The sequence below is a fragment of the Seriola dumerili genome, unplaced genomic scaffold (genome assembly GCF_002260705.1).
Source record: "Seriola dumerili isolate Sdu_G_001 unplaced genomic scaffold, Sdu_1.0 BDQW01000003.1, whole genome shotgun sequence".
Taxonomy (NCBI): Eukaryota; Metazoa; Chordata; class Actinopteri; order Carangiformes; family Carangidae; genus Seriola; species Seriola dumerili.
The window spans coordinates 7900994-7957112 of NW_019174258.1; the positions used below are offsets into that span (position 1 = coordinate 7900994).

A 56119-nucleotide genomic window follows, 5' to 3' on the forward strand; every position below is an offset into this window, starting at 1 on the left:
ATCTGCATCTTGTCTTATCTTTCCCCTTTTCTGGCTGCTTTCTTTTGTCTGTTTGTGTATCTCCCTGCATTTGTTTTGCGACTGACATCCAACTCTCCCTTGTAACCAAAGAAGCAGAAAGAAAAGATTTATAGATAGACACAGTTTGCGTGGCTCTGCTTCAATCGAGCACTCATCTTGGAGCTCTTAGACACACCTTTCTAAGCACATTAAGATCTCATCTAGGACAGAAAGAATTGATTCCAGTCAGCTGTGACTTCGGGAATGCATGTCAGTAAATAGTGTCTATGTAAGGGACCTCACAGTGACAAATGGAATCAATTTTACAGTTCTCTTAACACAGGAGAACCGCCGAGGTGTTTTACGTTTTCACACGCGCAGTCTCACAAAAATACACCTGCACATACACGTACTCGTGCATGTGTGTACAATCCTATACACATACACTGACTTCATTGAGATCTATGATCCTGTCGCTGTTTCCTATCCCTATTTACTCTGTCTCCAAGATACCGTTTAAAAAACCGTAATTTCTTTCAGTATAATGAGCAGCAAAGTATGACAGCTTTTCATTCCAAGTTCCTGGGCTGTCAGCTTCTGACTTTCTAAACTGTGACACACAATTTGGTAAGCCAGCCTTTCAACTTTCAATCCACTTTAGGGGAAGGCTTTGATGGCTAAAACGACCAGACAAGCTCCTTGACTGTGGACATTAGGAGAAGGCCACCTCTAAATCAGACTTCTGGGGGGGAAGAGGAGATCAGAGATGGCCCACAACAATCGATCCCTTCAGGATTTGTGGGGCTGCACCTTGAGACAGGTGTGGTTTAATACCCCTGTAAAAAATGGCACTGCAGAGTACATTCAGGAGGTCATATTAAGTCCTGCTCCATCTGCAGGTGTCACATAAGACTATTTATCTTCTTCAGTCTTGCTGTATGACATATTGGACGCTCGAGAGCGATCTCACCTTCCTGTCTATCACTGACGGGCAGAATACATTAATGAACAAGCTAATCTGTCTTCTCCAGAGACTTTTCATTACCAACCGCTCAGTCTGACACAACAGATATGGACCACTGAGATAAGCCCTCCCATTGGCCGCCTATTGAATTCCACTCACCCTTCCAATCTGTTACTGTTTTAAAGAAAATAATCTAACTATAAGGTATATGCATGATGTTCAACAAATATTCCTCTATGACACTATCCACCCCACAGAATCTGTCCCAATGTAGTGTGGGTGTAGCGTATACATGTGTAGCCCACTGCCGTGTCAGTCAAGTCAAAGTCCCACCACACAAAACATTAAAACACAAAACATTTATAAATGGATTGCTTGCAGGAATATGAATCAATGAACAATAAGTAATTATTTCTATGGTTAGTGTATAATGCATTTTTGTGGTTACACAGAATTTGTGGATGGTGTTATAGTGGTTCAGGCCAAGTATAGATCTTAAACATTTGATGCTTGCTAGTGACTGCTGATGTACCTTTCCAGTAACAGGCTTCAAACAATAAGAGAACTTCCAGTGATATTCATATTAGATCTGTATAGTATATTTATATAAGAATACTATTAATTTAGGCAACTTTGTGTGTTAAAACTCAAAGCAGGTTGAAGAAGTATTCAGATCATTTACTTACAAGTTACAGAAACAAAACCATTTTATGATTTAAAAACTCCCAATTACAAGAAAAAGATTTTGCTGTTAAGAAGTATTAGCAGCAAAATGCACTTGGGGCCAGCAGAAACAAGCTGTCAATGTATTTACTCACTCTCTACCACTGTTCATGACTGTGTTCACTTGGTAATTATTTGATTTTTACTTTACTACCTACAATTTCTGATGTGTTCAGGGACTGTATCTTTCAACAGATAAATTGCTATGAATATAATAGGACTATATCGGCACACACACTCACACATGCATGCACAAAAAAAATCTCAGTTATATCCATAGATTATCATCACAACATAAAAACATCTTGCGTGAACCAACGAGATGGGTTGGTCCCCCTGCAGGCAGTGGATGGTGTGTAATCGATATCGTCACATGAGGCTGAGACTCACTGATACAGGAGCCAAGCACTCCAGGTAATGAACTGCCTGCTTGATATATATCCCTCACAGGGCGAGATTGCGGTGGTGCAACATGGTACTGCAACAGCAGCAATTCTTTGATTAGCTATTTCCCTTCCATCAAGCTTCCCTGGCACACAGAAAAGTATCTCACACTCATACACTTACTGTCTGTCGATGTGTCAACATGTCCACTTTCAAGCTGTCATGTGGCTCCTGCAGGAGGCTCACACAGCTCATACCACCTCTCACACTGCAGAGACAGGCAAGAGCCAAAGAGCCAGTCCAGAATACAGTATCATTTCATATGTACAGTTATGCATCTTGTTTCATGATGATCCTCTGTGAAGATTTATTCTGGGATGTTGTCGTTTTGTGGTTCTATTCAGAATTTTGTATGGGTGAATACACAAACATAAATTTAAAACTGGATGGGGGGGGGGGGGGGGGGGGGGGGGGGTCTCTCTGCTCATAACACCAATGCAGATTTGCAGACCCAAGAATGGTGAGAAACCACACTGACAATGACTCTTAAACTGTCTTAATGATCAATGAATAACCAATAAATGCAGTTTACAAATATATTTACTTAACTCTGTTCAACTTCACTGAAAAATACTAGTACACTTCAGGCTGCCTGATATATTTGGATGCTTTTTTTGAGCTCTTTCCTAATTTTACTGAGTCCCCTGAAAATACAGGCAGGCTTCCCACTGGAGTGAACTGATGATCAATATGATTTAGATTGACTTAAACTGCCATTCATTGAACCACAAGCATTGTTAGAAAAAGATGTGACCACAAAATGGCTTATATATTTTTGTATTAAAGGCATTAAACTGCTAAGGCAGTGAATTGTAGGGTGATGAGGCTGTTATACTTTTGTGTCTGGGCTTTTACTTAATGGCACTTTAAAGCTTTAAAATGTTGCACCTTCTTGATAAAATGGAAAGTCTGTGCTTCATGACTCAGAAAGGCCAGAGAGATTTTTTTTTTACCCAGGGTGTTGTCACTGGAATTAATAAAAGTGAGGTACTAACATCTCACTTGATTCTCTCAAATAGTTTGTGTCTACTTACCATAAAATGTAATGTGTGTGAATATATACAACCATTTCAGAGGGAGGGGAGCAGAGTGGGATTGGGCAATTCAAACATAGAAATCAGCTCGCAGCATCACACTTGTCATCAAACAGCGTACACTTTTCACCTTTATTTATCCTGGGATGTGAAATATTTTTCCATCTATCCAGTGGGTTATTAGGGATGGGATCATTAGTGATGAGATTCTTGGCTTTCATCCAAAGTCCAAACAACCTTCCAACCTTCCTCCAATCAGATATTATACTGTCGATATTGAGCATTTCACAGAATGTGTCCCTGTAAATTGTCATCACTGTGTAATATGATGAAGTAGGCGGCCATTTACGAAATGAACTGGCACATTTCTGAGCAGTCATGTCTCACCACTTATGATTCTAATTCATATTCAAAATATACAAGATATTCAAAATATATCAAGGCGGCTGCTAGAATCAAACTTGAAATCTCAAGTTGATTGAATATATCAAAAAACATTTGAGCTGACAGTGTATTTCAAGTTTTTTTACATTTGTCACTGTTTTGTAGTAATGAAAAGAGATTGTGACTTGAAAAATATTATTGACATAAAACACATAGATGTAAGGTATCACTTAAGAAATGTTGACATTTTATTCCAGTATCTCCAAGTAAATACAAATTATCCCCAGTTGCTCATGTGAAAACGGACAGGGCGCAGTTACACTGTGCAGTGCACTGTCACCCTGCTCTGATTTGATAATGAAAAGCGAAAATATTCAATATCAAATGGTCATTCTGCATCAGCAATTTACATTCAGTGGCAACATCCAGTGCCAATACAGGAAGCAATATGGTTTGATATAGTGGAGTGAGACGTGTGTCAGGGTTGTGGCACATTATAGCCTTTTGCCTCGGTGTTGACATATTTATTATTTAACCACAATCAGAATGTTTTTGACAGGGCTAAGAAAACAAAAAAGTAAAACACTGTGATGACATCAGATTTCCACCTAAACATATTTGCTAATGCAAAATAATAATAATAATAATAATAATAATAATAATAATAATAATAATAATAATAAGAAGAAGAAGAAGAAGAAGAAGAAGAAGAAGAACTTTATTTTGTATTAGAGCATGTTTTTCTAGTTTTTAATCAGCTCACGGTTTTATCCATTTCTCTGCAGCATGAAAATCAACAACTTGAAATTTGCTTACACAATGGTGGGTATTTCATCATAGTGACTATTAAGTCTGCTTTTATTTTTCTCAGTCATATTTGTCACTGTGATGCAATTCAGTTCTTAGTTTAGACATACTGGTAAAGTCTGCTCTGGATAATCATTCAACAATAATATAACATAAAAGCAAAATAAAAGCATATGTGATTTTCACTGTGATGGAGCCTCTGGGGTTTGTGAGATGAATCTAATGGGTCACATGATGAGTACCAGTGTAGTAAATAAGAAAACCTGAAATCTACTTCACAAAATTGTGTTTATTCATCAGTATCAATACATCAATGACCAGCTCATAGATGTGCGATCTCTGACAGGGTGTCACAAGCACAATCGTGTGCTCTAGAAAATGATCTGCAGTAACGTAAATTATATTATGTGTCATTTGTAAAATAGAGACCAAAGCACAAACACTGCAAAAAAGAATGGTGTGCATTTGATTTTAAAACGTCTAAGTTGGTTTTCTTTATGACAACATCTGTTTCCCCATATAAACAGTATATCTGACACGCATAGGCTAGATTTTGGAAACAAATGAACTGTGAGTCCATTGTCCTGTCCCCTGGTACCTGATAAAGTATGCGAAGGTTAAACCTAATCAGCCCCTATTGATCTACTTTCAATGATCTAGAATAGAAGTCTTTGGAGTTCAAATTGATAACCCCAGGAGAGTCCTTGGGAATGTTCCTCATGCCTGATACAGTTCCTTTACCGGTTATTATAATGAGGCTTTAAGCAGTGTGGTGACTGTAAATCTGCTACGCTAAGATTGCACTGCTCCTAGTCTGAATGAACCTCACCTCACTAAATCTCACATCCAGGACCAGAGAAGAATTTATTATCCTCCCCTGAGCACACTTGCCAAAGCAGTGTGAAGTCAGCATATGACCGCATGTCACCAAGATGTGTCAAGTAATGTTTGTTGGTGGTGCAGGGAATTATGCACATCTGTACTCAGATGTCCGGGCTGTCTTACTGAGGATGCTGAAGCCTTCTGCTGACATATGACTCTTTTGTACTTCAGCACAATGGCATGAAATCAGAAGATCTTACATTATATACATTTGTGAGAAACTTCTTTCTAGTTTATGTCATTTTAAAATAATTATTTCTGAGTCAGTTCCAGTTTCAGCTGCTGTCTAAACCATTTTGAGGATGCTGAATCCGTACATATCCATGTTTACACATTCATTTATCAGGGTGTGGGGGCAACACAGGTCAGAAAAAAATAGGGGTCATAAAACAGCACTGGCATCACCACCTAATAACCACTAATAGTAGGCTATTACTTACCTGAGGCTGAGACTGAGACACTGAGACTTGTTCTCAATTAAGCCTTTACTCTTTACTAAAAACCTACTCAAATAAAAATTTCCCTTTCCACCTGAAAACCGCGGTGAAGAGCATCTTCAGTGCCACAGCATCTGAAAACCAGCCTGTACAACAGCTGCTGAGCTGGTGTAAACTTGCAGTAGCTGATCACAGACTGGGTACAGGACCTGCGGGGCTTGCAGGGGACGGAGAGAGCAGCGCGCCAGGGCTGGCCACTGAGCGTTGGCGGAGCGTGAAGACCCGTTTGCCTAAAGGTGGCTCGTTGAATCTAACGGGGCGGATTGCTGTGGAGTAACCCTGTGATGGGGCAACAGATCTCGCTGTTCGGTTAATGTTGCCTCTCTCAGTCACCAGCGCAGTGCCGGAAAAGTGTCCAGACTTTGAGCGCGCAGAGTCCGGTATGTCCGAGGGGAAGAGCGCTGAACGCTGCAGTTTTGAGGCTTTATCTCTGACAACTCCTGCGGACCAGATGGTGCCGAAAAAATGACTCGGGCTCTCTCCATCCTCGCTTACCTTTTCTCTCTGGTTCACTGTGAGTGTGTCTTTCTTTTCATGTGGGACTTTACTTTCTAATGTAGGCTGTAGCATGTGCCCCTGTCTTTGTGTCTGCTCCAAATTTATTAGGGTGAAAGTGTTTTTGTGCTGAAAAGTGGTTTGTGTTTTTTTTCTTTTCTTTAGGGTCCCCCAAGTCGATTTTCAGTGCAGCTTTTGCCAGTGCAGTGACTCGACTGCTTAGATTTAACGACAAAAAAAAAAATAAAAAAAGCAGATAGCACACCCCAAATTTATTACTAATTTTTTTGTAGTAGTAGTGTAGAAGTACGTTTTAATCTAAATAAAAAATATAAGTATAATACAAATTTAATATAAATAAAAAAAACATATGCATGGATGGAAATCCTCATAGGAATAAGAAAAAAAAGTACTTCTTGCAAGTTCAGCTGAGATGTGATACTTCTGTATGTCAACACAAGGCAATTTGATGAGTCGGCCTGGATATCAAATGTGGCCTAGAGTACCCAAATCAGCAATCAGCTCTCTGGGGGTGGGGTGGGATGGGGGTGGGAGGTTGAGATATTTAGTGTGAGGTTACAACCAAAAAGGTTTAAGCAACAAATGCAATTGATGAAAATTCTTCCTTAACTTATATAATTACTTAAACAGTTTCAGGAAACTTTTATGCTTAAAATCATTTTATTAATGTGTTCAACACCACTATGTCACATGTCCTAAGTGGGTTTACTTTGGTGAGATCATAACCTAGATTGTGTAGCTCTTCCAACAAGATAAGCCTAATTTATGAAATGAAAAAAAACACCCTGTGTAAATAGTTTGCCAGTACTTTGTGACCTTATTAATCTTCACAAAGTATGTGCACAAACATATGTAGTTACATATAGTTCTTCTTCTTTTAACTTCTTCAGATAAAGAAGACGAACAAGAACACAAAAATATAAATATTCTCATCTTATTAATAGTGATTATCATATTACTGAGAAGTGGAATGCAAAGGGGAAGAAGAGAAGAAAATATAGCGCTTACACCATGTAACACCTCACTCAACCTTTGCCCGATGTTTTGGTTCATTCACATTCTTCGGTCACATATTACATTTTTGTAGAATGATGTTTTTCAGTGCGCTGTGCAGAGTGACCTTATCAACTCCACTAGAGTTCATTCTAGCATTGGATTAACACGCCTGACCTCACTCTCAATCAACGTAATGTCAACGCTACACTTATGAGTTCATTTTTCACATTAAACCCACAAACACACACACACACATATACACACACACACACACACACACACACACATACACAGCAGGTGATTGCAAGTTTGGTTGTTTTGCAAGTGGCCTTCACCTCAGGGGAAAGCAGGGCTTGTTTGACTCTGGTCCCCGAGGGCTTTGACAACACACCATCTGCTGCCGAGTGTTTGTGGAGGTCTGACTGTGTTGGTTGGGACCTCAGCCAATTGACTGACAAAGGCACAGTCATGGCAGCTTGTACTGACCAGCGGGGCTAGATTGTCGGTCCGCCACGCCCTGCAAAGCTCCAGGGGTCTGTGGGCCGATAATGACACAGGCAGTTTGACACTGGGCAAAGGAAAAGTGTTGGAGCTGGAGGTCTAATATGAATCTTAGATTTAATACACCACATCACCACATAGCTTAAAAAAAAACAAAACACGAGTGATCGATCCCTTTTACAGCCATGCATATCTTTCTTCTGCATATTGACAACAGTATAGCGATTCCTCTTCAATGGGCCCATCAGTAAGTGTCTCACCTCATTGCAGTGTTTCCCGTGAGTAAGTCGACTCAGCTCCTCCGGACCATGTGCGGGCATTAATAACCCAGCTGCATGTACAGAAAATGGAAGAGGTAGTGCTACATTTTCTCATTCTGCTCCAGATGAGAAGAGCCAATCATCAGTTTCAATCAGGCTTGTCTTCACCCCTTTGACATGGGCATCCTTTATCAGGGACGAGGGAAGGAGGTGGAGTGTACGTATTGGTATTCATGGCTTAGTCTCATTTAAAGACACATCCAGTGATTTGGCTTTAGGCAAAAGCAGAATTATTAACATGCTGTGAAAATGCCTGCCCTCATCCCAAATGTAATTACTTATTTGGAAATTACTTTAGGGCCTTCCTAACATTTTAATATCATTTCCACAACACAGCCATCCCTGGCTTTCTTAATTGACGGCTGCTGTTTCCCTTAAGACTTCGGGAAGTCATACATGCAGTTTGTGTGATGCAGCTGGATGAACAGACAGAGGAAGAAGTTGCCGTTCAGGACAATAAACAAAACCAATGAACAGATAATGGATAGACAAGAAGCTTCCAGCTTTCATGTAATAGACTGTGAGTTCATATGTTGTCCTGGACTAACAGTTAATGTTGGCTTTATAAAAAATGTAACCATAATTCTTAAACCTTAAAAGAGACAAATTCTAATCTTGAAAAAGAAACAAACAACCAATTACTTGAATTGCTGCTACGCACATCTTCCTAGAGCCATCATCAAAGTCCATCAGCTATCACAAACTCATAGCATCCCTGTCTGAGCTTTCCTGTGTCCCTCCATTTGAGCACCAAGTTTTTGGCTTGATACTGTAATTTTGTGTGTGTGCGTGTGTGTGTGTGTGTGTGTGTATGTGTGTGTGTGTGTGTGTGAGTGAGTGTGTGTGTGTGTGTGTGTGTGTGTGTGTGTGTGTGTGTGTGTGTGTGTGTGTGTGTGTGTGTGTGATTGTGTGTGATTGTGTGTGTGTGTGTTTGTGTACCTGTGGATAAAATTGTGTCACCAGGTAGCAGCAGTGCTGACTCAGAGGAGCGGCTCATGAACTGGTTGCTGGGAAAGGATCGCTACAATCCGCTCATCCGGCCGGCTGTCAACAGGACCGAGAGAGTCACAGTGAAGCTGCAAGTGTCTCTGGCACAGCTCATCAGCGTGGTAAGGCCCGACCATTCCCATCCTCCCCACCAGGAGGAAGTGCGTTGCATTTATTTATGTGTGTCAGGGTGGGACTATGTGCTGGAGCGACAAAGAGGGAGACAGAAAAAGAAGGAAAGTGGATGATAGAAAAGACAGGAAGAGCCACAACACTTTGAGAAAGCAGTTAATTACAAACCAGCCTGTGTTGAGAGGCTGTAGCTCTAAAGGGATGGATGAAGTCGAGGATAGATCTGGTCAGCTGTGATCTCTGCCTCTGTCGTGTCCAGATTGAAACTTCAGCACATTGCATTAAAAGGGGCCATAAAGCTGTTTTACCCTCAGTGATAGAGGCTCTCCTCAGATTTACAGCAGAGGCTCCCAGCTGCAGTCCAAGGCAGCATGGCACATTCACACTTTCAGCTTATGAGTTTCCACTGTACCCCTTGGGGTAATTGGCATTTTGGTAACACACTTGGATATGTATGTCATGGCAGTGTGATTACAATGCTATCAATAAACATATAAACAAGGAATATGAGAGGAGAGGAGGGTCTCACTAGTTATTTATTTACTTTTGCTAGTACAGTGAGAGGTAGATAGCAAGGTCAGGGAGAGAGAGAGGGGATGACATGCAGCAAAGGGCCGTGGATCGGTCTCAGATCCATGGCCGCTGCGGTAAGGACTAAGTTCGTGTGGTGCGCGCTCTACCAGGTGAGCCGCCGAGGCGCCTCGGGTCTTACTAGTTGTTTGACCAGATGCTAGACAGTAAACATGACAGTAAGGAGGAAGATTCTTTCATCTGAGGTTTACTCTTGCAACAACTGTCCTTAAAACCTTGATAAGTTATGTTTAGCAATGAAAGTAGCAGGACACTAAAAGTAGGTATTTAGATGCTGACACTTTCTGCAGGAGATGCTAATTCATTCTGTGTGCCAAAACCTCTTTTTTTAGAGCCCACTTGTAAAACCACCCACTTGTTCCTGTGCAGCTTCATTGACTTTGCTCATAGTGGAAGCAGCTGCATTATCTGCAGAGTATCTGGCATTATATTAAGGTTGTTTTGACATATTTAATGAAAATGTTCCTCTGTTCACGGTGACTAGTCATGTCTTATCAGCAGTGGTTCCTCTTTTTTGTCTGACATCAGGTAGCCAACACCGTTTGTCTGTCATGTTCCAGATTTCTTCTGACGATGGACTTTAAACTGAATGTACTGTAGATTAATAAAATTGATTAGGCTGTATGAAAGTGAATATTTGTATAATAATATTTCATACAATAAGTTTAGCCTACAACATTTCAACTTGACTTTTATCTAACTTTTTCAGCCCTTTAGCCAATTAGATGATTCGCTCCTTTGTCAACGAGTTTAGCTGTTTCAACCACTTCCCATAATTTTAGCTAAATATTTCAACTCAATTAATTTTAGCTAATAATATCAACTGTTGATCAGTTACATAGCTATTTCAACCACTTATCAATTACTTTTAGCTTTGATTTCTCTGCTTGCTCGCTAAATGGTTTTCATGCACTCTCAATTATAAAGGTGTTAAGGTAAAGATCTGCATAATACCAATTTGAAATATTATTTGGCTATTTATTTTACACCTTCACATAAATTTGTGGCTATATTTTTTAAACCAGTCATAATTCAAATTATTTCAAACAAGCTACTCCATAATTTTTCCACGGCCCTCTGGTTGGGAATCACTGCCAGAGGATGTCTTGACCAATGGTGTTCAGGAGGTATAATATTGAAAACAAAATGTCAAAACCATGTTGTTATTCTTTCTGATAGTATTGGATTGTATTTTTGGCTGAAATATTTAAAAATAATTTCCATCCCGCTTGTACATTTCCAGAATGAAAGAGAACAGATCATGACCACAAATGTCTGGCTCACTCAGGTAAGTGTGATGAAACTCAAGAGTCATACACTCCCAATAACCTGTTATCATGTTAAATGTCCTTCCCCTTGAACTTGAATTAAGCCATATCAATTCTTCCTCCCTCAATGTGGAACAAACTGCTTCTGTAATTGTGCGCCAAACATATTTCATTGATAATGAAGCATGTAATTAGAAATTGGCTGCTCTTGAGAAAGTGTGTGGAAGACTTCAGACTTCACGGCCTGTTCTCACTGTCTCTCCAGCACTGGGTGGATTACAGGTTATCATGGGACCCTGCAAAGTATGAAGGCATCGACAAGCTGCGTATCCCATCCAGACACATCTGGCTCCCAGATATTGTTCTGTACAACAAGTAAGCATCACAGGGATGTCAGAGTGTTATGTTTAAGAGACACTTTCTTTTTTTATGTACAATTTTTGTATTAAAAATGATAGGAGAAGAGCTCTCATACAGAGATTTTGTCTGTGCTTTCTCTCATTTCAGCCTATATTTCTTGACAGAATCATGAACTCTCTTATAGCATAGATACCTACAAATTAAGACCTAAACTTAGCAAATGAAAGTAATGCAGTATAAAAGTGATATGATTACCAGTCCCTCCATCCTCACCCTCCTGGCTTCTCCTGTTCGCTATTAATGACCGACTCTCTGAAGCCTTTCCAGAGTTTATATACAACAAAGGCAGATTGGGGATTTTAATTGGCTTTTTAAATTGATTGCACTCGCCTTTAGGAAATAACCAAAAGGATTTTCCGATTTCGATTTTCGTTAACTGCACTATGATTGCAGTGTTGATAACACAAACCTCAAAGGTTGACTCACAGGCTCTCTAAAGTTTACTCTCTCTTTCTTCCTTTCCTAATAGCGCTGATGGCACCTATGAGGTAACAGTCTTCACCAATGCCATTGTCCTTTCCAATGGCAGCATCAACTGGCTTCCTCCAGCCATCTACAAAAGCGCCTGCAAGATCGAGGTCAAGCATTTCCCCTTCGACCAGCAGAACTGCACACTCAAGTTCCGCTCCTGGACGTATGACCACACCGAGATCGACCTGATCTTGAAGTCTGAGGTGGCTAGTATGGATGATTTCACACCCAGTGGGGAGTGGGATATCTTGGCGCTGCCAGGCAGACGGACTGTCAGCCCTCTGGATCCCACCTATGTGGACCTCACGTATGACTTTATTATCAAGAGGAAGCCCCTTTTCTATACCATAAACCTAATTATTCCCTGTGTTTTGATCACCTCTCTGGCCATCCTGGTCTTCTACTTGCCTTCAGACTGCGGAGAGAAGATGACCCTCTGCATCTCCGTCCTCTTGGCTCTGACTGTGTTCCTACTTTTAATCTCCAAGATTGTTCCTCCAACCTCACTGGATGTGCCTCTGATCGGCAAGTACCTGATGTTCACCATGGTACTGGTGACCTTCTCCATCATCACCAGTGTGTGCGTGCTCAACGTGCACCACCGCTCTCCCAGCACCCACACCATGCCGTCCTGGGTCAAGCTAATATTTCTTGTGAAACTGCCTGCCTTGCTCTTCATGAGACGCCCTAACAATAACTCCTCCCGTCAGCGGCTCCGCCAACAGCGGTGCCTACGGGCGAGGAGAGCCATTCTGGGTTTGGGTTACCCAGGGGCACCCAAGGCAGGAATCACAATGTCGTCTTCTGCCCTGCTATCCTCCGACTCCGCCTTCTCCACCCCAGGACACAAAAATGTAGCTCCGTCAATGGGCTACAGCCACTCCAACAGGAAGGAGGACCTGCGCGCCACGGATTACCTTCCCACTGGTTTCACCTCCACCCAGGACCTCCAGCAGAGAAGCAATTCAGATTGGGTTGCTGATGTCCAGGAGGCAGTGAATGGGGTGCGCTTTGTGGCTGAGCACATGATGGGAGATGATGATGATCAGAGTGTACGTATATGCATTTAAACCAAAGGTTTTATTGAATATATGCAAAAGAATAGAAGGAGCATATAATAAATAGGCCTCGGTATATAATTTATAAAGGTTATAAAATTTTAATAGATGAAAAAAATGAACAAAAGTTACTATGCTCCTTGTACATATATATATATATATATATATATATATATATAGATAGATATATAAGTCTGTCTGTCTGTGTGCTATCTTAAGCTCAGGATTTAGGGCACTAAATCATTGGGTAAGTTTAGAGTTGGCTCCTCTGTTGGCCCCATCCTCTTCCATCCATCCTAATCCCAATAAACTGGACCAAAGGTGTTTGTATTGATGTGATAACATTACGTGATAACGGTCAGTCTGTGACCCCTGAGGTGCAGGATAGAATACCACTAACCTTAAGTAGTGGCTGTGACCCAGCAAATTGAAGTCAGACTTTGGGTAATCAATTGCTTTCTCTAACAAATCAATAAAATGGGGAGGGAACCAGAAATGAGAAATAGCTCGTTTCAAAAACTACCAAGGACAGCGCTGAAAATGGGGTGAAAGGGTCAATAGTTATTTCAGTGTAGGTCTCAGCAATATAGAGATGGGTCCTTACAGGGATTTAACTTAACTATGTTCCCATTCAAATATTAAGCTACTCAGTCAGCATCCTAAGAATAAACCTTCCTATTCTAAGCAGTGTTATTGGCAAGAATATGAATGAACACACAAAAAAGTGTATTATAGAATGCAGTACGTCGTAATTCAATTCAACTGCTGGCCAACACAATAGACTACAAGACATGTTTATATAATGTAAGATGTTACACACATACAGTATTCACCCATTCATTTACTCAGTTACACTCTCTGCCCCCGAGTGGCTGCACAGAGGCATGGCAGCGTCCACAGAAAACACACTGAACAGAAATTCTTCAGTCATCCTAAACTGCTGTGTTGTGACACATCTGTGAAACATGTTTATTGACTCATGTTCATTGACTCAATTCTGTATATTTGCAGGTGATAGAGGACTGGAAGTATGTGGCCATGGTGGTGGATCGTATGTTCCTGTGGATCTTCGTGATAGTGTGTGTTGTGGGCACCCTGGGCCTGTTTCTCCAGCCTCTCTTCCAGAGTCAGATTATTCCCAACCAGCAGCCAAGCTCAGAGACTCCTCGCATCTGATGAACAGCGAGAGAGACTGAACAACTTTAGGGTCTTCATAAGTAATTGAACTGTTAGGATGAACATAGTTACAAGGGGGATGTAGGCCAATAGTTTTTTTTTTTTAGTTTTGAAGTCTTCTTAGCATTTGCTTGTAGTGTATCATCAGGGACCAGGAGCCCTCTGTGTCAAATCCTACCACCGGGCAAAAAAGGAATACTCTTATAAAAATATACACTTATTTTGTACATCAGTGGAACAGACAGGATGTTTGTGTGACATAAAAATTGATAAAAATGTCTCCTAATAATCAAAACCACATGATCTAAAGCAATACAACCTTCCACAGCTCCATGTTTTGAGGAAATGGTGCATCTGCCAGGGACCTATTACAGAATCAATGCACTGAGGTTGTCCCCTTCCCTTCATATCTACAAAGGACAGCTCCAGAAGTGGACTGAATGCAGCCTCTGCTGCACTCAAGAATGCGAACATAATATGTGTTGAGCCATTACAGGAATATAACCAGTATGACAGAGACATGACAGCTGTCAGATGTTTTATCCTTATTTGTGTTGAGTTATCTTACCATATCATTGAAATGTGATGTGTGATTAAGGAATGAAAAGTAAAGATAAATCAGTGTCCTCTTTCAGTTTGATTAAATGTATGAAATCCCCAATAAAGTCTTAAAATTGTCAGGGTCTTGCCAAAGTGCTTGGTTAATCTGTGTTACCGGTGATAAAGTTTGTCCTCAGAGCCAACACGTTCGCTGAAGATGTGCCAATTTGAACATTTCATCACACAGAAAAGACAGCTGTTCACTTTAGATGTGAGAACGTGTGACCAGGCAAAAAAAAATATGTTGATACAACAAAACCGTTGGATTGAGATGGAGCTGATCTTGATTATGATGTCTTGAGCCCCAGTGCTTTTTGTCATAGTGATAGCCCTGACATGTCTTTAAATGAGACACTAAAGAAAGAGAGAACAAAATGTGTTTGTTTCAGACACTGCAATCTTATGGGGACTCATTTGTGCCTTTACACCACAGTTGATTTCTGTTAAGTGCTCATTTGTTCAGACGGGCGAGTGCAAGCACACACAACATTTACTGCTCAATAAACAGTGCTGAGTGGGCTCCTTAGAGATTCTGCAGACTGCTGGCTCTTTTGTGAGACGTTCATTTAAATCAAGAATTGCAATCAGTATCTATGTTAATGCCTTACTTTAATCTCTATTTATGGTTTTCAAGATCATTCATTGCTTTTTCACTCACCTGTCAACCTCCTGTCACTAGCGAAGAGAGACAGCGCAGTGCCACAGCTTATCCATCAATAATCCATCATCTTCTTCAATCCTAGCAACGCTGGGGGAGTCTTCATTCAACACTCTGTGGAAGGTCCTATAAATCACAAGCCTTATGTCATGAGACTAATAAGAGTTGCAAGGAAACATTGTTCTGACACTTGCCCTGCCTCATAAGCAAGCATTAATATTAAGGATTTACCATAATGCAGTCCTTGGAAATGAGAAAAATGACATATTTCACTCCATGTCTTTGTAAATCTTCAGAATAACCTCTGCAGCATGATAGGTTTGGAAGCTGTTTGTCACCAAAGACAGTTTTGTTCAATGACCCGAGCCTCAGCTGGAGTCCTCTATGCGTAGGTGTACAAACAACCTAAGTTCTCATTCTGCCCTGTCTATGAGTAAGAAAACTTTCTGAAGGTCAAATCAACATTTATTTCTATCTTTACGTGATATAATCCTTTACTGATCCCCCATGGGATAATTCTTTTTTTGCTTGCCCCATTTAAAGGAGTTAAAAGTGCCTGCTCAGACGCCAGACGGCATCCCTGGTGCTTGTGGGGATTTATTTGTCATCTGAGGGCACTTCAGTAGAGGGGAGAGGTCAGCTGAAAAGCACTTGGGCATCCCTTTCATCCAACAGAAGGACAAAGTGTCAAACCACAACACAACCCTGCTGGCCAAAAGAAAGAATAATACTACTTTACAATAACGATAAGGACAGAACAAGGGAATGCCAGAGCCAAAGACAGAACTATATCCCTATTAGAAGTGGGCTGAAGTGACGCATTTTTGAAAAAAAAAAGAGGATATTCTGTCACACAATAAAGAAAGATGAAAATCTGTTATGTTGGCCTCCAAAGCTCCAACTCAGTGGTACACAGAGGCTATTGATCTTGTTTGAAGGCTATTTGATGATTTAATATGGAAGCCAACACTGTGAGAGGAAAATATGTTTGAGCACCACCTGGGTCCACGTGGACTGTCCTTGGAAAATGTTGAAAACCTGACTTTAAAGTATTTTTTTTTAAATTTCATTACAACCTACACAAAATAAACAACAATAAAAATTAAAATCATCTTTAAATATTATTTGTTAAGAGTTTCACAATCTCGGCTAATCTGCTTCATCAGGGTTATGTGGGTGTAGTTTGATCACATTTGACAGTGACCAAACAAACCAGTTCTGATCACATTCTCCTTCTGATATGTTGCTAAATCCTGATTGGTGCACAGAAATTACTTTACCTTTTTCTCAAAGGAGCTCAGAGCTACAGAGAGAAAAAAAAGCCTACAAATGTGAGGTAAGGAAAGAGGTAGTTAGAAGTTGATTGAGAAAATACATTTTTAGATTCTAAGACATTTTCTTTGTTATCAAATTTAATTTGCTATAAAACTGCAAAACAATGAGAGACCTCGAAACGCCCTACTTGATGTTGAAAAAAGTCATGTTGTGATCTTTAAGTGAAACTGACCAGTTCAGTTTCTTTTTCTTGTTGTATTAAACTGGGTAGCTGTGGTGCAATGGTGTACCCCCCTGTAAGTGGCTGGCTGTGTGGCTCTCTCTTTCTCTCTCTCTCTCTCTCTCTCTCTCTCTCTGGTTCTCTCGGTGCCTGCGGACGCGCTTCCCACTTTCTCCTGCTGTCTGCTGCGAGGAGCGCGGATTCATTGGGCATTTGTCAATTGACAAAAGGATGAAAGCCAGTTTTTGCCTCGGTTTGGCCACATGTTCCTTCCTCCTGTTTCTTCTGTCAGGTGGGTAACAAGATGCTATTTTAACATGACATCTCACTTACTTGTTGCTTTACATAAACGTGTTTAATGATATTGAAGTAGGCTAATTAAAATAAGATTGTTTTATTTATTTAGGCTACCTGTACACAATAAGCTAATGAAATGGCATTTTAAATTAATTCCATGAATAACATTCAAATCCCAAATTTTAATTAACTTTAACATTCTTGGACATCAGGATAATAAGTAATGTCTTTATGTACCTGTGGTTGTTCATTTGAAGGGAGGAATGTATTTTCCTTCAACATAAATCAAGCTATCACAGCATGTTGAATTAAAGGTAGCACTATCACATTATTAAAAATAGATAAATTGATAAAAAACAGTTGTTCTCAGTCTCTTACTGAGGTAGGTAAAATCTGACACTGCCTCTCTGGATTTCTGAGAACTAACAAACATGATCATCTGGCAGTTTTCCTGAAGACAAGCACTCTGCAGTAACGCACATATGTGTGACCTTCTGCTCTGATCCAGGAGGCACATGTTCAGATGCAGAGCACAGGCTCTTCTCTGTGATATTCTCCAACTACAACCAGTACATACGACCGGTGGAAAATGTGTCCGACCCAGTCATTGTTCAGTTCGAGGTGTCCATGTCACAGTTGGTCAAAGTGGTAAGTAGCCTACAAAGGGATTTTTCACAGTTTCTGATGGCCAGAGTGGGCTACCTTTGATTTATGGGTGGCTGCTTCCTTACAGTCAAGCATACATCATTCTGTCTAATGAGAAGTCATGACCGGAAAGAAAAAACAAGGTTTTGTTCAGTGTGGAGGGTCTGAGTATAATGTACTGATTCATTGCTATCAAACCTCACAAGAAATAGGTTGTGCATGGATTTGTAGACTTTGGACAACAAAGTTTTAGTGAATGGGATTATAGGGATGCCATGTGAGACACCTGAGATACTTCCAGTTGGTGGACAGTAGCCCCTGGTAATACTGAGGGAAAGAGGGACAGTGTGGCTGTTTGTCTGGCCAAGACAAGATGGGAAATGTCAGCTGTCTGAGCACCTCTCAGTGTAGGCAGCCTCTATCACTCAATCACTGCCACTTCAGATGAGCACCCCTGGATTTAATGGCGGGTTTTGCTGGAGCTTGTGGACTGCAGCCCGACATGGCAAGCAGGCAGCTCTCTCACTTGACTCAGACAGGTCTAGAGCGGATGTTGATAATTAAGCAGAAAGGCTCGCATTTGACAAGGACGACAGCTTCATTCAGAAAATGAAAAGCTTTGAATGTACTGGCAGTCCCTCTGCTTGTGTTGAAGGACAAGCACATCATTGGCTTCATTACAGACATTTTACCAAAGTCATCAGGTTATGTTATCAACAAGATCTAACTGTATTAAACCTGTCAAATTGATTTACATTACGTTTGTTCGAAATGGTGAGATGGATACTGTTTGTATGGTAAATATGAAGCTACTACAAGGAGACTTGTTAGCTTAGCTTAGAAGAACATAGCTAGCATAGCTCTGTACAAAGGTATAGAACAAAATGTGGCTATCCCCTGTACATAACCATGCATAAAACTGCAAACTGATGTTTTTACACTTCAATTTTGTATGAATAAGATAAATGATATATAATGTGTAATGAGCTTTAGAGTTGCTGGTAGGTGAATTTTGTTACCTTTGTACAGAGGCACATTAATTGTCTCCCCCTGCCTTTAATCTTTATGCTAAGCTAACCAACAGTCTCCCTGCTATACCTTCATATTGAGATTGGTATAGATCATCTCATCTAACTCTTGGCCAGAAAGCAAAATGTCAAACAATACTTTTTTTTTTTTTCGCATTACCGCACTATTCTATAAAAACAAAAACAATATCAGCCATTACTAGCCATGATTTGTTTTTGACAGTTTCAATGGATAATGTGGGATCTGACACCTTGAAGCTCATCTCAATTTGCTTTCCTTTGCCTGTGTATAAGTAATCAGTATACATCAAAAGACCTTTATAAGTATTGAAAACCTGTCTGGATCTAGAGAAAACAAAGAGATAAAGGATATTTTGTTACATTCTCCTTAACTTGGTTATTGTAGCAGGCTGCAAAGCCCCTGGTGCTGATGAATGACTATTATTCCCTCTGCACACCTGGTGCTCCCAACCCAGATGCAGTAGGTATTGTTCAGCCTACACCAATTACAGCTGGGCTATATGAGCTCATTTAGACCATCAATAGCTCATCGGCCAGGCTGACTCAATCATCATCTCGCAATCAGGGATTGTACCACAGGCTCTCTAGGCTACATGAAGATGCCAGAACATGTGACAGTGGGTCAAAGTGACAACAGTGTTCTTGAAAGAGATAGTGTGACATTTTGGAAAATGTGCTTCTTTCACTTTGTTTCTGAGAGTTAGATGGGAAGATACCACTCCCATGACTGTCAGTTAAATATAGTCAGTTAGCTTAGCTCAGAATAAAGACTGAAAACAGGGTAAACAGCTAACCTGGCTTTCTCCAAATCACTAACACATCATACCTTGTTTATTACATACAAAAACCTTAATTTTTTAAAGAATGATTGTCTGTTAACAAGATACAGTAAATAATGAAACTGTGCTATTTATGCATTTTGAGCATTCACAAAATCATGCAAGCCAAAGAAAAATATCCAAGATTTAATTGTACATCATGATGAAAACAGATCTGACCCAGAACATATTTCTTTTGTGTCAATGCACTCGCTGACTGATTTGGTGATAAGGCACAGGATGTATGCCTTAGCTTTCAAAGTGCTTTAAAATCACCAATCTCCCAATCTAATAAAGATTGTACTGCGGTCCTCTTCAGTCTACCTGTGCTTACCAGCCATGTACAACCTCTCCAGGATACTAAATGGTCACATGAATGGTTGTTGTTATGCACTGGGTCATGAGATTGGTTCATTCATGGTCTAAGTAACACACAAACCTGACCCAGACAGTTTTTCTCCCTCCTGCTCTTTAGTCCCTCTGCTCCACCTTTACAACTGAGCTGTTAGAATAAAAGTTAAGGCTGTGCTGCGACCTCCTGGCTCCAGTTGACATGTGTGTTATGCTTCAGGCGGAGAGGACTCAGGTGTGCCTCTCTGAATCCACTTGTCCGGGACACACAGAGGTCTGACCCTGCAGAAAACATTGGAATTGGATGATTGCATGTGACAGTTCCTATTTTAACTTCAAAAATGTTAAGATGCATTTGTTCTTATTTGTGTTAATGTCTTTATTGTCCATTATGTCCTGTGTTTCAGGATGAAGTCAATCAGATCATGGAGACCAATCTGTGGCTGAGACATGTAAGTTTATGGTGCATGACTGCAAATCGACCTCGAGCAAGGACATCAAGTATGGATCCAGCCTTCTGTCATACATGATTATTCTGAGCTAGTCTGACAGGTTAAATTATTCATGGGAGGGAGCTTTTTAAATACATTGATCCATGTAGTCTTATCTTTTCTTTTTTTTCAAATACTATAAACCAAAGGCACTGAGATTTCATGATCAGTGTTTTTGAAATAATTTGACAGTATTCTGGAATTTATTATACTTGCCATAATATTCGATAATAGTTATAATATTACTTTTGACACTGTGACAGAAACCTTAGCTTCAGCAGTGAGCTGAACCTGATTTAACCCCATGTGTATGTCATAATCACACAGAACAAGTCTACGACAAAAATAAAATTGCTGTATGGCTTGATGGTTTTATCATTTCTTTAGTCCCACATGGTGCCTCTGTTTAGATGCATAGTGCAGTGAACCAGTTTTGAATGAAACACAGCAGGGCAGTGTTGCAGCTCCCATATCACAAGAGCTGAGCGAATACTCATCTGTGCTGGAGCCATGTTCATGCTAAGGGGTTGACCTGTAATTGCTCTTTGGTTGATTGCGAGGTGAAGTACCGTTTCACATATTTCAAAGTCATCTGTTGTTTTAGAGTCTTTGTAATGTATGTACAAAGATACATTTCCCCCACTGTCCACCCTCATCTTATAATATACTCTAGATTCTTACTAATTCTTAATTGAGTGGGATTTTTACAGCACTCTGAGGTTGCTTTACTGTTGTTACTTTATGAGTCTGATGAGGATCACCTGCTGCTGTCCTCATGAGAGGGGTCAAAAACAGTCACAAAAAGGTCCATAAAACACACAGGTGCATCTCATCTCTGATGATGATGACTTCTCATTGTTTTTAGGGACATCTTACAAGAGAGTGTGTGTAAAATCAGTCAGAGCAGATGTGTATAGTAAAAGGTAATCTAAGAGGAAACAACTGCTGCTTTCTTTTATTGTATACTTTTATATTATGCTGTTCTGTAGCTGTATAAAGCGGTTTTTCTTTTGAGCAAAATTATGCTTGAAAAGGCACCATCACTTGCTTTTATGTTTGTTGGGAAGAGACATGTTGCTCAGTATGTCAGGAGATAGAAAAAGGCTTACCATCAGCAACTATTGGATGGATTATTATGAAATTTGGTGCACTCATTGACCTTACATTAAGTTTTGCAATCCCTTGACTTTTGCCTTCATCAGGTCAATTTTTTAATTTGTCTAGTACTTAGATTTATGATTGAATACTTGCAAAACTTACTACGTCAATCAGCTGTACTTTGCCTTTATTGCCAATACAAGCATGCTAACGTACTAAACTAAGGTGAAAATTTTGGGATTGTCAACTTCATGGGGCGCCTCAGTGGCTCACCTGGTAGAGCGCCTACCACATGGGCTTGGTCCTAACCACAGTGGCCATGGGTTACAATCCCACCTGCAGCCCTTTGCTGCATGTCATCCCCTCTCTCTCTCCATGACTTTCTTTCATTGTACTGTCACAATAAAGGCAAAAATATAACTTTAAAAAAAGAATTATAAACTTCATGTGTGACCTTAACTCAATTCAAATTTCCAATTTTATCATGTTTACAGAGGACAGGAACTTGTTCATTTTCAGTTTTACCAATTCCAGATATTGATATTCCTCTAAACTTGTTAGCTCAAAGTTTTGTCTGACATTTTAATTTCTTTGACTTTTTAATGTAGCTTAATTATTCTGTTTTGTTTTGCAGGTCTGGAACGATTACAAACTGAGATGGAACCCAAAAGATTTTGGAGGCGTTGAGTTTATCCGAGTGCCGTCCAACAGGATATGGAAGCCAGACATTGTTCTGTACAACAAGTGAGCATAACATCAAAAAAAAATCTGGCTCAACATTTTTATTGATTGTTAGGTACATTTACAATAAAGGATCACAATGACAAACTGCATTAGTTCGCATGGGTCATTTTCTATTTTGCATAGTATTAAGGGAGAGTATAATTAACATCAGAGGGTGCAATTTACTGAAACCACAAAGAATCTTTTTGATTAATATCTCCATGACACAATAGTCAATTGTTTATACCCCTCAATTTAATCTCCAATGACTCATCTGTCTGTGACTCTCTTTCGACTTCAACCTTCACTTTGTCTTTCTCCTTTGTTCTCTCTCTTTTTCTCTCTACAGTGCAGTTGGAGATTTCCAGGTTGATGACAAAACAAAGGCCCTGCTTCGTTATAATGGTGACGTTACCTGGATCCCTCCGGCCATATTCAAGAGCTCCTGCAAGATTGACGTCACTTACTTCCCTTTCGACTACCAAAATTGCACCATGAAGTTCGGCTCCTGGACGTACGACAAGGCAAAGATTGATCTGGTGCTGATTGGTTCCACAATCAACCTGAAGGACTTCTGGGAGAGCGGCGAGTGGGTGATAATTGACGCCCCTGGTTACAAACACGACATTAAGTACAACTGCTGCGAGGAAATCTACACAGATATCACTTACTCTTTGTACATCCGCCGTCTGCCTCTTTTCTACACTGTCAATATGATCATCCCCTGCCTGCTCATCTCCTTCCTCACCGTGCTCGTCTTCTACCTGCCGTCTGATTGTGGTGAGAAGGTCACTCTGTGTATCTCTGTCCTGCTCTCTTTAACTGTCTTCCTGCTGGTTATAACTGAGACAATCCCCTCCACTTCACTAGTCATTCCCCTGATTGGTGAGTACCTCCTCTTCACCATGATCTTTGTCACCCTCTCTATTGTCATCACCGTTTTTGTGTTAAACGTCCACTACCGCACACCAAAGACACACACCATGCCCTGCTGGGTGCGGAGTGTCTTCCTGGGACTGCTGCCCCGTGTGATGTTCATGACCAGGCCAGAGAGGGACCCTGAGAACGTGGCAGGTAATGTGCACACGATTCATTCGAGACCCTGTGCCATTCATTCATCAGGCACTTTTCAGAGGCAGCACAAACCTCAGGCCCTGGCCTCCAGCGTGGTAACCAGCCTGACGAATCGCCAGCGTCTTTTCAACAACACTGAGCTCTCCAACCTCAATAACTTGAGTGTAGACCCAGGCAAAGGAGGAGGTACTGGGCTCTTGTGCTGCGAAGGCCGCTGCAACTGCTGCTGGCACCAGAGGTCCAGCAAACTGCCTGCAGACTCTGGGGGAGGGAGTGGAGGACTGGGTTGCGTCGGGGCGCTGACTGGAGGCAGTGCTGCTGGGGTGGGAGGAGGGAGTCAGTGCTCCAGCTCCGAGTCTCTGGATGGAGGAATAATGTCCCTGCTGCCGCTCTCTCCTGAGGTCAGGGAGGCTATTGAGAGTGTCAAATACATAGCAGAGAACATGAGACTACAGAATGAAGCAAAAGAGGTGAGTACAAGAAATCATAACAGCAAACGTATGACTTTTACTGGAAATTAGCTTTCAAGAACTATAACAATGTTACCATATCCCTGAAAATGATTTCCCTGTTATCCTCTCACAGGTTCAGGATGACTGGAAGTACGTTGCCATGGTAATCGACAGGATCTTCCTATGGGTTTTTGTCCTCGTGTGTATCCTGGGAACAGCTGGCCTCTTCCTCCAGCCTCTATTACTCGGGGAAGACATTTGAATCTGTTTGATAAAACTTAATACTCCAGACTGTTGAGCTGCACAGCATTTGTTTCATATAAGATTCTGCCTATGGCTCAGAGAGGGAAAATACAGAGTGGATCCAAAATGAAGAAGAAAAGATCACTGTGTCTGCCAAAAGCTGATGTAAAAGGGTTCAGTTTCTGTTTATTTTTCATAGACAGATTTTTTTTTTGTTTGACAAAAAAGGACTGTCAAATGCTGAGGACCTGGGTAACAAACAAAGGCAACCATAGTGACGATCAAATCATTTCATTGTGTAAAAATAAAATTTGAAGTAAATGGCAATGCAATATGTATTGCAACACCCAAAAACTTGGATTGCCCTAAACAAAGACACTAGCTTACTATTGATGTAAATAATATCTGCACAGTAAATAATTGGTACAGTGTAATGTTAATGTAACATCAACATATATTCCTGAACACACTCATTATGCTCCCAGAGAGCTCAGTATCTGATTGTCATGTTTCCATGACGGAAATTTTCTTCTTTAGAAATCGCCTTCTTTAGAGTTGTATAGAACATATCGAATGACATACCCAAAATAAAAATGTGTTTACAGGGATAACAAACTGCTTAACATTTAACATGAATTTCCATGTCTGTGGGAACCAAGCAAGGACATTGACTGTGTTCAAACAGTGACATCTGGTGGTAATTATTTGAAACTACAATTAGAAACTACAAAAAGTTTCTGGCTGTTTTAAAGGGATATATTACCTGTTTTGTCATAACAGCTATCGTGAAAAAATGCATTCCCAGTTGTAAAATTACGTGAAAAGTTATACTGCCTAAAAAGCTCAAATGCAAGAGAGAGTGTGGTGACTCATCTAGAATTTAGTCAATTGTGAATATATTTACGTATGCCCTGAAACTATTTGATGTGTAAAGAGACATTTTAAAAAGTAAATGTAAATAATTTAGGCCTGTTTTATCCACATACTTCTGTAAATAAATGGAAAATAGTTAAAGATAGATGATAGATAAATATGAGATGGTGGTTTCTTTGAGATACTAAATATTTCTGAGACTGGAAACAAAAGCTCATTTCAAAGAGACCACCAAGGCCCTGTTCATTACTCTGTTTCACATTCTCCAAGCCCCCTTGGAGCTAACTCAGCTTATTGGATCACAATCAATACAGAAAGCAAGTGATGAAGGAGCTTATTGGCTTCCTGGCCAAAATACAATTTTCCACTCTTAACACAAAGGATGTGCAGCATGTCTTAACAGCTCAGTGCACATACAGTACCACAACTCCTAAAAATGAATATATGATGCCATTGAAAAACACTGAATTCCTGCACTTCTGACGTTTGACATAAACTTTGTGCCTGACTGTACTGAAAGAGTCTAAGCACCCTGCACGGGGTCTGTTCGTCAGTATGTCACTGTGCGATTCTTATTATATGACAAAAAATCAGAGCAGATGGTTAGCTATGTGATTACAAGGAAATGCAGCCCATGTTAATTGAATGCTGGCAGGGAGGCACAGACAGATACTGTAGTAGCTCTCTGTCACATCTGATAAGAAACCCCTGGCTAATGAATTTAATTAAAGCTCACTCAGAACTTGTGGCTGATCTGCAGGGGATCTCCCAAACAGATAACTATAATAAGTGTGAAATAAAAGAGCTTCTAAAAGCATCCATGAATATTTTCTGAAGGTAACACCCTGCAAAAACTACGGACTACAAAGATGAGAAAAAGGAACAAAAATAAAAAGGATGTTAAGGGAAGCTAATGTTCAGTACTGCATATTTAAAAGTAACTGTTTTAAGAATACAGAGAGAATACTATCTAGCAACTTTCATTTTCAATCGTTTTTAAATATCACAAGCCACCACAGACTGCACAGGAAGTGGTTAATTATAATTTCTGCACATGCACTCTTTCATCTCTCTGTAGGTGAAGACAAGAACCTGGAGAGGTGCCTGTGCAGGGTTTCACAAAATATGTTGTGGAGGCTTTCTATGTGTGTCACATTACTTATCCTCATGAGTACATCACCATTCTTCTGTGTGAGAATTGACAAAAATTCACATTTAACCGCTTAAATGTTTGTATTTATAATTGAGTGAACTTTTGCACGCAAATGGAAGGGAACAGGATTTCTTTTTCTTTTTTTTTCTTTTTTTTCTTCAAGGTGCCCTTGCAAAGCAGGTTGTAAGCCAAACTAAGGGTGAGCTTTAATTGATGAGAAGATGATTGTTTTTCCTTGTATCATTTATCAGTCCAATGTTTGTCTTTGTTTCAATAAATGAATTTTGCAGATATTTTTCCCCAACAGAGTATGACTGAGAACAGTGACCTTCATTTAATGTGCAGCACATATGGATTCAAGAAACACTCCGTGGTTTATGTTTATTTATGTAACGGTGGCCTTGGAATCAGTAAAATAGTGCAGGAGCAAGATCGAAATAATACCACCTTCACTACAGTCGCCATCACATTGGAAATTACAGCTGTGGTTACTCCAAAATAGAGTTGGCACCTTCTGAAGCAGCTATGAGAGGACACAACATCATCCAGATTCTGGTTATTGGTGAGTATTTTCATTACTATGAAAGCATCATGTCAGTGTTATTTCTTCCTACTCATTTTCTCTTTCTGCCATGCAGTCAATTTTCTGCCTGCAGATATTTCAGTAGCTGGGCCGTCCAACATCAGCGAGGGAGACGATGTTGAATTCAGATGTCCTGTCTCTGACACCCTGCAAATACGTGCTCCAGTCTTACCTGAGGAAGAATGAAACCATCCTCAAAGTGTAAGCGTTTAATGTCTCACGGACGGAGATGACTTTCACCACTGAGGATGCCATCATGAGGGATTTGAGGTCATTGCAGCTGTGTGGTGCTGCCGTCCAAGAGCATGGAAACAATTCAATATAGTTCATGGTCAGAGGTGAGGATGTCAACACCTCAAAATGCAATACGGGGTTGGGTGATTAGAGAGAAATCGAAGGGCAAATCAGAGATCACGAGGTACTATCATTCACTGACAAGCTAAAACAAAGAAGAAAAAAATTGTATTTAGATTGAACTTTTACTCTGTATGATACTGGCGGGTCCCACCAAGCACATTATGAAATTGAACACACACTTTGTGTTTCAGCTGTCAGCAGGCCCAACACAGACATGTTGGTGGAGGAGCAGGAGCAGACAAAGGGAGAGGATCTGGAAGCACAGCACATGCTGAAAATGGAATTACTGTAAAGACATACTCTGGGGAAATTACAATTAAATTACTTATGATGACTTAGAAAGAAAACAATCTGGCTGGGTTCTGTTGTGTATAAAAAAATAGATAAACAAAATAAAACCTCAGAGGATGAACAAATCATTAACATCAAGTTAGAGTCAGCAGTGCTGGGGAAAGAGTGCTTTCAGCAGCAAAACGAATACACGTCTCCCTTGAGAAGGGACCCCCAAATACATGGATGCCCGTGGAATCCAGAGCAATTTATATGGCGTGGAGATGGATACTCGTTCTCATAGCTGAAGCAAAACAAACCTTTTAATGTAAATTGTCATCAAATGACATGCACACAAACAAAGCACTATAAAGACAGAGTGGAGTACAAACTAGAGAGAGTTAGTTGTTTAGATGTGACAGAGACTGTAGGCTTGTAGCTAAGCTAAAAAGGAAGGTAAAGTTATCTGGTATAGCATTTCAAATTATGCATCCAACCAAATAAACACACTGTGCTGGCAAACTTGTGTTTTTAGGTCTTCATAGCTATAAAACCTTTTGCACGTTGTACGGATAAATGACATGATGCAGAGCAAAGACAGAGACAACAAACTGTGGCTACAGTTGCTGCTGCAAAGCTAACATGCAGAGTTGCAGCACACTGCAGCAGACAGTGCTAGTCACAACTCTCCTGCTAATATAGCTAACATCACATTAACAGCATATTCTGGCAAATGATTGCAAATTGTAACTGTGGGATTGACTGTACGATATCTCTGTCTTCGTAATCTCATTTTGTAATGACCAGACACTGTCTAATCAGTAGCTGCCTGCATCCACCATTAACCTAGTGTACCCTTATGAAAGTTCAACCCAAGTCGCTCTCTCTGTGGCACTGACTGTAATGACTGCTTCTGCTTGTGAGATACCAATCAACTGGAGCATCAAATATATTTGTCAGTGCTGCTTTCCTCCTCTTTCTCATTACTGCTGTTCTCCTGAGGGAGATGCATCTGAGGATCAGATGGAAAGAATGAAGCTATTGCTTTGTCACCGTAGGGATTGCTGTCTGGCACAGTGTCTTTTCTGTTGCTACCACTAGGGGAAGCCAAAGTTTTAGACATAATATTCAACTGCAGCACATATACAGTATTGTGGCTTTGGGTGCATGTTAACTGTTCTACTGATGTATGCTGGATGCCGTGTTTTTTCACTATAATTTTTCGTTCTAAACATCTACCATGTATGTACCATTAAATACCAGAGCCTTTCCTTGAGAGGATAAACTATCCTTCACATTCAGTTGGAAAATGTAGTTTCTTATAATGAGTGAATGCAGCATGAGCAGCCTGCATTGAAAACAAATTTCTAATCAGATAGCAATTGTTTTAGTTTCCTTCAGCGCCTGCTGTGTCTGTTAACACTGAATCTAGATTGTGTCACACTGGTTTTCACCCTACCCTTCCTTGGAAGAAGCTGGCTTAATCTCACTCTTACATAACCAACCTTTATCCTCCATGGGGGAAAAAAACGTCCTGTTATTTAGTAAAGGCTCTGATATAGTCATAATGTGCCACACCACAAATTTCATTAAAGAATCTATTTTTGTTTTTTGAGAAAATTTAATGAATTAATGCTGTTGAAGACGTTTTTCACATTAAAAAAGACAATTTAAATGACCTCTCTTTTTAGTTAATTGAGCTAAAATCTAAAACAACATAATGGTATTTTTGGTGGAAAGAGCAGGACAGCCTCTTTTCATTTTTTATTAGTTTGTCTTTTTATGCATTTCTCAAGACGTGCATATCTGAAAAATACAAGAGGAAGAAAAGTAATCACAGCAACAGTAGCAAGAAAAGACAGAACTACATCTACAGAGTGGTAGGAGTACCAGGGCAGTCTGTAGGACTCTGTTCTCAGGTGAGCTGCACCTTTGTGTCTCATGACAAACTCTATCCAGAAGAGGGCGGTGTCCAGCGGCTTCATTGGCTGATCTCTGTGCAGCCTGGAGAGTCTCTGCATGTTCATCCTGTAGGAGGGCTCAGTCAGGACTTCCTCTATAGCCTCAAGAAAGTTGTTGCCTTTGTCTACTGTAGCTAATGTAAGAAGCTTAGCCCCTCCTCTCTCCTTCAGTCGCAGCAGGTTGTCATACTGGTCAAAAAACACAGGTAGACCCACGACTGGGACGCCGTGATAAATAGCTTCTTGAATGCCGTTTGTTCCCCCATGAGCCACAAATAATTTTATTTTAGGATGTCCGAGGAGGTCATTCTGTGGCATCCAGTCCACTAGTAAAGTGTTGTTGCCCAGAGTGGCCGGTCTGTCACCTTTATACCTCCAGATGACTTTCTGAGGTAATTTAGCGAAAGCTGCAGCAATCTCATTTGCCATGTCAGCAGGAAGTTCACTCACAAAAGTTCCCAGAGACATGATGATGACTCCTTGTTCCCCAGAGCTCTGCACAAACTCCTCCAGATCTCCAGGAAGTGGTTCAGAAGGTTTACATTGAAACCCTCCCATATAGACAACATTAGGCATTGTGGGTCGAGGAAACTCAAAAACAAAGTCAGCTCTCATGAGCCACAGGTCTGCTCCTTGTAATAAGTCACTGTATCTGACTTCTGGGCCGAAGAACTCATCGCAAACAGCTTGATACTGGGGGCCAATTAAGAATCCATCCTGAGCTTGCCAGATGACATAGAAAATTAAATTTTTGACTCTCTGTATGAAACTCATTTTGTCTGACAGCCCTGAGCCAGTCATCGGGATATAAGATAATGGAGAAGGCGCGATGGCCAAATGTCCTTCTCCGCTAGTTATCCACCGCACATTATAGACCAGAGGTAGTTTAAGAGCGTGAGCCAACATTATACCTGCACCCCATGCTGGGTCAGTAAGGACCAGGTCATATTTTCTCTCCTTTAAACTATTCATCAAGTCTTTATCCTGAAACATAATAGTAGCCATTTTGCACATTATCCTATGCATGTTAAACATCGCAGTGAACATCTCGACCTGCAAACTCGCAAAGCTCATAGCAGAGCTCTCCCCCCTCTCTATGTCAATGATCTTTTTTAGGATCGGGTTAATAAAGTCATGATTAAAGGCTTCAGTGACAGGAACTGTGATTGTCTTGTAGTGCGGAGAGTCATCCTTGATGTACCAGCTTTTATTGGTTCGTACCACATCGACGGAGTGTCCTCGAGAGTGGAGAGCTTTGACCATGATATCCATGTTCACCCAGTGGCTTCCCTCTAAAGGAACAATCAAAATCTTGCCCCCATGACATATTCTCAATGTAAATAGCACAAAGGGTAAAAGGAGAAGAAATATTTTTGTACTTCCATCGGGTGGCATCTTTAACCTGAAAGAAGAATAGATAAACTCAGAACATTACTCAAGGTGTGTCTGAGCGACAACACTTGCCCTAAATGCCATAAAAGTACATTTCAACAACGTCTTTTTTACATTCCGGTTTTCTTTGAGAAAGGAGAATTTAATTACATGCAAGAATGAGCCGTAACATACCTGTTTCACATAAAGCAGCCCGGAGCATGCATACACTTATTCCTTAGATGTCGGTGTGAAACTAGGGAGCAGAGAATGCATAAGTACAAATTTCAGGAAAGCTTTCATAAGTGGATTATCATTAAGCTTTTCTTTGGGCCTTTCTAAAGGACTGAAAAACAATGTGACCTCTTTATTGAAGCTGTGGGCAGATTAGTGTTACAGCTGCTTATTTGTAGTGCTCACTGTGTGAATTCGGCTGTGAATTCTTCTCTTTAATTGTATGCAGCATGCATTCTCACTCTGCTGAAAGGAGGATTTTCAAAGGTATGCTCAAAATCTCTAATAAGATCCTGTGATCCTTTGGAACAGACCTAAGAAAGAGAAGAGGCTGACTTACTGTCATTGTTACATAACCAACCTTTAGCCTGCATGGGAAAAAAAAAAGGCTCTGATATGCAACCCCGTCACAATCCCCCTGCCGCACCTTAAATTTCATTAGAGAATGTATTTTTTTTGTTTTGTTTTGTTTTGTTGTGAGAAAATTAAATGAATTGATCCTGTTGAAAACAGGTTTGAATGAAAACTAAAATATGGCAATTTAAATAAACTCTCTTTTTAGTTAATTGAGCTATAATTTTAAACGTGATGATTTTTAGTAGAAAGAGGAGGGCAGAGTCTACTAAAAAAGTTTGTCTTCTCATGCATTTCTCATGATTTACATATCTGAAAATACAAGAGGAAGAAGTGTGATCACTGCAACAGTAGCCATAAAAGACAGAACTACATCTACAGTGACAGCCCTGGAATACCAGGACACTATGTAGGACTCTGTTCTTTGTGAGCTGCACCTTTGTGTCTCATAACAAAATCAATCCAGAAGAAGAAAAACTATTACAACAAAATTCCATTGCCAACCTTACCATTGCAGTGAAAGAAGTCGAAGACAGGTATTTGTTAAGAAACATGATTTACTGGCTTAAAATCCAGAGATTTTCCAAAGTCCTCACCAACAGTGGCACTGGACATGCAGACAATTAATTTGAACTTTGAATTTAAAGTCTGGGTGTTTTCTGCCCTTACCTCAAGCCTTTTAAAAATATTATATTTACCATCAAAATGTACTTGAACAGTACAGTATAGTGTATATAGTGTACTTTAATGTAACCTTAATAGCTTTAACAATTATTAACTTTATGTAGGCTAATTGTTTTGAAAGGTTTTTATGAGCACAAGAGCTGTACAACTTTCAAAGAATGTGTAGGGTAATCCTTAAGAAAATTGAATTTATCCACCCTTACAATACAGCACATTGTAGAAAGATTCAGAAGGTTTTGTGAAGCTCTACCCAACCCATTGAGGGATCTCCACTCTGATGCCATCATGTACAGTAAGTGATGAATGTACTGAAATTTACGGTATTATGTGGACAAAAATACATATGATAAGGCTGAAATTTGAATTTTCTTATCGTGTATCATGTAGTACATTTGAGTCTTTTCATTTTCACTCACCATGTATTACCGTACCCAGATTTACAATGAAAAATATTAGCACTATGAAACATTTGCCAAAATACCTTGCAAATCAGTAAGTACCTGCATCACTTGTGGTGCTATGATATGCAGCTCCTCTCTTCAATAAATTAAGCAGCATAGGATTCATTTATTTACTCATTTATCCAGATGTGCATCGCAGGTTTTGTTTTTCCTTTTCCCCGGTGCTCGTCCCACTCTCCAGCTTTAAGCCATCATTCCTAAATTCAACAATAAAATGCCTTTGTTACACTGCTCAATCGGCTCTGAGTCCTTCCAAATACAAAGCTTAATTCAAAAGGTAACACTTTTATTATTTACATTGGGGAGAAACAATAAAACGTAGGAGACAGGTGGAGACAAGAAAGGAAAAACTCAATAGGGCTGCAATGAAGGAATTGAAAAAAGGATCCTGTCCTGTCCTGAAGAATCTGTCCTATTAGCACAGACCAAGTACCTTTTAGGTCCATTCTCCCTGTATACTACTGTCTTGCTCATCTTTATCTAGGTTAAACAAAAAAGATTTTTTTTTTAAAAATGCCTTACATTCTTTGCATGCGCTTCTTTTTGTTTATCATTTTCATTCACAGTCTCTGTATTTAGGCTAGTCTAGTATATCTAGAAGTGGAATGTCACAGATTTCATCAGTAGACTGGCCACCATGTCCATGCTGGTGGTGCCTTTGTTGCTTTTTCAGCTGTAATGGTTAGACACACCCATGGAGAGGCAGTGCAGGGTCAAACCAAAGGCTGACAGCTGCTCAGCTGCAGAACACAAGAGTCTTTCTTCTTCTTGAAGGACAGTGTTAATGTGACACTAAGGCCCTATATTACATGTCTCTAAATTACATCATCTGAGGCATCTGCATGCAACATCGATCAAATAACAAGACAGATGTGGAGATGTTATGAGACCTATTCTTTTTTGTGCTAAAGCTCAGTAGACCAAAAACATCCTGGACCCACAGTATCTCTCTACTGATGTGTTACCAAGGATACTCACACATTCATCCAAGAATGCAGGATTAGTCCTCAAACTGAAAAGAAGGGAAATGCATGTTCCAACAAGTCCCCCCTCTCTTTCCCACACACAGTTGTGTGTTGATTTGTGAAAAAAGAATTACAGAAAAGAAAAGTCAAACCATCTCTTTTACATGGCAGTTTGAGTAGTAAAATGTAAAATGAGAATGAACTACCTCTCCTATCTATTGTGTGTGTGTCTGTTGATCTGGGTGGTGAGCTGTGTTGTAATTGCCTTTCCAGGGATCCATAAATTATTGAAATTAAATGAATTCAATTCATCAACATGTTCTGTGACCTGAATAAACATAAAATCTACAGGGCTATTAGCGAGACATTTATCCCAAATGATCCTGCGAGGACATGCTCTTGCTATTTTACTACTAGCCCCAATGATAAACCTCTACTCTATGATGCCAGCATGTATAGTAGGTGAAATGAATGTACTGGAATGTATCGATGTGTGAGATGCAGAGAAAATGAATGAAAAAATGAATGATGAATTCATTTTTGAAGTTTCTTAAATGTAGTACATCAATTTTAATTTAACTTTAAATTAAATTGAATACAGAATTCAGAATCTCTTGAAAAATGAAATATGAAATAATGAAATATAAAATAAAACAAACATGCCTCTGTGAGCAAGTTAGGCCTCAAATCTGCAGCTTGAGCTTCTGGCACAGCTATAGTTTACAGAGGGACTGGGGAGAGCCGGCCCATATCTCACTGGTAATCTCAGTCTCTCAAAGAAGACCCATAGTGAGCTATTAATGTGCTTTAACTCCATTTTCTTATTGTTCTTAGAGGAAACTTCCAGCATGGTTAGGGACGATGATGTTGGCCCACTTGTAAATTACTGGAATAAAGAGAAGAGCAGAGCCTAGGATCGACACCAGGAGGAAGGCCCACAGAAACATTCGGTCCAGAACCTGGGCTACAAACTTCCAGTCTTGTACCACCTGGGCCGAAAAGAAGCACATGTCAGTCTCTAGGCATACATCTACTACATCTAGACATGAGTAACAGACAGTGTGGGGTCAAAAATGATTGTTTGTATCACTATTAAGCATTTTTATTATTACCTATGGATGCGCAAATACAGAAAATCCAACAAACTCACCTCTCTGACCTCATTTTCTTTAACCACATGCATGGTTATGTAGCGAATAGAATCCAAAGCTGCTTGTAAATGACGTCTTGTGTAGAGTAAGGGGGTGAGTTCAGGTGCCGGGTCCTTCATCATACCCAGTCCCACCGCTCCTCCCGTCCTGGCTACTCCAGCTGTGGCGTAACGGTCCACATGGCTGCGCATGCACAGCAGCTTAGGCAGTCGATGCAGGAAGATCTTCCTCACCCAGGGTGCCATGCCATGATGCGTAGAAGAGGAGCGATGGTGGATGTTGATGGCAAAGACGGTGATAATGATGGAGAGCGTGACAAAGATCATGGTGAAGACCAGGTACTCCCCGATGAGAGGGATAGCCTTCGAGGAGGACGGGATGATCTCCTCGATGACCAGGAGGAAAACGGTGAGCGACACCAACACTGAGGTGCAGAGAGAGATCTTCTCGCCGCCGTTGGAGGGCAGGTAGAAGACAAGGATGGTGAGGAAGGACAGGCCAATGCAGGGGATGATGAGGAAGAGGGTGTAGAAAAGAGGCAACCTGCGGATGATGAAGAAGTAGGTGATGGTGGGGTAGGTAGAGCTGCTGTCTGTCCTCAGACCACGGCTGCCTGTGGCCTTTACTATCTCCCATTCACCGTTGTCAAAATAGTCCTGCTTGTCCACGTGGAAGTCCTCTAGAATGATGTCCACCTGTTAAATAAGAAGGGCAATGTCATGTCAGTCACTGGTGATAACTGACATGATTGTACTACACACATGCTGTGGAGGAGAAACTCGCCTGGGAGCCATCATACGTCCAGGAACCAAACTTCATGGAACAGTTCTGGAGGTCAAATGGGAAGAAGGTGACGTCGATGGTGCAGGCTGACTTGTAATTGGCTGGTGGTGTCCATGTTATGGTTCCATCATACTTAACAACAGCTTTGGTGACAGTTCCTTCAAAACGCCCATCTGAACTGTTGAAAGAAACAACATTTATTCATTTAAAAGATCTAAAAGAGGGTTTTGGTCAAAATTTTAGCTGAAAGATAGATTAGCTTCTTTTCTAGTCATTTTAAGACATTTCATGCTAGGGCTGCATGTTTCCTTTAAAGTGATAGTTCAAGTTGTTGCGTACACTTCAAACTGATATTGGCTTTTTTCAGTGGCCATTTCTTAAAAAAAGTGACTAAAACGCAGCTGGCCCCATCCACAGCAGTACACCGCTCAGCTTTTGTGCCAGTACTCATGTCAAGTACTCTGGCAGGTAATACTCTGACTATGTACAAGTACCTCTCACACCCCCTTGTCAAATACCCCAAACTATCCCTTTAAGGTTAACATGATTAACATGCAAAGTACTAGGTGGTGAAGTCCCATTCTTGGATACATATCAGTATGGTCATGTCATATAGTATAGAATTTGGAAAATATAAAATGTGTGACATCCATGTAATTTCCTTCTCATATATAACGGCACATACTTGTCATACAGTACAACATCAGGAAGCCAGAGCCTGTCAGACGGGACTCGGATAGTTGTGATGCCCAGATAGTCATCAGGGTCCCATCTGAGTTTCATGTCAGTCCATTCCTACATACAGGAGAAATGGGAAAACTCAACAAAAAACCTACGCATAGGGGCTTTAAAGGAAAGTTTGACACTTTGGTAAATAGACTCACTTGGTCTCTTAAGAGTTAGATGAGAAGGCTGATAATACTTTCATGTCTGAACACCAAAAATAAAACTACCACTTGCAACCAGCTAACTTAGCTTTGTACAAATACTGTAAACAGAGGAAAACAGCTAGCCTGGCTCTTTGGTAACAAAATCTGCCTACCAGTACTTTTAATAGCAGTACCTTATATTATATCCATCTTATTTGGCTTAGGCGTGACATAAGTGATGAGTACTTTGTCATAGAATAATGCGGAGAGTGAAACAGTTCATAAAAAAAAAAAAAAATTCAAAAGGAAATGGAGATGAAAGAGATATTTTTCTTTTCTTCTATTCTTTATTCCACTTTGCCTATGACGTCTGTGGCCACTGCCCTTCCATCACCCTTTTCGCATGATGCAATCCATCACTGTGAAAGGGAGCAGCTGACCTGAGTGGCAGAGCCTGGTCTGTGGGGATAATTCATAAGATGCGTGACAGACAGCACACCAAAGACCATGAATAAAGCTGACAGGAGCCGGAGTGAGGAGGAGACGACTTGTTGAGGCAGGTGCGTGGGCACAAGGCTGGAAGGACTCATAGATAAGAACTGCCACTAAAATGCCACCAGACCGGATTAAAGAGGGGTGAGGAGAGGCTGACTGGTTGTCTCCAAATGCCATGTAAGCCAGGAGTACTTCCACCGGCCTACAATTATGCCCCAACAACGTTACCTGCATGTTTACTGATGACGGTGAAATGCCCTTGAGGACTTACCTGTTTCATCCACACATTGGTTGTCATGAGCTGGTTTTTCTCATCCTAGAATGGTAAAGCAATAAGCAAAGCACATTTTTTATAGAGCAACGATTTTAATAGCATTCCATCTCTCAGCTCTCTTATGTTTTACATTCATGCAGGTAACACCTCAGTAACACACATCCATAAACAATGTGAATAATCAGTGCTTTTCTATCCTCACCACATCGACTAACTGGGAGATGGCCAGTCCAAACTTCACACAGATGGTCTGGTTCAGGTATTCCACTGGACGAACCCATTTCTGGTAGTTTCCAAAGAGGTATTTGAACAGCTTGTCCTCTGCTTTTGCATAAGATGAGAGCTTTGGGACCCCTAAAAGGTTTGAAAAGACAAGACAGATGAGGAGCAAAATTACAAGTTCCTATTAACTTGTAACTAATACAACAGAAGCTTTGATTTATTCAGTAGTCTCAGACTAAACGGCTGATAATAACTCCATTTCCAGCTCTGTTTCTAGCGTTGCCCTCAAACAGTACATCATTCACCTCTCTGACCTTACTACAGTGTTTATGTCTCAAGTTTCTGGATGTGACCTCTGTGGTAAAGCTTTAGTTTCAAGAAGCAGAGAAATCAAAGCTATAACCGAAACACACACTTGAATACATAATCAAGTTAAGAATCCTGATCTGATATCAGCAATAGCAGGTGAACATTATTATTCAGTTATTCAGTTATTTTCTTTCATGGAGCCATTATCAAAAAATAAAGGATTGTATTGAATGAAGCAGTAGTGATTGGAGAATGTTCAGTGTTTGGTTTGTTTCTATATCATATATCATTTGGCAAATAGCACCAACATATAAATCTTTTTTTGTACTCTGTCCAGCTTGACCTACACAATATATACTGTAGAGTCTCTCCAGTTTCATCACTTATTTCCAGAGGACAGCTGCAAACAGTAGTTCTAAAGAAAAGCACTTCGGAAACAATGTATTGTACAGAGGTGTGTTGAGGAATTGTGTACCAACAAAGACATATGATTGTAGAAAGCATTGCACAGATGTGGACCACATCTTATTTACTGATGCCCTTCCTTCTCTCACCATGGCAAGAAACTGATACACTTGTTTACCTGTCTTGCACCATGACTCATATGGCTGGTGTTTGTTAATAATGCAGACAAACTCAACTGAAGGTGCATGATTTTTTTATTAAAACATCACTGCTTACCAATGGATTTCGGAATAATAAGTGTAAAAAATGTAATGAAATAGTCAGGTCAGTTCCAAACATGACTTCACCTTTGGACTAATGGTGGTGATAGAGAAACTGATATTCTTTAATATTTCTTGACATCACATGTAACAATGCGTTGTTTTTCATTCAACATTGCCAGTTCAACACTAATTAGGATTAACTGTTCACGTAGACTGAAAAAAGAAAAAAACATGTGGTGCCAACTCACATTAAGTGTTTGACCACTATTTCTTTCTAATCAAACTTGAGCTTCATATGTACATTTTTGAAAAAATTGGAAATAAACTGTATTTATTTATTGAGAGCATAGCATATGGTGGCTGCCTGTATCCCTGTCAAACTGCAGCATTGTTTTGCTGAAGCAGGGCTCCACTACAGAGTAGAAATTATTGATTACATTTTGAATAACGTGCAATTTCTTTCATCCTGCTCTTTAAATCATTCACCAATGCGGTTATAAACTAAATTTATGGATGGAGAATGTGGCTGGAAATCTACCACAAGACTGACCACAAATGTATGGTGTCACCATTTCAGTGTGCGTGAATCAATAAAGACAAGGCTGCAACACCCTCAATCAATGACCCTGTAATCAGCAAATTCATCATCTCTTCAGTGTGTCTCCCGCGCTATCACCAGTGTCCTGCTTGGCTGAGAAGCAAGCTGCAGAGTCTGCTCGATTCTACATTAATCTGTTTCAGAGTATGATAAATGTAATCATTGAGTCAGAAGCATACTAAACCACTAAGATTATATACAGTATGTGCTACAGGGAAAAGGAATGTTCATTTATAATAGCTGTTAAAATGATGCTGAGTAAAATTCATATTTGATGTTAACTTATTCCTGCATTTTCAAGGAGACCTTGGTCAGTGCTTGCTGCTGTCTGCCTGGTGCAGTGGGCAGCATGTCAAAAAGCATATCAGTAATATAATATAAACATAGAATATATAATATGAATATGGTTTGCTACCAGACAGATGATGAGGATTACATTGAGATTAAGCTAAATATGACATGTTGCTACAAGCAGCCAACAGAAAGAGGGAAAGAAAAACCTAAAAAATATACAATAGAGGTCAAAAAATATAAGGTTCATTCACATATAAACATACCGCACATGTTTACGACATACTGTAAGTATGTTGTACAGTAGATACATACATGCATACCAATATATACACACTGTCATGGCGACAGCAACAGCGGCTGCTCTTTTTCCTCCTCTTCAGCTATTTCATACAGTTTATCTCTGTGTCGCACACACTCTACTAACCTTCCCTATTATTCACTGCAACAGCTCATCACCTGACCATATTTGTAGTATGCACACCTGCATGCCTCATGCTGCATTCATCACATATCAGGATTTTTTGTTATTACATGTTCCTGATTTGTCGATAGCATTCACGTCAACACCAAAGTCATAAATAATAAACAGGAAAAGTAAGATTACTCTTAAGGCTTGAGTTTGTGAGTGTCTGAGAACCAAACAAATATGGACACCTCATGTCACCCAAAGTGCTTAAAATTTCCTATCATTCCCATGCATCCAAACTGAGCTGAACATGGCATGAGTTCACTGTTTTCCTGGTTTTCTGCATTAATGAGTTTCAATTATGTATCAAGGAAAAGTCAAATTAATGATGGATAATGAGGATGAGGTCCAACATTTGTCTCCCTGTAAATTTTTCTCATTAAGTTTTATGGCTTTTAGGTTAAATTATAGATGTTAACACTTTATGTGGTCTTCCACTTATTAGCTGTTAGAATTGTTTTGCTTGTTCAATAGCTAGATAGTTTACTTACTTTCTGTGCAAGCCTCAGAGAGTGTCATTCTGACACCAATACTTTTTGTTTAACTTGGCAAGCCATCATCACTCTTCACTGACCATCTGGCAATTTCTACATCTTCCTTTTTGGTTTCTTGGTTACATATCCACTAGAGTCCAACTTATCTCTGGCTATGCCATCTGTCATGCCATTCCACCATGATAATTTGACGAGGCATTCCCAGTCCTTGGGAAACTTACGCAGTGAGTGGCACAGGTGGCAGCAGCACAGCAGCGGCAGCAGCAGCAGCAGTGCGAGAGAGGTTGCTGCCCCTCCTGCTCTCAGCATCATATCAGAGGTGGCACCGGTTCCACACAGCTGGTTCCTCGGGCATCACAGAGCTGGGAAATGAATATTAAAATCAGTGGTTATTAAAAAAAATAGCCTCTGTTTGCACTGGGTAAACATCTGAGCTACGTGAGCGTGGCTTTAATCATGCCTTGGGTTAAGGGTTCAAATCCCAAATCAGCCACCCCTGCTCCCCCTTGGTAAAGCTATATTCAATTATGGATTTCAGTGAATAGGCTTTATAAAGCAAGTAAGCAATCAAACAAAGAAAATAAACAACACATTCTAAATAACAAACTGCCTTAATCACACACCTTTGATATACAGAACAACATCCTGCACAAGCCCAGAATGCACTCTACTCTCACTCTGCTAACCCAACCCTCTCCAAGGTAATAAACACATTTCACATAGTAAAGCATGCAAATGCTGTACACATACCTGCTCTGAGTCTCTCCCATTAACACGCAGTCCAGAGCGATGGTGGTGGTGGTGGTGGTGGTGGTGGTGGTGGTGATGGGTACCCTGACGACAGCGACAGTGCTGCTCTAGCGCTCCTCCATTCCATGCAGGTTCTTTCTCTCGCCTCATACAGATGCTGCTTCCCTCCCTACTGCCTCCAATTGTGCACAGGCAACACATCCTCCTCCTCCTCCTCCTCCTCCTCCTTCAGAGAGCCCGCCCCATTTCCCCCAACCACCACCACCTTCCTTCCACCCCCCTCCAAGCATTCTTGTATTCACTATTCACAGACAGGGCTAGTCGCCCCTCTCCATGCAGCCTGAGGTGGCTGCATCTCCACAGCAGCATCAGGAAATGACAGGAGCAGCTCTGCCACTGCTGTTTCCAATTTGTTACCTGGTATCCACAACCACATGTGACGCTGTATTTTGTTCCTCTTATTCCTCACGGTCTCTCTGTATGTGTGAATGTGTATGCTTCCATGGCGACAGCATATTGTGGGACCCAGAGATGATGTAGCCTAGGGGATGGGGGTAAAAAAAATCTATATACAGCTTGAAAAATCAAATTGAACAGTGGTTTCTGAAATAACTGGTTTCTATCATCATCTTATTTTTTCATTTAAATTGTTTAAACACTTAGCAGCTGAAAATCTGGCCTACACATCTCCGTTGGATTCATCAAAAAAAATCATTAAAATCTTTAAGGAATGAAAGATTGTGTTGGGTGAGTAATCAGTAATCAGAGGCCATGAGAGCAAAAAACATTCTTGTTGCTTCAACACGACAAGCTCCCTGTATGGTTAAAACAATGTTCAGTTTCATCTACTGTATATTGCATCCATTGTGAAATGGGTGTGAGTGAATACAATGAAAAATAAATTAGAATTTGCTATTACTGACAGTTGGTGAAGGCTTTTGAGAGGTAAACCAAACTATACAAACAAACCAGTAGAGAGGATGTTTAAATGTTGAATTTAGATGTACTGTACTGAATATGTACAATAAACAGAAACTTAAAAAAACAATAATATATACAAAATATATACAATGACATATCCAAGGAAATTATGCAGCTTTTAAAGTAGACAATTGCTGATATCAAATTTATAATAGAAAAAAAAATCCAACTGACAGATAGAAAATAAAAAGTCAGCACAAAGCACAGGAGCATTTTGCTCTTAAAGCTATGTAAACAATGTCAGGGGCAAAATGATCTGCAGCACAACTTGATCGAACCGTCCACCATCTTTTTCTTTCTGTATGGGTGACTGTGCTTAAAAGATTGTTATTTGAATTATATTTGACTTGGGATCACATTATCTCAGTGGCATAATGACGCTTCATGTGTAAAGCCTACACAAAGTATTCTTCACCACAACTGTAGGGCAGCAATGAGTAGTTTTTTTTTATAATCTTACTTACATCTAAATGGAGGTTAAGAGCAAAGTACATAGGCTGCAGAAGTGGTGAAGAAAAGAAGGATTAACATTCAAATGCAGTCCTGCTGCCAACTCTGGGTCACTGGCAATTTAGGTAGTTCTCAAATTGCAGTGGACCAAAGCCAGAGCAAACTGATATTAGTACAGTTTAAATTACATTTCATGTGTAGTCATTGGTGTAATTCTTTATTCACTGACAAAATGATAGTAAGCAGATATGATCATCTTCTCTGTCATCTTGTGTTTGGTCTAATGAGGTCAGGGTTGTCGTTAAACAAACTGACATGTTGCATAAATGATAATTAATTAATTAATGAAACACTTATTACTGTTAACCATGCACTGTGAAATCGATCTTGCATGTATAAATGAATGATTAACACATTACATTCCAGTGCTTCTAAATATTGATGCACTTTTCAAACAGTAACTTTATCAGTGACCTTTGATCTTCCTTAACAACTTTGTTTGCACACAGATCCAGCTACTACCTATAGAAGCCTATAGGGAACTATATTCAAATGATAATGTAATTCCACAATAGCATTTTAATTTTCCACACATGTATGTGCTATTTGAGCAAAAATGCAAAATACCAATTTGCATTTTCCTTTTCATATACTTGTATGGGAATGTTCTAGGACAATATTTGAATGGAGATGGAAATCTGTTTGACATTTCATTTTCAAAGTCATACCTTGCTGCACAGTCGACAATATTCAAATGTTAATTCAAATTTGAAAATTAAAATGCAGTTAACCCAATCTACAAAGGACAATATTTAAATGCAATTTTCAAAACATCTATTGCATTTTCATTTATATGTCACCATGCTCTTTTGTATGTATGTATGTAATGAAAATGAAAATGAAAATGCAATCGATGTATATTGATGAATATTGCTTGTCTATTTGTAAAATTAGGTTAAATTGTTTATAATAATTTTCAAATTTGAATTTCAAATTTTAATACGGTCCTAGAATGCCCATATAAGTATGTGAAAATGAAAATGCAAATTTTATTTTTTATTTTCTTTTATTTATTGCATTTTCAGTTTTACTCAAATAACAAATATATATGTGGAAAATTAGAAAGTTATTGTGAAATGCATTATCATTTGAATTTAGTCTCCTATAGGCTTCCATACAACTGTTTACTATCCAGGCCTGGACAAGAACGCATCCTGTCATGTGGTTCAGCTCCTTCCCTGCGGGTTGCATTAACTTTTCAGGACAGGCGCTGCACAAAGCACTGTGACTGAGTGGAGTAACATACAGAAGACTACAGTAAGTGAGATTGTGTTTAGAGAGTTTGACTGTAGACATACTAGTGTACTGTATGTGTTGCTGTACTTTTACAAAATAATGATGTTAAACATATGAGCTTTTAATATTGATCGAATCAGAATTTAAAGCAGCAACTGGACACAATAGGCTACACCTCGACTACAGACATCAACTCCTCTAAACACTCCAGCTCTTTTGCTTCAAAGGTGTTGACTTGAGTAAGAGTAATGATTATGAAATTCTCTGATAAACTGGTTTTAAACCTTGAGCTGATGAAAAAAAAAGAAAAGGAAAGGAAGGAAGAAATAACAGCTATAATGAGCCATGCACAGCTTGTAACTGCAAGTTGAAATGATCACAGTTCATTTCCACAGTAGTGAGGAGTTTTCTCCGTGGCTAACCGTTGTTTTCATTTCAGATGAGGCCGCTGTATTGCTGCAGCGCTTTGCTGCTGCTCTTCCTCATCCCCACAGCCTGTCAAGCTGGCAACATCCTGGTCTTCCCTATCGAAGGAAGCCACTGGATAAACATGGATATCTTGCTTCAAGCTCTGCACTCAAGAGGACACGCTATTACTATTCTGCGTTGCAGCAAAAGCTGGTACATTAAGGATAACAATTCTTATTACAACACCATCACAGTTCAGGTGGAGAAGGCCTTCGATCAGAAGTTCATCACAAAAATCATAACTGAGACCATTGAATATGAAAGGGGGTCTCTTCCCTTGATACATTTTCTCCACCTGACTTTTGGAATGTTTGGTACGTTTGTTGAAGCTCATGAAACCGTGGGTGCATTTGTATCAGCAATGCTTGATGACCAAGAGTTGATGAGAAACCTTAAGGACAGCAAGTTTGACCTGGTGCTCACTGACCCCTGCTGGGGAGGTGGAATAATTTTGGCCAAATATCTGAACCTTCCTTTGGTTTTTAATGTTCGCTGGCTGATAGCTGGAGAAGGTCATCTTGCTGTTGCTCCTTCACCTATATCATACATTCCCATAACAGGATCTGGCAACACTGATAAGATGAGCTTTTTTCAAAGAGTTAAAAACATGATTTTGCATCTAATAACCCAGATACAGAAACACCTGGTTGTTAAGCTAATATACCAGAAAATATGTGACAAATATCTTGGGCCTGATAATGACTTTGACCTCTTAATGCTTAATGCAGACATTTGGCTGATGAGAGTGGACTTTGTGTTTGAGTATCCTCGTCCCACCATGCCTAATGTTGTGTACATTGGAGGGTTTCAGTGTAAACCTGCAAAACCTCTGCCTCAACACCTGGAGGAGTTTGTGCAGAGCTCTGGAGAACACGGAGTCATCATCATGTCTCTGGGAACTTTTGTGAGTGAACTTCCTGCTGACATGGCAAATGAGATTGCTGCAGCTTTCGCTAAATTACCTCAGAAAGTCATCTGGAGGTATAAAGGTGACAGACCGGCCACTCTGGGCAACAACACTTTACTAGTGGACTGGATGCCACAGAATGACCTCCTCGGACATCCCAAGATTAAGCTATTTGTGGCTCATGGAGGAACAAACGGAGTCCAAGAAGCTATTTATCACGGCGTCCCAGTTGTGGGTCTACCTTTGTTTTTTGACCAGTACGACAACCTGCTGCGACTGAAGGAGAGAGGAGGGGCTAAGCTTCTAACCGTTAATACAGTTGACAAAGACAACAACTTCCTGAATGCCATAGAGGAAGTCCTGACTGAGCCCTCCTACAGGATGAACATGCAGAGACTCTCCAGGCTGCACAGAGATCAGCCAATGAAGCCGCTGGACACCGCCCTCTTCTGGATAGAGTTTGTCATGAGACACAAAGGTGCAGCTCACCTGAGAACAGAGTCCTACAAACTGCCCTGGTACTCCTACCACTCTGTAGATGTAGTGTTGTTCCTGGCTGGAGTTGCGCTGCTCATGCTTTTAACTCTATTCCTCTTGATGAGGTGTTTATACTCTGCAGTGTGTAAACCTAAAGTGAAACGTGACTAATCATTCAAGGGATAGACATTTTGTGCATTCATCTCATTTAGAAAAAAAAATATCAATAATATCAGTACAAAAATGGATGTTGCAATATTTTGTTATAATTTTGAGATTTAACTGCCCGGTAATGCAGCTTTTTGACAGTTAAACAAAGGTATTGTTTTGTAAAGGCAAGATTTTGTAGTATGTTATTTAATTTGTTTGATATTCATATTGTATGAACTAAACTATGCCGTGACCTTTTTTCATAACAAACACTGAACAACTAAAATTGTAGGAATGAATGTAAGGTTGGAGCCATTTTTAAGTTGTACTTATATGTTGTTGCTCATCATTTATTGTTTCATTTTGTGTGTGTGTGTGTCTGTGTGTGTGTGTGTGTGTGTGTCTATCCCTCCAACCACTAGGTGGAGCATCCTTCTTTGAAATAAATTATATAGATAGGAGGCCAGTGCAATCAGCTTCAGGTGTTGCTGCTTTGTGTGTGTGGGTGGTTTTTTGAATGTGCATGTGCCATGTTGTGCCCCACTCTTTGTTTATGCCAAATGTGTGAACTGTGAATTGTCTTGTGGAACATTTGAAAAGGAGCAGTAAGTGGTGAGCTGCAGCACTGAATCTCACAGTACCATCCTCTCAGTGACTTTTTAAGAGTAGATAACAGGGACAGCACTCTGTTATACCTTATATTCATCCTTCGAGAACCCAACCAAAGATTCAGCTGAGTGAGTTATATTCATTCTTAATATTTTTACAGCTTGTTGATGTTGTGTTTAAAAATTACTTCAGTTCTAGTAGAAAGTCTAAATGAAGTATAAGCATGGTAACAAAACACTTCCTGTAGATTAGTTCAGAGGATTGCATCACTGCAGAATCAACTTCGCAAAGAAGTATTCATTGTTGTCACATCAACAGAACTGTTGTCAGGGGTGAGGCGAGTTTAAAAAAAAAAAAATCAGGAAATGGTTTTACAGTCTCATTGTCTCATTGTCTCATTGTCTCATAGACACAAAATGGTGTTAAAGTGTTGCCTTTTGAAACAGTGGACATAAAACTTGCAGCATAAATAAACAGAAAAGTGTTTTTTCTACTCTTTTGATACACAATGTCACACAGCATTTCCCGAAATAAACTGCACTGCAGTTCTGGCCCATTGCACCGCTGGTAAAGAGACAAACATCTCATGTAACTGTCATGAGGGTGGGACAAAAGAAACCAGGAAGTATTTTATCGTCTCACTGCTTCGACCTCAAGTCTCCACTGAGTTTATATATGTGTCCAAAAGTTTGTTGACATAAGTGCGGGGAAGGTTTTCTCTGTAAGCTGTAGCATTTGCAGACTTTCTTTCCGGGTACAGACAAAAAGGTAAGTTATCTTTGCTGACGTTTGCTTCTGTCTTTTGTCAGTTGATGTTTCTCAGTGGAATGAAGATTTCATTGACTCATGTTCATTGTTGAAGGATTAGATATTTGATCACTAAGAAAATCGGTGCATGGTATTTGTTTTACATGCAGTGATCGTGCGCTTTCTTAGAGGAAAGCTCTTGAATATTTCCTTTATGCAGACTGAACGCAATATTCATAAAAACATGCCTGCTCAGGGAGATTACAGTTTAACACACAATGCATCCAGAGCTCTTGGCATGGAACAGCACTCTAATTTCCTGAGAGAGGCCCATTGTGCTACGCCCACGTGAGGGTAGTTAGAAGGGAATTTTTTTGTTAGCAAGCAGAGACACATTTAAAATGAACATCATTATAGTACGCTGTTTTGGATAGGCTGGTATACCATCAACCTTTGTTGTGCACACATTTTCTAGATTTGTTCAGTAATGGCTATCTGCTTTTTGTGGTTTTTTTTTTTCTATTTACATTCCAGACTGCACCGTTGTTGTTTTTTTTGAAGATTTGAAGATGATTTTGTCACTGGCTTCCATCGCCATTCTTTTGGCCGTCATTATACCAGCTTCTCATGGTGGGAAGGTTCTGGTGTTTCCACATGACGGCAGCCACTGGGTCAACATGAAGGTACTTGTTGAGGAGCTGCATTCGAGGGGACATGCTGTGACAGTTATCCGGGCCGCAGACAGCTGGTACATCAGTGAAACATCTCCACATTACAATACTGTCACAGTGAATATTGCTGGTGCCGAAAATGAGGATTTTTATCGTCTCTTTGTCTCTGAAGTTATTAAAATTAAACGAAGCCAAGGGTCTGTGTGGGCCCGTTTCGCTTTAGACATGGAGTTAAAGGACAAGTTCTCTGAATTACACAAGAGAGTGTGTGAAATGGTTGTGAACATGCTTGAAAACAAAGAGTTAATGAAGTCCTTTCAAGATGCCAAGTATGAGGCGGTTTTGACAGACCCTGCTGATGGAGGAGGAGTAATGCTGGCTCACTACCTCAGATTGCCGTTAGTGTTTAATGCTCGGTGGACTGTTCATGGTGAGGCCCATTTTGCTATTGCACCTTCTCCACTTTCTTATGTCCCGCTTCCGCCTTCAGAATTAGCAGATCAGATGACTTTCTTTGAGAGGGTCAAAAACATAATTTTTTACATCATGAGGATGCATTTGTACAAACAAGTAGCTGGACCACATTATTCTGCATTGGCCAACCGCTTCATTGGCCCAGGTGTGGACTATTTCTCCCTGTTTCAAGCAGCAGACCTGTGGCTAATGAGAGTTGACTTTGTGTTTGAGTTCCCTCGTCCCACCATGCCTAATGTTGTCTATATGGGAGGGTTCCAGTGTAAACCTGCAAAACCTCTGCCTCAACACCTGGAGGAGTTTGTGCAGAGCTCTGGAGAACACGGAGTCATCATCATGTCTCTGGGAACTTTGATTGGAGAGCTTCCCCATGACTTAGCCAATGAGATTGCTGCAGCTTTCGCTAAATTACCTCAGAAAGTCATCTGGAGGTATAAAGGTGACAGACTGGCCACTGTGGGCAACAACACTATACTGGTCGACTGGATGCCACAGAATGACCTCCTAGGACATCCAAAGATTAAACTATTTGTTAGTCATGGAGGAACAAATGGAATCTATGAGGCTATATATCATGGGGTACCAGTTGTAGGAATTCCCATTGTGTTTGATCAAGCCGACAACCTCTCCAGACTGAGAGCAAAGGGAGTCGCAAAGGTTATGGATATTTCTGTAATGGATAGAACAGCACTTCAGAATGCCATAGAGGAAGTCCTGACTGAACCCTCCTACAGGATGAACATGCAGAGACTCTCCAGGCTGCACAGAGATCAGCCAATGAAGCCGCTGGACACCGCCCTCTTCTGGATAGAGTTTGTCATGAGACACAAAGGTGCAGCTCACCTGAGAACAGAGTCCTACAGACTGCCCTGGTACTCCTATCACTCTGTAGATGTTATACTATTTCTGCTCACAGTTGCACTAATTATTTTGCTATTTTTTGTTGGGTTAGTGTGGTCATGCTTCAGATTGTGTTTAAAAAGAAAAATGAAATCTGACTAACAGGGAAGGGTGCATTGTTTAATTTCACACTGGTTAATGTCTTCTGGAAAAAAGCGTGTCAAAGAATGAACATAACTGCCAGTTCTGACTGCTAACTTGCTGAATAAAGTCTATTTGTTTACTTTGTCTAAAGCAGAGTCATTTGATTTATCAGTATGCATCCTTTTAACGCTTAATTTTCACTCTAACCAAATGAAAGTCTGAATACTCGCAGAAAATGCAACATAGGATTAGAATATTAGCAAACATACAACTCTTCTTTTCTCCATTTTTCTGTATGCAAATATCCTGAACAGAGAACAAGATATTAAAAAAGTGTTGTCTGTAAGACTGAAGAAAATTCATGTGCATTTGTAGGTTTGTTGAAATAGATGCATTAAAAACGGATCTAAATGCAGGTTTGCTGATCCCTTCACCAGCCACCAGGTTGTGCTGTTCAGTCATTTAAAGTTGTTTTCTAGGCTGTTGAAGTAAAATTTCAGCTACTTGGAAAAAAATGTCACATTTTGGAAGACAGCAGAGCACAAAGACGAGCAGTGCAGGCCATATGACAACACAAGCTGCTCAAATCATTACGGCATGTAGCATTAGCTTTTTGAGGGAGAATTAATTATAAAAATGCAATAAAACTAGCAAACTGCAATGTTCCTACAACCTCAACCTTTTATGAAACTAAACACTTGTAACACAGGGAAATAATCCTGCAGTTTTCAGTGTTGTTGTTTTCCAGTCATTTGGTTTTGTCACTGATACTTGCATAAGAGTTAAACACAATGGAACACCTTTACTCCACTTTGTACTTTCTTATCACCTTTAAGAGCATGAAATTGCAGTACAAAGGTCATGCTCAGGCTGGACCTTGGAAGGACTAGCACATGTTCTGCTCTCTGGCAAAGGAGAAAGACCAAAAAAAAATTACGCTGACTGCCAAAAAAGGTAATATTAGCATGTTTCAATCTTTGCCAATAGAAATTAGTGATTTCAGTAGTTATTTTGAGATTTGAAATTACATTTATGTATTTTCAGAAGTTCATTTTTAACTGAAAGCGTGCATTATTTTTTCTTCTTGCTCCAATGGTTTTGATTCCCACAGGTACAGTTAAAAAGTTATTGTATATTTAATTTAATTATAAGCAAAAAACTAGATATAGATAGACTAGATGGAGGGTAAATAGTAGGATTTTTATTGACAAATTACTGACAAAAGCTGTTTCTATAAAAACATTACTTGTATGGAAAATTATGCATTTGATAAAATATAATCTAAGATATAATATGTTTTCTTCCATAAGAATAAAAATGAATTGGCCCTGGGTCTGGATCATGCTCTGCTTCCTCTGTCCAACTGTGGTTTATGGTGGGAAAGTGCTTGTTTTTCCAGTGGATGGGAGCCACTGGGTGAACATGAAAGTCATCATAGAGGAACTACACTCAAGGGGCCACCAGGTTTCTGTTGTGCGATCGTCAGACAGCTGGTACATCAAGGAAACCTCACTGTTCTATACCTCAGTTACACTTGATATTGAGTCTGGATTTGATGAAGACTTTATAACTAAGTTTGTGGCCCGGTTGCTGGAAATCCAGAGGGAAGGGAAATCTGCTTGGACACGTTTTAAACTGGAAATGGAACAAGCACAAAAGGCCTCTGAGATGTATGAGAAAACGTGCAAAATGCTTGAACTGCTTTTTGAAAGCAAAGATCTGATACAGTCACTAAAAGAGGCCAAATATGACCTTGTCCTCACAGATCCTGCCATACCAGGCGGTGTTATACTTGCCCACTATCTCAAGTTACCTCTTGTATTCAATGTCAGATGGACTACTCACGGCGAAGGCCATTTTTCAATTGCACCTTCTCCTCTTTCTTATGTTCCCATGACAGGGACCGAGCTCTCAGATAAAATGAGCTTTCTCGAGAGAATTTTTAACACCATAATTTTTGTTTTTACAGAATATCAAATTGTGCATTATGTCTTACCAAATTATGCTGGTTTACTTGAAAAATATTTAGGTCCAGATGCAGACTACCACTCCCTGTTTCAAGCAGCAGACCTGTGGCTGATGAGAGTGGACTTTGTGTTTGAGTATCCTCGTCCCACCATGCCTAATGTTGTCTATATGGGAGGGTTCCAGTGTAAACCTGCAAAACCTCTGCCTCAACACCTGGAGGAGTTTGTGCAGAGCTCTGGAGAACACGGAGTCATCATCATGTCTCTGGGAACTTTGATTGGAGAGCTTCCCCATGACTTAGCCAATGAGATTGCTGCAGCTTTCGCTAAATTACCTCAGAAAGTCATCTGGAGGTATAAAGGTGACAGACCGGCCACTGTGGGCAACAACACTTTACTGGTTGACTGGATGCCACAGAATGACCTCCTAGGACATCCTAAGATAAAATTATTTGTGGCTCATGGGGGAACAAATGGAGTTCAAGAGGCTATCTACCATGGAGTTCCTATACTAGGACTTCCTTTGATTTTTGATCAACGTGATAATATATTTAGAATTGAAGTAAGAGGAGCAGGGAAGATACTTGACATTTTTACTGTGAATGAAGACATCTTCTTTCAGGGTGTTCAGGAAGTACTGACTGAGCCCTCCTACAGGATGAACATGCAGAGACTCTCCAGGCTGCACAGAGATCAGCCAATGAAGCCGCTGGACACCGCCCTCTTCTGGATAGAGTTTGTCATGAGACACAAAGGTGCAGCTCACCTGAGAACAGAGTCCTACAGACTGCCCTGGTACTCCTACCACTCTGTAGATGTGATGCTACTCTTAGCTGGAGTTGTGTTGATCATTCTGGTCACCTTTGTTGCCTTAATAAGGTGTTTATGCTGTAAACTCTGTCTGAGAACAAAAAGGAAATGTGATTAAAAATATTTTAAGTGGCAACCAAGCTGAAATTTAAACCACAAATGCATATTTCATGTCCTTTAAATATGTGAAATGTGAAATTGGTGGCTTAGGGATTTGATGGAGAAAATAGAAATATATTTCAAATGAGTTGCAAAAGTTATACTGTTGGTCTGATTCTAGTAAAAAAAAAAGGACAATATATCCAAATCATTCATTGTTTTATGATTATTTATTTTATCCACAAGGAAAAAGACATATGTGTAAGGCTGATTATATTTGACTCACTATATTCTCAGAGAAGTGTTATTTTACATACCCAGTACTCTGGGTAACCTTTAACATGTAATATACATGTACATGTAGTACATTTTTTAAAATTCTATTCACATCCACATTCAAAAAACTTTGAATATGTGACCCCTTGATATCTGTAACTTCAGATCAGCATCCAAATGTTGAGATTTTCAACCATTGGTATAGCAGGTAACAAAATGTACAGTAGCATTGCTGATTTAGCAGGAACAAAATAAAAGCCTTTCTTAAAATTTCAAAATAAGTTGCTTGTTTGCTTCTTGCTTGTTCGTGAGCTTGTCCTCTTTAATTAACACAGTGGAAAGCATCTTTGCATATGTAAAGACTTTTCAAATTCACTCTTAAGCTCTGGCACAATATAGTTTTCATTTTTGTTTTTAAATGACTACATTCTTTCCTCAGCATTGCACAGTATCAACGATTCAGGTTCTTATCTCCTCCAAGCCGAGTGTAACCTAGCATGGATTTAAACACATCCAATTTCACACACAAAGATTAGAATGACACGCCAAGGTTATACTGGGCCATTATAAAACATGGCTATATATAAGCCTTGATGTGTGTCTTTTACCTGTAGGATTTAGCTTTGTGGACTATTTTTTGAAAGCCCAACTATTTAATGTATATAAATATATTTAAGACATAAAATTACATTTATTTCAATTTTAAGGAGAAGGTGGAGATTTCATTCTAGATGAAAAAAAATTGAAATGTTTGATCAACATAAATATTTCAGTGCCTCAGATGATGAATACTGAAATTCTATAATTCTTTTTTTTCCACAACGACACAAAATGTTCAAGTGGTTTTGAATACTCTTAACAAATTTAGTAAATAGTCTCATTTCTCCTGGCTTTGGTCTGGAATGGTATTAACACTACTGAAAAAAATTTACAATTTATTTCTCATGCCTCTTCGACAGTCCTCTCATGACGATTGATATTACTACAACAACTATCTTGATTTTAATGTATGAAAAACAATTGGGTAATGATTTTTGCACACGTTCACAGGCGGGATATTTACTGCAACATTTCACAAAAGCATGAAAAATAGAACACATTTAGAGTCAACTTCATCAATAGAGTAGAGGACAGTAAGGAAGCTGATCTTTACCTAACCACTATGGATTGTGGGTATATTATTACCTCATTATGCATCTTTAATATATTACATCTGAGAAAAAGCAGCAATCTTAGTGGGGTCAGACAGAAGTTGCCATTGTGCTTAAGTCTCCCTGTCCCATAGTCCCTGAAGCTGTCCCTTAATACATGGACATGGATATGTCTCTGGAGACTTTAGTAGGTGAAATTTACTATTACCAAAAAAGTGAGATAGCTGAAGCATTTGCCAAATTCCAAATGTAATGAGAGTGATAGACGAGCTACTCTGGGCAAGAACAATTTACCATCAAGGTCATAAAAAAATAGAAAAGTTAATTTCTCACGAAAGGAAAGAAAGTAGTTTCAGAGTCTGTTGAGTCCCAGTTGTGGATGTACATTTGTTTGCTGATGAATATGACACCCTGCTGTGTCTAAAAGTGTGGGGAGCGGAGAAGATAAAGACAACAACTTCCTCAGGGCCATACAGGAAGTATTGAATAAGCCCTCCCACAGGATGAACATGCAGGGTCTGCCCCAATTGCTACACTTAATGGGCTTAACTGGGCAGTGTTGTAAATAACAAGGAATACAAGTCGGAACTAAACTACTGCTGTAAGCGTCGGCTTTGGCTGACCTGCAGAGAATGTCCAGGCTGCAGAGACCAGCCAATAAATCCACAAGAGACTGTGGACAGGGGACATCCTCAGACACAAAGGTGCTGCTCACCTGAGAAAACCACAGACGTCTTCCTCTGTATCATTCTTTTTGAAACATAAGTTTATTCTATTCTACTTTTAGCAAAGGGCTGTGTTAAGGTATTGAATCTGGCATTTACTATAAGCGCACTAAAGGTAGAAAGGATATTCCCAATGTTACCATAGTTTGCTGTGAATGTCAGCAAAATTGAAATGATTATGTTTTGTCCAATAGTGTATTGGTAATTGCAAAATTCACTTGCTAGAGGGATGTTACAGTAAAACCTAGTTTCACATCTGAGTTAATCTCACTCAAATTCCCAAGACTGTAGGTTTGTAAGCATTGTGGAAACTAACATGCTATCATGACATGACTGTACAAAATCCCTGAGGGTTGTTACTTAAATAAATAAATTCTTTTATTACAAAACAATTAAAAAAAAACATGCTGCAAATATTGTAATAGATTTTGTGTCTACATCCTACTTTTGTCTTGTTGCAGCCATGATACAAAACATATACATGGTTTTACATCTCTAGCTGTCACACAGGTAAATCATTAGGAATATCAATTCAGTCTGAATCATCACTGTTAGGTAGGATTAGACATGATGGGGGGTCTGACCCTACATATGTCTGGAACCATTTGCTACCCACAAGAAAAAACAAAAAATATTTAAAGTGAAATTTCACTTTTTCATTTTTGGCACGCACACCTCAGACAACAGTACAAGTCAACTAATATTAGTCAGATCAATATTAGCTGCCTGGTGGATTCCACTTGTCTCAATATGTATAGTTAAAACAAAAGGCATGAAACAATTTCCAGGTTAAAAAAAAAGAAATTCAATTTTCAAGGGATAAAAAATTGAAAATAAGGGAGTAGTATTGATTGTGTATCTCAGATGATTCATCTCCACTAAATATTCACAAAATGTGGCAATCACTTCTTTTCTTTTACTGAAGTTAGCATGCTAGCCAGCTAGTCCCGGCCCAGTCAGACTGTCTTGTCACTTTCCAATACCAAGTCACTGTAGCTCCCAGGCTTCCCTGAAGAAGTAGCACTGCTCAGAGTGTATTATAATCTATTGTCTTGTGAAAGTAAGTATGGCTGAAACTCTTGCCAAGACTGGTAAGCGAACCGCTGTTAATGCTAACGCTGGCTATGCAGCAATAACAAAACTTACAAAATAACTCCTTTAAAAGAATAGTAATTTTGGGAGATTCCCTTATTCACCTTCTTGCTGTGAGTTTGATGAGAAGATCAATACCACTGTCATGTCTGTATGCTAAATATGAAGCTGGAATCAGCAGCCTGTTAGCTTAGCTCTGCATGAAGACTGGAAAAAGAAGGAAACCATTTAAGGGGGATTATACACAGCACTATTCCAGTCGAGGAATAGTCCAGCACATAACCCCCATAATATGCAGAATTATCATTTTTACACTTGGGTGTTTGCATAGATCAAAAAACATGAAACATAACAGATGAATCAGTGACCTTAAGAGGTGCTGTAAGATGAATTCTGTTACTTTTCGACACAGCCAGGCTAGATGTTTCCAACTATTTCCACTTTTTATGCTAAGCTAAGATAACTGCTGGCATTAGCTTCATATTTACTGGACGTGAGAGTAACATCAGTGTACTTCCCATTTGACACTATTCCTTTAAGACAGATAAAACCTAATAACTTGTTGCACTGAAGCATCAGATGAGCACAGGTACAGCACCGGGTACATACAGAGAAAATAACAGAATCACTGTTTTCAGTTAGATCTGTATTTACGCAGCCTAATACCAGCATCATTGACCATCACTGTCCAAATTTTATAGGGGAAAATACTTTTAAACTACACTTAATGACAATAGTCATGAAAAGTCATAGTTAAGTCTTTTCAGGGTATTTACAAAGTGTCCATGCCAGCAGGGCAGGTGTGGTGGGCGGTGTAAGTCCTCTCATGATGGCCTGGTCCGAAGAGAGCTCATCCTGAGCACAGTGAGCTCAGCTACATCTGCATCCTGCATCTCCACCTCTTGCTGGCAGCTTTCTCTGATTACATACACTACGAGACCCACACAGATGAAAATGAGGAGGACTATGCCTATAACCTGG

At 39.9% G+C, this 56119-nt stretch overlaps 4 protein-coding genes and 3 pseudogenes across 4 annotated transcripts; 5 read left to right on the forward strand and 2 right to left on the reverse strand.

Moving 5' to 3' along the window:
- Positions 1-5913: 5913 nt before the first annotated feature.
- On the forward strand, positions 5914-14851 carry LOC111219714 (neuronal acetylcholine receptor subunit beta-4-like). Its single transcript, XM_022742448.1, has 6 exons — positions 5914-6249; positions 9032-9177; positions 11022-11066; positions 11312-11421; positions 11936-12989; positions 14007-14851. The coding sequence occupies exons 1-6, from the start codon at positions 6201-6203 to the stop codon at positions 14169-14171; spliced, it is 1569 nt and encodes a 522-aa protein (XP_022598169.1). The 5' UTR covers positions 5914-6200; the 3' UTR covers positions 14172-14851.
- Positions 14852-17155: 2304 nt separating this feature from the next.
- Positions 17156-24184, forward strand: LOC111217517 (neuronal acetylcholine receptor subunit alpha-3-like). Its single transcript, XM_022739430.1, has 6 exons — positions 17156-17216; positions 17730-17869; positions 20492-20536; positions 22308-22417; positions 22746-23940; positions 24056-24184. The coding sequence occupies exons 1-6, from the start codon at positions 17156-17158 to the stop codon at positions 24182-24184; spliced, it is 1680 nt and encodes a 559-aa protein (XP_022595151.1).
- Positions 24185-29158: 4974 nt separating this feature from the next.
- Positions 29159-30988, reverse strand: LOC111219179 (UDP-glucuronosyltransferase 2C1-like). Its single transcript, XM_022741796.1, has 2 exons — positions 30929-30988; positions 29159-30764 (listed from the first exon to the last, which is right to left on the reverse strand). Exon 2 carries the CDS (start codon positions 30755-30757, stop codon positions 29159-29161), a length of 1599 nt encoding a protein of 532 aa, XP_022597517.1. The 5' UTR covers positions 30758-30764; positions 30929-30988.
- A 3114-nt stretch (positions 30989-34102) lies between these two features.
- On the reverse strand, positions 34103-40937 carry chrna5 (cholinergic receptor nicotinic alpha 5 subunit). The gene is made up of 8 exons (XM_022740520.1): positions 40805-40937; positions 40276-40416; positions 37206-37357; positions 37001-37045; positions 36051-36160; positions 35366-35543; positions 34582-35277; positions 34103-34420 (listed from the first exon to the last, which is right to left on the reverse strand). Exons 2-8 carry the CDS (start codon positions 40364-40366, stop codon positions 34262-34264), a joined length of 1431 nt encoding a protein of 476 aa, XP_022596241.1. The 5' UTR covers positions 40367-40416; positions 40805-40937; the 3' UTR covers positions 34103-34261.
- Positions 40938-43498: 2561 nt separating this feature from the next.
- Positions 43499-45554, forward strand: LOC111219188 (annotated as a pseudogene).
- Positions 45555-46775: 1221 nt separating this feature from the next.
- On the forward strand, positions 46776-49168 carry LOC111219999 (annotated as a pseudogene).
- A 1272-nt stretch (positions 49169-50440) lies between these two features.
- Positions 50441-52042, forward strand: LOC111220006 (annotated as a pseudogene).
- Positions 52043-56119: the final 4077 nt, after the last annotated feature.

What these genes read in the sequence shown, in the direction of transcription:
- LOC111219714 (XM_022742448.1), top strand. Translation starts at nt 6,201, where the DNA reads ATGACTCGGGCTCTCTCCATCCTCGCTTACCTTTTCTCTCTGGTTCAC. An exon ending in TGGCACAGCTCATCAGCGTG is followed by an intron (nt 9,178 to 11,021) that starts GTAAGGCCCGAC and finishes GTACATTTCCAG; the next exon opens with AATGAAAGAGAACAGATCAT. An exon ending in GATATTGTTCTGTACAACAA is followed by an intron (nt 11,422 to 11,935) that starts GTAAGCATCACA and finishes CTTTCCTAATAG; the next exon opens with CGCTGATGGCACCTATGAGG.
- LOC111217517 (XM_022739430.1), top strand. Translation starts at nt 17,156, where the DNA reads ATGAAAGCCAGTTTTTGCCTCGGTTTGGCCACATGTTCCTTCCTCCTG. An exon ending in TGTCACAGTTGGTCAAAGTG is followed by an intron (nt 17,870 to 20,491) that starts GTAAGTAGCCTA and finishes CCTGTGTTTCAG; the next exon opens with GATGAAGTCAATCAGATCAT. An exon ending in TACAGAATGAAGCAAAAGAG is followed by an intron (nt 23,941 to 24,055) that starts GTGAGTACAAGA and finishes ATCCTCTCACAG; the next exon opens with GTTCAGGATGACTGGAAGTA.
- LOC111219179 (XM_022741796.1), bottom strand. Translation starts at nt 30,757, where the DNA reads ATGCCACCCGATGGAAGTACAAAAATATTTCTTCTCCTTTTACCCTTT.
- chrna5 (XM_022740520.1), bottom strand. Translation starts at nt 40,366, where the DNA reads ATGATGCTGAGAGCAGGAGGGGCAGCAACCTCTCTCGCACTGCTGCTG. An exon ending in CCACCTGTGCCACTCACTGC is followed by an intron (nt 37,358 to 40,275) that starts GTAAGTTTCCCA and finishes CAAACCTTTTAG; the next exon opens with GGGTCCCAAAGCTCTCATCT. An exon ending in TCTCCCAGTTAGTCGATGTG is followed by an intron (nt 37,046 to 37,205) that starts GTGAGGATAGAA and finishes TTACCATTCTAG; the next exon opens with GATGAGAAAAACCAGCTCAT.